The sequence below is a fragment of the Melozone crissalis genome, unplaced genomic scaffold, assembly GCF_028551555.1.
Source record: "Melozone crissalis strain CALT ecotype California unplaced genomic scaffold, PUWL_Pcris_2 ptg000619l_1, whole genome shotgun sequence".
Lineage (NCBI taxonomy): Eukaryota > Metazoa > Chordata > Aves > Passeriformes > Passerellidae > Melozone > Melozone crissalis.
Genome location: NW_026536297.1, coordinates 1 through 54,957, shown reverse-complemented (window position 1 = coordinate 54,957; position 54,957 = coordinate 1). Strand labels below are relative to the sequence as shown.

At 57.3% G+C, this 54,957-nt stretch overlaps 3 protein-coding genes and 1 long non-coding RNA gene across 4 annotated transcripts; 2 read left to right on the top strand and 2 right to left on the bottom strand.

Moving 5' to 3' along the window:
• Nucleotides 1-1,230: 1,230 nt before the first annotated feature.
• LOC128950419 (RNA-binding protein 42-like) lies at nt 1,231-12,135 on the bottom strand. Its single transcript, XM_054295303.1, has 10 exons — nt 11,969-12,135; nt 11,390-11,492; nt 10,797-10,881; nt 10,343-10,408; nt 8,498-8,683; nt 7,171-7,319; nt 6,171-6,356; nt 5,173-5,293; nt 3,152-3,346; nt 1,231-1,397 (listed from the first exon to the last, which is right to left on the bottom strand). Exons 1-10 carry the CDS (start codon nt 12,133-12,135, stop codon nt 1,285-1,287), a joined length of 1,371 nt encoding a protein of 456 aa, XP_054151278.1. The 3' UTR covers nt 1,231-1,284.
• A 17,020-nt stretch (nt 12,136-29,155) lies between these two features.
• On the top strand, nt 29,156-39,451 carry LOC128950418 (synaptophysin-like protein 1). The gene is made up of 6 exons (XM_054295302.1): nt 29,156-29,238; nt 31,303-31,433; nt 34,877-35,059; nt 37,306-37,356; nt 37,797-37,804; nt 39,249-39,451. The coding sequence occupies exons 1-6, from the start codon at nt 29,167-29,169 to the stop codon at nt 39,449-39,451; spliced, it is 648 nt and encodes a 215-aa protein (XP_054151277.1). The 5' UTR covers nt 29,156-29,166.
• Nucleotides 39,452-40,657: 1,206 nt separating this feature from the next.
• Nucleotides 40,658-41,067, top strand: LOC128950417 (uncharacterized). The gene is made up of 3 exons (XR_008484348.1): nt 40,658-40,824; nt 40,918-40,938; nt 40,976-41,067. It is a non-coding gene; the product is annotated as an uncharacterized LOC128950417 (long non-coding RNA).
• A 3,727-nt stretch (nt 41,068-44,794) lies between these two features.
• On the bottom strand, nt 44,795-52,213 carry LOC128950416 (kallikrein-14-like; the record flags this gene model as incomplete). The annotated part of the gene is made up of 6 exons (XM_054295301.1): nt 44,795-44,947; nt 45,966-46,102; nt 47,447-47,638; nt 48,017-48,270; nt 49,782-50,017; nt 52,117-52,213. Coding segments are annotated over 6 exons (1,069 nt in total), but the record flags the coding sequence as incomplete, so codon positions are not given.
• Nucleotides 52,214-54,957: the final 2,744 nt, after the last annotated feature.

The window sequence follows — 54,957 nt, the reverse complement described above, 5'->3', positions numbered from 1 at the left end:
GAAAGGGGGAGGGACGGTTTCTAAGGTGGGGGAGGGGCCATTTATGACCCCGCCCCTCCCCCACCCCCAGCCCAGCCCCGAAGGCTCCTGGGGCCCCCCCAGCCTTGGCTCGGCCCCCTGGGAGCCCCCCAAAGGTCAGTGGGGGCAGGGAGGGGGGGAGGGGGGGGAGGGGCCGGTGCCCATCCCCCACCTCTCACCTGCCGCCTCTCCCCCACCCCCCTTTAGGGGCGGAGCCTCACCTGTACGAGGAGGTGGAGCCATGGGGGGGCTACGAGGAGGTGAGCGGGGAGGGGATTGAATGGTGGGGGAGGGGTCATGGGATCATCCAGGGTGGGGGAGGGGCAAAGAGCAGCTCTGGCCCCTCCCCCTTCATTCCCCTCCCCCCCCCAGGTGCCCCCGGAGCCGCTCGTGACCCCCCAGGGGGAGCTGGTCTGAGGGGGAGGGGCCTCGGAGGAGCCACGCCCGGAAATAAACCACGCCTACAAATAAACCATGCCCATTCCCAGTTCAAACCAGTGCAGTCCGGTTCTTCCCCCGTTCAATCCAGTTCAACTCAGTTGCTCCCAGTTCAAACCAGCCCAGCCCAGTTGCTCCCAGTTCAAACCAGTCTCTTCCAGTTTGTTCCAGTTCCCTCCCAGTCCATCCCAGTTACTCCCAGCCCATCCCAGTATATCCCAGTCACACGCCAACACTTCCATGTAGCTCTAACATCATCTTTATTGCCGGCCCAGTTCCTCCCAGTCTGTCCCAGTCTGGGTTATCTCATTCCCAGCCCCTCCCAGTTTGTCCCAGTCCCTCCCAGTCCATCCCAGTAACACACCAACACCTCCATGCAGTTCTAACATCGCCTTTATTGCCATCCCAGTCCCTCCCAGTTTGTCCCAGTCTGGGTTATCTCAATCCCAGTCCCTCCCAGTTGGGTTTATCTCATTCCCAGTCCCTCCCAGTCCATCCCAGTGCTCCCAGTTTGGGCTATCTCAGCCCCAGTTTCTTCTTCACTCTCTGTTTGCGTCTCACCACCTCCAGGCTCCCAGTTTGTCCCAGTCCCTCCCAGTCCATCCCAGTTTGTCACAGTCTGGGTTATCTCAGTCCCAGTCCCTCCCAGTCCCTCCCAGTCCATCCCAGTAACACACCAACATCTCCGTGCAATTCTAACATCGCCTTTATTGCCATCCCAGTTTGTCCCAGTCCCTCCCAGTCTGTCCCAGTTTGCTTTATCTCATTCCCAGCCCCTCCCAGTCCCTCCCAGTCCCTCCCAGTGCTCCCAGTTTGTCCCAGTCTGGGCTATCTCAGCCCCAGTTTCTTCTTCTCGCGCTGTTTGCGCCTCACCACCTCCAGGTTCCGATCCTTCCATTGGCTCTTGCGCAGCTTGATGGGCCGGCTGCCCACGTACTTCCCTGGGGGGAACAAACTGGGGTCACTGGGACAAACTGGGAGGGACTGGGAATGAGGCAAACCCAACTGGGAGAGGCTGGGATATACTGGGAGGGACTGGGAATGAGGTAAACCCAACTGGGAGGGACTGGGAATGAGGTAAACCCAACTGGGAGAGACTGGGATATACTGGGAGGGACTGGGAGGAAAATGGGATAAACTGGGAGGACTGGGAATGGACTGGTTTATACTGGGAGGGACTGGGAGGGGATTAGAAAAGGATTAGAGGACACTGGGATATACTGGGAGGGACTGGGAGGGTATTGGGGGTTACTGGTTTATACTGGTTTGTGGTTTCTTGTTACTGGTTTACGGTTAGGGGTTACTGGGACAAACTGGGAGGGACTGGGAGGGGATTGGGGGGACTGGGAGGGACTGGAATAAACTGGGAGGGACTGGGAGGTTGGGGGTCCCCAATCCTCCCGATGTTGCCAATCCCCCCAATGTCCCCTCAGTGTCCCCAAGGTCCCCAATGTCCCCAACACCCCAGATGTCCCCAATTCCCCCAATGTCCCCAATGTCCCCTCAGTGTCCCCAAATGTCCCCAGTGTCCCCAATGTGCTCCATGTCCCCAATCCCCTCAGTATCCCCAATATCCCCAATGCCCCAGATGGCCCCAATGTCCCCAATGTCCCCTGGGTGTCCCCAATGTCCCCATTGTCCCCAATGTCCCCCATGCACCCAATGTCCCCAATGTCCCCCCAGTGTCACCGTTCATCTCGCGCATGGCCCGCACGCAGTCGTTGGGGTCCTTGAAGGACACGAAGCCGTAGCCCCCAAACCCCAATGATGTCCCCAATCCCCTGGATGTCCCCTAAAGTCCCCAGTGTCCCCAATGTTCCCAATGATGTCCCCAATATCCCCCATGTCCCCAAGCTCCTCAGGATCCCAATATCCCAAATGCCCCAGATGGCCCCAATGTCCCCAATCCCCCCAATGTCCCCTGGGTGTCCCCAGTGTCCCCAATCCCCAGGGTGTCCCCAATGTCCCCAGTGATGTCCCCAGTGATGTCCCCAATGTCCCCTCAGTGTCCCCAGTGTCACCGTTCATCTCGCGCATGGCCCGCACGCAGTCATTGGGGTCCTTGAAGGACACGAAGCCATAGCCCCAAACCTCAGTGTCCCCAATGTCCCCGGTGATGTCCCCAGTGATGTCCCCAGTGATGTCCCCAGTGTCCCCATTGTCCCCCAGTGTCACCGTTCATCTCGCGCATGGCCCGCACGCAGTCGTTGGGGTCCTTGAAGGACACGAAGCCATAGCCCCACACCTCAATGTCCCCAATGTCCCCAGTGATGTCCCCAATGTCCCCAATGTCCCCAAATGTCACCGTTCATCTCGCGCATGGCCCGGACGTAGTCGTTGGGGTCCTTGAAGGACACGAAGCCGTAGCCCCACACCTCAATGTCCCCAATGTCCCCAGTGATGTCCCCAATGTCCCCAATGTCCCCAAATGTCACCGTTCATCTCGCGCATGGCCCGGACGTAGTCGTTGGGGTCCTTGAAGGACACGAAGCCGTAGCCCCACACCTCAATGTCCCCAATGTCCCCAGTGATGTCCCCAATGTCCCCAATGTCCCCAAATGTCACCGTTCATCTCGCGCATGGCCCGGACGCAGTCGTTGGGGTCCTTGAAGGACACGAAGCCATAGCCCCACACCTCAATGTCCCCAATGTCCCCAGTGATGTCCCCAATGTCCCCAATGTCCCCAAATGTCACCGTTCATCTCGCGCATGGCCCGGACGTAGTCGTTGGGGTCCTTGAAGGACACGAAGCCGTAGCCCTTGGTCTTGCCCGAGCGCTTGTCCCGGATCACTTTGGCCTTCAGGAAGGACGGGAAGCGCCCGAAGGCGCGGCCCAGCGTCTCGTCGTTCACCTCGTTCCCCAGGTCCCCGCAGAAGATGCGGAAATCGTCTGCAAATCGGGGCCGAAAACGGCGATTTTGGGTCATTTCTGGGGTCACCATAAAATAATGGGATTATCCCAAAGTAATGAGGTCGTGAGGAGCCCTTGGGGTCATGATTTGGTCCAGAATCTCACCATAAATCTCATTCTCCAAATCGCCACAAAATATCTGGGAATTATTTGAATTTGGGCTGAAAAACGGCGATTTTGGGGCCATCAAAAAGTTATGAGATCGTTACAAAGTTCTGCGGTCATGGGGGTGCTTTGGGGTCGTGACCAAGTCCAGGATCTCATCATTGACTTTGTTACCCAAATCCTCACAAAAAGAGCTGGAAATTGTCTGAGTTTGGGGCCAAAACCGGCGATTTTGGGTCATTTTGGGGTTATGGAGTCATTAATGAAATTATGGGATCGTTATGGGGTCATCCAGGGTCACGGGGACACCCCAAGGTCGGGGTCAGCCCCAGCGTCTCGTCCTTCACCTCGTTCCCCAGGTCCCCGCAGAAGATGCGGAAATCGTCTGCAAATCGGGGCCAAAAACGGCGATTTTGGGTCACTTTGGGGTTCTGGGGTCATTAATGAAGTTTTGGGGTCATTAATGAGGTTCTGGGGTCACTAATGAAGTTCTGGGGCCATTAATGAGGTTCTGGGCTCGATATGACGTCACTGAAACCCCTGAGGGCTGTGGGGTCACTGTGAGGTCACGGGGACACCCCAAAGGTCACCTGGTGACCCCCAATCCCCTCCCAGTACAAACCAGTATGAACCAATAACCTCCCAGTCAGTCCCAGTCCCTCCCAGTAACCCCAAACTGCAAACCAGTACAAACCAGTAACCCTCAATCCCCTCCCAGTACAAACCAGTCCCCCCCAATCCCTCCCAGTAACCCCAAACCTCAAACCAGTATAAACCAGCAACCCTGGACCCCCTCCCAGTCCCCATCAATCCCCTCCCAGTACAAACCAATAACCCCGAATCCCACCTTAGCCCTTTCCCAGTTCATCCCAGTCCTCCACAGTGACCCCCAAACCTCCTCCCAGTCTCTTCCAGTATAAACCAGTATCCCTAAATCCCCTTTTTATCTTTTCCCAGTTCCCTCCCAGTCCCTCCCAGTATATCCCAGTCCCCTCCCTGTTTATCCTAATCCTCTCCCAGTCCCTCCCAGTATAACCCAGTCCGTCCCAGTTCTATCCCAGTCCCTCCAATCATAAACCAGTAACCCCCCGATCCCCTCCCAGTCCATCCCAGTCCATCCCAATCCCCTCCCAGTATGACCCAATCCGCTCCCAGTCCATCCCAGTTTGATCCCACTCCCTCCCAGTATAACCCAGTCCACCCCAGTCCCATCCTAATTCCATCCCAGTCCCTCCCAGTATACCCCAGTCTCTCCCAGTTTGATCGCAATCCCTCCCAGCATAAGCCAATCTCTCCCACTCCCTCCCAGTATAACCCAATCCCCTCCCAGTCTGCTCTCAGTCCCTCCCAGTTTGATCCCAGTCCCTCCCAGCCCCTCCCAGTATAACCCAGTTCCTCCCAATCCCCTCCCAGTATATCCCAGTCCCTCGCACTTTGATCCCAGTCTCTCCCAGTACAACCCAATCCCCTCCCAGTCCCCCCCAGTCCCTCCCAGTTTATCCCAGTTTGATCCCAGTCCCTCCCAGTTTATCCCAGTTTGATCCCACTCCCCTCCCAGTCCCTCCCAGTTTATCCCAGTTTGATCCCAGTCCCTCCCAGTTTATCCCAGTTTGATCCCAGTCCCCTCCCAGTCCCTCCCAGTCCCCTCCCAGTTTGATCCCAGTCCCTCCCAGTCCCTCCCAGTGCCTCCCAGTCCGTACCAGCGTCCCACTCCAGCAGACTGGGATCCTCCCAGCTGCTCCCGGCCGCCGTGCGGATGCAGCGCTTCAGCCGCTCGCCCCGCCCCTTCCGCTTGTCCTCGGCCGCAGGCTCCGCCCCCACCTGGCGGACAGCTGTCAATCACCCCGGGGACACGCCCACCCCACCACGGACACGCCCACCCAGGAGGAAAACCCCTAAATTTTGGAAGCTCCGCCCCTTTCTGAATGGCCCCAACCTAGCTTTGTACGTAGCTGTCAATCACCTGGACACACCCTCCCCATCCAGGACACGCCCACCATTGTTTGGACACGCCCACCCCAAAGAAAGACCCTGAATTTGGAGGCTCCGCCCCTTTTTGGGTAGCCCTGCCTCATCAGAATAAGCACCTGTCAATCACCCAGGACACACCCACTTCTGGCCACACCCATCTAGCAGGAAACCTGTAAATATGAGGCTCCACCCTCTTCAGGATAACCCCACCCCTATCCTGACAGTCTCCTGTCAATCATCTGGCCACACCCACCCCAAAGAAAGTCCCCACATTTGGAAGCTCCGCCCCCCATTTCCAAGCCCAACCCCCATCTGATCAACACATGTCAATCACTCAAGACACGCCCACCCCGCAATAACCCCGCCCATGTAAGTATGGCCACACCCACCTACCAGGAAATGGCACCACCCACACTCAAGGCTCTGCCCCTTTTCCTATAGCCCCACCCACTTTCTGAAGCACAGCTGTCAATCACTGGGGCACATCCATGGACACGCCCACCTCCGTTTGACCACGCCCATTCCCCCAAACTTACCATACCCATTTTTCTATGGCCACACCTCTCCTGAGCACCTGTCAATCACTTCATAAAGCCACACCCACTTTCCTTTCAGCCCACCCACTCCAAACCCTTAAACCTCGCCCCCTTTAGCCCCACCCACCCCTCAAGCTCCACCCCTTAATATTTAGCCCCATCCAAGCCCCGCCCCTTTAAGCCCCGCCCACCTCAGGCACAGGGAAGGGCGGGTCCTGTGGGCGTGGCCTGCGGAGGGGGCGTGGCACAGGCGCAATGTGAGCGGGGCCAGGGCGTGGCTCCGGAGGGGGCGTGGCCATGGCGGGGGGCGGAGCCGGGAGGCTTGGACCAATCCGAGGCTCCTCGGGAGGCGGGGCCCGAGGGGGCGGGGTCTCCTCCTGTGGGGGTGGGGTCAGAAGGGTTACAGGGGGTGGGACTCCATGTGGGAGGAGGCGGGGCTAAAATGGGCGGGGCTAAGTGGGGTGGGGTTAAAGGGGGAGGGGCTAAATATAATCAATGGAAGGGGAGGGGCAAAGGAGAATTAAGCGAAGGGGAGGAGCTAAAGGGGGTGGGGTTGAAATGGGAGGGACTAAATGAATTAAAGGGGAGGGGCTAAACGGTGTGGGTAAAAGGGGAGGAGCTAAAGAAGAAATAAATAAGTGGGAGGAGCTAAAAAGTGAGAGGTTTAAGGGGAGGAGCCAAAAGAGAAGCAATTAAAGGGGGTGGGGCTAAATGGGGTGTGGTTAAAAGGGGAAGAGCCAAAAAAGGATTAATTAAAAGGGAAGGATTAAAAGGGGAGGAGCCAGAAGAGAAGGAATTAAAGGGGGAGGAACTAAAGGAGAGGAGCTAATGGAGGAGTAACTAAAGGGGGCGGGGCCGGGTACACGGTGGGCGGGGCCGGGTACACGGTGGGCGGGATCAGGTTGGGGACATTTGGGGACACTGCTGTCGCTCACCAGGGCACGGTGGGGCGGGGCTGTGTACAGGGTGGGCGGGGGTCAGTTTGGGGACATTTGGGGACATTGCTGTCACTCACCGGGGCGGGGCAGGGCGGGGTACATGGTGGGCGGGGCCGGGTACACGGTGGGCGGGGTCACATTTGGGGACATTTGGGGACACTGCTGTCACTCACCGGGGCGCGGTGGGGCGGGGCCGGGTACACGGTGGGCGGGGTCACATTTGGGGACATTTGGGGACACTGCTGTCACTCACCGGGGCGCGGCGGGGCGGGGCCGGGTACACGGTGGGCGCGGCCTGGATGACGGGCGGGGTCGGTTTGGGGGGGCCCGGGGGGGGGGCCCCGGGGGGGGCACTCGGGGTCCCCCCCGCGGCCACCGGGGGCAGGGGGGGCACCGGAGCCCCTCCTCCACCAGCCTGAGGGAAAAAATGGGGTGAAAAAGGGGGAAAATGGCAAAAAATACCAAAAAACCCAAATTCAGCCCAAATCCCACCAGTCCCCCCAGTCCCTCCCCAGTCCTTCCCAATCCCCCCCCAGTCCCCTCCCAGTACAAACCAGTAACCCCAAACCTGCTCCCAGTTCATCCCAGTCCCTCCCAAACCCCTCCCAGTCCCCTCCCGATAACTCTAAACTCCAAACCGGTATAAACCAGTAAGCCCCAGTTCCCTCCCAGTCCCCCTCAGTCCCTCCCAGTCCCCTCCCAGTTTATCCCAGCATTTCCCAGTCCCCTCCCAGTCCCCTCCCAGTCCCTCCCAGTAACCCTAAACCCCACACCAGTATAAACCAGTAAGCCCAAACCCCCTCCCAGTTCCTTTCCACGAACTCCCAGCTCCCCCTGGTGGCGGCTTTGAGAACTGCAGCGTCCTCCCAGTAACTCCCAGTCTCTCCCGGTATCCCCCAGTATATCCCAGTTTATGCCAGTCCTTCTCAATCTCCTCCTAAGCCCCTCCCAGTCCCTCCCAGTACCTCCCAATCCCCTCCCAGTATCCCCCAGTATACCCCAGTCCCCTCCCAGTCCCTCTCAATCCTTCCCAGTGCCCCCAATCCCCTCCCAATCCCTTCCCAGTATATCCCAGTATATCCCAATCCCTTCCCAGTCCATCCCAGTCCCTCCCAGTATCTCCCAGTACAAGCCAGTCCCCCCCAATCCCCTCCCAGTCCCTCCCAGTATCTCCCAGTGCCTCCCAGTATATCCCAGTTCCCTCCCAGTATATCCCAGTATATCCGGATCCCCTCCCAGTCCCCCCCAATCCCCTCCCAGTCCCATCCCAGTCCCTCCCAGTCCATCCCAGTCCATCCCAGTATATCCCAGCCCCTCCCAGTCCCCCCCAATCCCCTCCCAGCATATCCCAATCCATCCCAGTCCCTCCCAGTATCCCTCAGTTCCCTCCCAGTCCCTCCCAGTATATCCCAGCATATTCCAATCCCCTCCCAGTATATCCCAGTATACCCCAATCCAACCCAAACCCATCACAGTCCCCTCCCAGTCCATCCCAGTATATCCCAGTCCCATCCCAGTCCATCCCAAACCCATCCCAGTCCCTCCCAGTATATCCCAGTATATCCCAGTCCCTCACTCACCGCTCCGGGCGCTCTCAGGGCCCCTCCCCCGCCCAAGGGCGCCCCCAGGGGGGGGGTGGGGGGCGGTCTCTGCAGTGGGGGAGGGGCGAGCAGCAGGGGGGGGGGCGGGGGGGGCCCCCAGGGGAGGCCCCACCCCCACCATGGCCCCGGGGGGGGGGCGCAGGGCCAGGGGACCCCGGGGACCCGCTGGGGACACAAAGGGGGGGGGGGGGGGACACAGCGGGGTCACCACGGTGACGGCAGCGTCCCCAAAATGTTCCCAAAATCCCCCCAAAAAATTGTACCCAAAAATGTCCCCAAACCACCCAAAAAGGTCCCCCAAAAATGTCCCCAAAACACCCAAAAATGTCCCCAAAAATGTCCACAAACCACCCAAAAATGTTCTCAAAAATGTCCCCAAATCCCCAAAAAAATGTCCTCAAAAACGTCCCCAAACCCCTCAGAATATGTTCTCAAAAATGTCCCCAAACCACCCAAAAACATCCCCCAAAAATGCCCCCAAACCACCCAAAAATGTCCCCAAAACACCAAAAAAATGTCCCCAAAAATGTGCCCAAACCACCCAAAAATGTCCCCAAATTCCCCAAGAAATTTACCCAAAAATGTCCCCAAACCACCCAAAAATGTCCCAAAATCCCACCAAAAAAGTACCCAAAAATGTCCCCAAACCATCCAAAATTATCCTCAAAAATGTTCCCAAATCCCCCACTGTCCCCAATGTCCCCAGTGTCCCTCCAAATGTCTCCAATGTCCCCAATGTCCCCCCAAATGTCTCCAGTGTCCCCCCAATGTGCCCCCAAAAATGTCCCCAAACCCCCAAAATGTACCCAAAAATGTCCCCAATGTCCCCAAACTCACCCAAATGTCCCCCAAAAATGTCCCCAATGTGTTCCCAATGTCCCCAACCCTCCCGATGTCCCCAATGTCCCCAATATTCCCAATGTCCTCAAACCCCCAAAATGTCCCCAAACCCCTCAGTGTCCCCCCAAAAATGTCCCCAATGTCCTCAATCCCCCCAATGTCCCCGCACTGTCCCAGAATGTCCCCAATGTCCCCCCATTGTCCCCAACATCTCCAATGTTCTCAATTCCCCCTGAATGTCACCGCTGTCCCCAATGTCCCCAATGTCCCCAATCCCCTCAATGTCCTCCCAATCCCCCACTGTCCCCCCCAATGTCCCCAATGTCCCCAATCCCCTCAATGTCCTCCCAATCCCCCACTGTCCCCCCCAATGTCCCCAATGTCCCCAATCCTCCCAATGTCCCCAATGCCCCCAACGTCCTCAATGTCCCCAACCCCCCCAATTCCTCCCACTGTCCCCAATGTCCCCACAGTGTCCCCAAATCCTCCCAATGTCCCCAACCCCCACAACCCTCAATATCCCCACTGTCCCCAATGTCCCCAAACGTCCCCAATGTCCCTGGCTGTCCCCCAATGTCCCCAATCCCCCCCACTGTCCCCAATCCCCCCAATGTCCCCAACCCCCCCAATGTCCCCTCAATGTCCCCAAACCCCTACAATGTCTCCATTGTCCTCAACTCTCCTAATATCCCCTCAATGTCCCCAATGTCCCCTCAATGTCCCCAACCTCCCCACTGTCCCCAATGTCCCCAACACCCCATTGTCTCCAATGTCCCCAAACCCCCTCAATGTCCCCAATGTCCCCTGGCTCTCCCCAGTGTCCCCCCAAAGTCCCCAATGTCCCAAACCCCGCCACTGTCCCCAAAGTCCCCAACACCCCCAAAGTCCCCAATGTCCCCAACCCCCCCACTGTCCCCAATGTCCCCAATCCCCCCAATGTCCCCAACCCCCCCAGTGTCCCCAGTGTCCCCAGTGTCCCCGTACCCGGTCTCTGCAGCACGTGTGGCACGAACGCCGGGCGCAGGATCGGCGGCCGCTGCGGTGACACTGCTGGGGACAGGAGGGGACAGTGGGGACAATGGGGACATTGGGGACAATGGGGACAGCCAGGGACATTGGGGACAGCCAGGGACATTGGGGACACTGGGGACAGCGGGGACAATGGGGACAATGGGGACAATGGGGACAGTGGGGACATTGGGGACAATGGGGACAGCCAGGGACATTGGGGACAATGGGGACAGCAGGGGACAATGGGGACAGTGGGGACAATGGGGACAGTAGGGACAGTGGGGACATTGGGGACAGCCAGGGACATTGGGGACACTGGGGAATAGCAGGGGACATTGGGGACATTGGGGACAGTGGGGACATTGGGGACAGCCAGGGGACACTGAGGGGACACTGAGGGGACACTGGTGACACCGCTGTCACTGACCTGGCCCCACGAATGGCACCGGGGGTGTCCCCAAGGGCGGGACGGTGGCGGCGGCGGCGGCGCGAGCCTCGAGGGACTGCTGGACCTGGGGACAGAGAGGGGACATTGGGGACACTGGGGGGACATTGGGGACACTGGGGACATTGAGGGGATTGGGGACACTGGGGGGACATTGGGGACATTGGGGGGGATTGGGGACACTGGGGACACTGGGGGGACATTGGGGACACTGGGGACAGTGGGGACATTGGGGATTTGAGGACATTGTGGACATTGGACAGCTTGGGGACATTGGGAGGAACTGGGGACAGTGAGGGGACATTGGAGATATTTGGGGACATTGGGGACACTGGGGGGACTGGGAACATCGAGGATGTTTGGGACATTGAGGGGACGTTGGGGACATTGTGAGGATTTGGGGACATTGAGGGGACAATGGGGACATTGAGGGATTGGGGGCGTTGGGGACATTGGGGACGTTGGGGGAACTGGGGACATTGGGGACAGTAAGGGGATTGAGGGGACATTGAGGACATTGGGGACATTGGAGGGCTTGGGGACATTGGGAGGATTTGGTGACATTGGGGACACACCTGCTGGTAGGTGTTAGTGGCGATGATTGGGCGCAGGACGGGGGGCGGGGCCAAAGGGTCCCCGGGGGCGGGGCCTGGAGCCCCCAGCACCTCCTGCTCGAACCTAAAACCAGTAAAAACCAGTAAAGATCAGTATAAACCAATACAGCCCCATGAAAACTAGAAGGACCAGTATGGACCAGTATAAACCAGTAGAGACTTGTAGAAGCTGGTCAAGACCAGTATAAGCCAGTATAGACTGGCAGAAACCAGTATAAACCAGTATAAACCGATATAAACGGATACAGACTCTTCAGTATCCCCCAGTAACCCCCAAACCCCGCCCCCGTTACCACGGCAACACCAGGCCCCGCCCCTCATCCCTCAACCCCCGCCCCTGTTGCCACGGCAACGCCAGGCCCCGCCTTTTCCTCGCTTAAACCACGCCCCCGTTACCACAGCAACCTTCAGACCCCCGCCCCTGTTGCCATGGCAGCAAGCAGACCACGCCCCTCAAGCCCCGCCCCCGTTGCCATAACAACCACTAAGCCCCGCCCCCTCCCGGCCGCCATGACACCCCCGCCGCTCCCTTTCCCTCACAGCGCCATCTCCGCCTCCATCTCCTTCAGCCGCTCCTCGCCGCTCTTCACCGCGGCCCCGCCGCCTCCCGCCACCGCTCCGGGCCCCGCCGCCACCACCGCGGCACCGGGCCCGGCTCCCGCCGCCATTCCCGGCCCCGCCGCTCCGGGAGCCGCCGCCGCCGCCATGGCTGGAACAGCCACGGCCACTTCCGCCCGCCTGAGGGGCACTCACTCAGCGCGACAACACTTCCCCATTTTTAATAAATAAAGGCGGAATTGGGGCGAAATCAGCGAAAAACGGACAAAAATGTCTGCGGAAGGGGCACAAAGCGCTTTAATGGCGGCAATAGAGGGCGGAGGCCGCGGGCGAGGCGGCGCTCAGCGCTTGAGCTCGCTGTAGATGTCCCCGCGCGCGCCCTGCAGCTCCTGGTAGTGCGAGTCCGGCTCCGGGGGGCGGGGCTTGGGCGGGGCTGTGAGGAAAGGGGGCGCGGTCAGGGCGAGGACACGCCTACTTTGAGCTGAGCCACGCCCACCGCGTGGTTGTGGTGGGTGATTATTGGTTTGGCCATTTTGGCCACGCCCCCTTGGGGGGCTTGGCTCCGCCCACTGATGGGTTTGGTCACGGCCCTGATTCAGCCGAGCGCTCCCAGTAAATCCCAGTAACCCCCAGTAACCCCCAGTAACCCTCAGTGACTTCCCAGTAACTCCCAGTAACTCCCAGTACCATCCCAGTAACCCCCAGTGCCCTCCAGTAATCCCCATTGCCCTCCCAGTTACTTCCAGTACCATCCCAGTCCCTCCCAGTAACCCCCAGTGCCCTCCCAGTAATTCCCAGTGCCCTCCCAGTACCCCCCAGTACATCCCAGTAAATCCCAGCGCCTTCCCAGTAACCCCCAGTAACCCCAGTGCCCTCCCAGTAATTCCCAGTAACCCCCCATTAACTCCCAGTAACCCCCTGTGCCCTCCCAGTAATTCCCAGGGCCCTCCCAGTGCCTCCCAGTAACCCCGCAAACTCCTCCCAGTGCCCCCAGTTCCCTCCCAGTGCTCCCAGTGCCCTCCCAGTAACCCCAGTACCTCCCAAGAGCACCCAGTAACCCCCCAGTAACTCCCAGTATGATCCCAGTAACTCCCAGTGCCCTCCCAGTAACTCCCAGTGCCCTCCCAGTAAGGCCCAGTAACTGGCAATGCCCTCCCTCCTTAGCCACGCCCACAAACCGCCCCTTTATATTTAGCCACGCCCACAATGAGTCACTTCCCCCTTGGCCCCGCCCACAAAGCTGTCCCTCCTTCTGGCCACGCCCACAAGTCATCCCTTCTTTTAATCCACACCCACAACAAATCCTTATATGTTTAGCCCCGCCCACAACTCGCCCATTCTATTGAGCCACGCCCATAATTAGGCCCTCCCTCTGAAGCCACGCCCACACTCAGCCCCTTTCTATTAAGCCACACCCACAACCAGCCCCTCCAGCTTTAGCCACGCCCACAAAATGTCCTTTTTAATGGACCCACGCCATAATTACCCCTTCCCTCATAAGCCACGCCCACAAACTGCCCTCCCCCCATTGGCCCTGCCCGCAATTGGCCACTCCCTTGGCCCCGCCCACCTCTGCGGCCCCGCCCGGCCAGCCAATAGGCTCCGCCCGCAATCAGTAGCGTCAGGATGACATCACCAATAACGAGCGCCGTGATTGGTCCCGGCCCTGGGAGGCACCCGGAACATTCTGGAAAAGGGAGGGGCAGGAGACACCTCGTGACCCGTAGTGACCTTTGACCCCTCCCATGACCCCGGGGTGGGGGCGGAGCCTTACCTGACTGCGCCACGGCCAATCCTGGGGCTGGGAATTAATGAAGGGGGCGGGACTTGGTGAGCCACTCCCACTTTGGCCACGCCCACAGATTTGTGGTGGGGAGGGGCCAAAGGGTGGGGGAGGAGCTAAAGGATGGGGGAAAGTTGGGGGCGGGGCCAAAGGGTGAGGGAGGGGCTAAATTGTAGGGGAGGGGCTTAAGGGTGGGGAGGGGCTAAAAGAGGGGAGGGGCTAAGGATGGGTGGGGAGGAGCTAAAGAAATGAGGGAGGGGCAAAAGTGGGTGGGGCTAAAGTGTGAGGGAGTGGTAAAAATGGGTGTAGGAGGGGCTAAAGAAATGGGTGGGGGAGGGGCTAAAAGGTGGAGGAGGGGCGCAATGGGAACTTCCGGGTGGGGGAGGGGTCCCCAAGAAATGGGGGAGGGGCATGGGGGGGGTTCCTCAGTGTGGGGGAGGGGCTCAGGAGGTGGGGGAGGGGCTCAGGGAGTCCCCATTGGGTGGGGGAGGGGCCGATCCCCCCCTATTTCGCCGCCATTCCCCTCCCCCACCCCGGCCCGGGCACTTCTGCTTTTGGGGGAGGGGCAAAGGGGGGGTGGGGGAGGGGCAGGGGGGGGTCCCTCGGGGTGGGGGAGGGGCGGGGGGGGGGGGTCACAGGTTGGGGGAGGGGCCTCACCAAGGAATAGCAGCAGGACCAGGCCGAGGGTCCCGGGGGGGGCCATGGCGGCGGTGGGGGAGGAAAAAGGGCGGGGCCAGGGGTGGCAAATCAAGCCACGCCCCCTTTCCTGAGCCCAGCGTCTGATTGGGCAGCTCCTTAAACTCGTGACCCCCCCCTTTGCAGAAAACTTCCCCTTTTTGGGGTCTCTGCGGTGGCCACGCCCCTTCTCATCAAGCCCCGCCCACTCTCTTGGAAGTTCTTTCTTTTAAAGCCCCGCCTCCGATTTAACCCCCGCCCCCTTTTAAATGAGCGCGGCCCCTTTAAGAATCCGTGGGCAGAGCCTCAATACCCCGTTAAGCCCCGCCCTGCGCTCGCTCTGATTGGCTGAACAAACTAAGGCTATCCCGTACGCTGATTGGCTCTAATTGCCTGACTAAACCCGGAAGTGGCACTCTGATTGGTCTGATTCGGCGAGGCGGGAGTAAGGGGCAAAAGGACCGCGCTGACTGGTCCGCACCGTGCTGGGGTGGGCGTGGCCTGAGCGCGCGCAAGGCAGGGCGGGAAAGGAGCGGCCTGAGGGAGCCCCGTGCGGGCGCGACCACTGCGGGTACGGGGGGGGGGGGAATTGGGGGGTCCGGGGGGGATTTGGGGGAGTCCTGAGGGGAATTTGGGGGATCCTGAGGGGATTTGCGGAGTCCGGCTGCAATTTTAGGGGGTCCCGGGGGAAATCTGCTGGGTCCTGAGAGGTTCGGGTGGGTCGGGGGGAAATTTGAGGGGTTCTGAGGAGGATTTGGGGGGTTCTGGAAGAATTTGGGAGGTCCTGAGAGGATTTCGGGGGTCCGGGGAAGATTTGAGACGGTCCGGGTGGGATTTAGGGGATCCTGAGGGGGTTCGATGGGAATTTGGGGGGTACGGGGTGGATTTGGGGATCCTGAGGAGGTTTGAGGGGTTCTGGGGGGAATTTGGAGTGTCCGGAGGGATTTCGGAGGTTCTGAGGGGATTTGGAGGGTCCTGGGTGAAATTTAAGAGGTCCTGGGGGTGTCCGGGGAAATCTGGGGAGTCCGGGGTGAATTTGAGGGATCCTGAGGTGATTTGGGTCGTTCCGAAAGGAATTTGAAGGGTCCGGGAGAGATTTGGGGAGTCCTGACGTGGTCCGAGGGGATTTGGGGGGCTTTGGGGGCGATTTGGGAGGTTTTGGGGGGATTCTGGGTCGTTCTGAGGGGAATTGGGGGTTCCTGAGGGGGTTTGGGGGATCTTGAGGTGATTTGGGGGCTCCTGAGGGGGTTTAGGGGGTCCTGGGGAGATGTGGGGTAATTTGGGCGGGTTGGGGAGGGGGATTTGAGGTTTTTGGGGGTTCCTGAGGGGGTTTGGGGGATTTTAGGCTTTTCTGAAAGGGTTTGAGGCGTTCCCAAAGGAATTTGGGGGTCATGGGGGAATTTGGGGCGTCCTGGGGAGGTTCCTGTGGTGGTTGGGGGGTCCTGAGGGGATGTGGGGAGTTCTGAGGGGAATTTGGGGGCGTCCGGGGGGGATTCGAGGGGTCCTGGGGGGGATTTGGGGGGTCCTGAGGGGATTTGGGGGCGTTTTAGGTGTCCTGAGGTGGTTTGGGGTGAATTTGGCGGGGTCTGGATTTGACTTGAAGCGGTCCGGGGGGAATTTGGGGGTTCCTGTGGAGATTTGCGGGGTTCGAGAGGGATTTCGGGGATCCTGAGGGGGTTCGAGGGGGATTTGGGGGGTTTGGGGGATACTGAGGGAGATTTGGGGATCGTGAGGGGTTTTGGGGGGGAATTTGGAGAGTCCGGGGCAATTTAGGGGTTCGTGTGGGGCTTTGGGGGGTCCTGAGGGGGTTCGAGGGGAATTTGGGTGGTCCTGAGGAGGTTTGGGGGGGTCCTGGCGGGGTCTGGGGGGGGTTCGGGCGGATTTGGGGGGTCCGGGGGAGGTTTGGGGGGATTCTGAGGGAGTCGGGGGGGGGGGTTTTGGGGAGGATTTGAGGATTTTGAGAGGTTCCTGAGGGGATTTGGGGGGGTCTTGAGGGGGACAGGGGGGTCCTGGGAGGAATTTGGGGAGTTCTGAGGGGATTTGGGGGGTCCTGAGGGGTTCGGGAGGCCTGAGGGGAGATGGGAGAGACCATTGTTGTTCCCGCGGGGGGGGGGGGGGGGGGTGGGGAGAGAGGTTAGAAGGGAGTGGGACGGACCACTGGAGAATTTCCGGGGGGATTTTGGGGATCTGGGAGGAACCATTGGTGTCTTGGGGGGAGTTAGGAGGTTCGGGAGGGACCATTTGGGCATTCGGGGGGGGGGAGGATTTGGGGGTTCCTGGGGGATTTGGGGGGTGTCTGGGAGGGACCATTTGGGATTTTGGGGGGGATTTGGGGGTTCTTGGGGGATTTGGGGGGGTCTGGGTGCGACCATTTGGGGGCTTAGGGGGGAATTTGGGGATTTTGGGGGGTCTGGAAGGGACCATTTTGGGATTTGGGGGATCTGGGGGACTTTTGGGAGTCTGGGAGGGACCATTCATGTTCCCGGGGGGGTCTTTAGGAGGCTCGTGGGGATCCCAAGGGGATTTTTGGGGGTCCCAGGTGAATTGGGGCCGTTCCCAGATGGGATTTCGCTCTCCCCGAGTGGAATTTTTTTGCAATTTCACCCCAAATTTTTGAAAATTTCAGGATTTTTGTGCTTTCCCTTCCCTGAGCTTTTTTTTTTTTTCTTTATTCCAGGCTGTGCCTCCCCCTGTTTCTTTCACTGCCCTCTCTGGGGGTCCCAGGGGGTTCTGGGATGGAATTTGGGGGGCTCCAAGGGGGTTTGGGGTGATCCCAGGTGGGTTTTGGGGTTTTTTGAGTGGATTTTGGGCGTTTTTGGGCAATTCCAGGTGGGATTTTGGGGTTTTCTGAGCGCATTTTAGGTGGTTTTGGTTGATCCCAGGTGGGGTTTTGGTTGATCCCAAGTGGATTTTGGGGTTTTCTGAGCGGATTTTGGGCGTGTTTTGGAGATCTCAGGAGGATCTTGGGGGTTCCAAAGTTGATTTTGGGGTTCCCAAGTTGATTTTGGGGTTCCCAGGTGGATTTGAGGTTTTCTGAGTGGGCTTTGGGTGCGTTTAGGAGACTCCAGGTGGAATTTCGGGGCTTATCTGAGTGAATTTTGGGAGATCCCGGGTGGATTTTGGGCAATTTCTGGTGGGATTTGGGGTTTCCTGAGTGGATTTTGGGGTTCTCAGGTGGATTTTGGTTGGGATCTTGGTTCTTGGGTGGGATTTTGGTCGATGCCGAGTGGATTTTGGGGTTTTCTGAGTGGATTTTGGGCGGTTTTGGGCAATCTCGGGTGGGATTTTGACCTTTCCAAGCGGGATTTTTTTTGCGATTTCACCCCGAATTTTTAAAATTTCAGGATTTTTGTGCTTTTTCCTTCCTGAACTTTCATTTTTTTCCCCATTCCAGGCCGTGCTTCCTCATGTTTTTCTCACTGCCTTCTCTGGGTGTCCCAGGGGGTTCTGGGGTGGAATTTGGGGGGCTCCAAGGGGGTTTGGGGCAATTCTACGTGGATTTGGGGGTTTTCTGAGTGGGTTTTGGGTGATTTTAAATGGGATTTCGGCCGGGTTTTTTTCTCGATTTCACCCCGAATTTTTAAAATTTCAGGATTTTTGTGCTTTTTCCTTCCTGAACTTTCATTTTTTTCCCCATTCCAGGCCGTGCTTCCTCATGTTTTTCTCACTGCCTTCTCTGGGTGTCCCAGGGGGTTCTGGGGTGGAATTTGGGGGGCTCCAAGGGGGTTTGGGGCAATTCTACGTGGATTTGGGGGTTTTCTGAGTGGGTTTTGGGTGATTTTAAATGGGATTTCGGCCGGGTTTTTTTCTCGATTTCACCCCGAATTTTTAAAATTTCAGGATTTTTGTGCTTTTTCCTTCCTGAATTTTTATTTTTTTCCCCCATTCCAGGCCATGCCCCGTCCGCGCTGCTCGCGCTGCCCGCTGCCCTCGGCGCTGCTGCGCTCGCGCTCGCTGCTGCCCTTCTGCCGCCGCTGCTTCCTCGCCGCCTTCGAGGCCGAGGCCCTGCAGGCGCTGCTGCAGCCGGGACCGGGGGTTCCGCCCCAAAAACTCGGGGTTCTGCCCCAAAATCCCCAAAATCCCGGGGTTTCAGCTCAAAATCCCGGGGTTCTGCCCCAAAATCCCCAAAATCCCGGGGTTTCAGCTCAAAATCCCGGGGTTCTGCCACAAAATGCCCAAAATCTCGGGGTTTCAGCTCAAAATCCCGGGGTTCTGCCCCAAAATCCCCAAAATCCTGGGGTTTCAGCTCAAAATCCCAGGGTTCTGCCACAAAATGCCCAAAATCTCGGGGTTTCAGCTCAAAATCCCGGGGTTCTGCCTCAAAATGCCCAAAATCTCGGGGTTTCAGCTCAAAATCCCGGGGTTCTGCCACAAAATGCCCAAAATCCCGGGGTTTCAGCTCAAAATTCTGGGGTTCTGCCACAAAATCCCGGGGTTCTACCCCAAAATCCCCAAAATCCTGGAGTTTCAGCTCAAAATTCTGGGGTTCTACCCCAAAACCTTCAAAATTCTGGGGTTCCGCCTCAAAATTCCGGGGTTCTACCCCAAAATCCCGGGGTTTCAGCTCAAAATCCTGAGGTTCCACCCCTAAACCTCTATAAATCTGGGGTTTCACCCCAAAACCCGCAAAATTTAAGGGTTTCACCTCAAAATTCTTGGGTTTCACCTCAAAGTCGTGGGGTTCCACCCCAAAACCCTGAGGTTTCACCTCAAAATCCTGGAATTACTCCCCAAAATCCGCTTAATTCCCCCCAAAACCCCGGCATTAACCCTCAAAACACCGGATTCACCCCCCAAAACACTGGAAAATCTCCCCAAAATGTGGGAATTTCACCCCAAAAGTCCATTAACCCCCCCCAAAACCTTGGAATTAACCCTCAAGATGCCGTTAATTCCCTCCAAAACCCCATCAATTCCTCCGAAAACCCCAGAATTGCCCCTGAAAATGTGGGAATTTCACCCCAAAAATTGGGAATTTCACCCCAAAACCCCCCAAATCACCCCCAAAATGTGGGAATTTCACCCCAAAATTCGAGACTTTTCCTGCGGCCGGGTGCCTCGGTGGCCGTGGCGGCCTCGGGGGGCAAGGACAGCACGGTCCTGGCTCACCTGCATCCCCCCCTAAACCCCCCAAATCACCCCCAAAATCCCCTGAACCACCCCCAAAACCCCGAAATTAACCCCCAAAACCCCGAAATTAACCCCCAAAACCCCGGAATTAATGCTGAAAACCCCATTGATCCTTCTCAGAACCCCACAAATCCACCCCAAAACCCCGGAATCAATCCTCAAAACCCCGGAATTAACCCTCAAAATCCCAGAACCACCACTGAAAATGTGGGAATTTCACCCCGGAATAGCCCAAATCAGCCCCAAAATTCAGAAATTTCACCCCAAAACTCCAGAATTAGCCCCCAAAGTTTGGGAATTAACCCTCAAAACCCCGGAATTAACCCTCAAAACCCTGGAGTTAACCCTCAAAATCCCGGAATCACATCTGAAAAATCGGAAAATTACCCTGAAAACCCCTCAAATTACCCCCAAAATTTGGGAATTTCACCCCAAAACCCCTCTAATCACCCCCAAAACTCGAGACTTTTCCTGCGGCCGGGTGCCTCGGTGGCCGTGGCGGCCTCGGGGGGCAAGGACAGCACGGTGCTGGCTCACCTGCATCCCCCCCTAAACCCCCCAAATCACCCCCAAAATCCCCTGAACCACCCCCAAAACCCCGAAATTAACCCCCAAAACCCCGGAATTAACCCCCAAAACCCCGAAATTAACCCTCAAAACCCCAAAATTAACCCTCAAAACCCCGGAATTAACCCCCAAAACACCCTGAACGCCCCCCAAATCCTCATTAATTCCCCCCAGAACCCTGGAATTGCCCCCCAACGCCCCAAAATTACCCCCCGAAACCCTGAAATTATCCCCCAAAATTCGGAAAATTCCCCCCAAAACCCCCCAAATCGCCCCCAAAACGTGGGAATTTCACCCCAAAACTCGAGACTTTTCCTGCGGCCGGGTGCCTCGGTGGCCGTGGCGGCCTCGGGGGGCAAGGACAGCACGGTGCTGGCTCACCTGCTGACGCGCCTGAACCGCGCCCGCGCGCTGGGGCTGCGCCTGGCGCTGCTGGGCGTGGACGAGGGCATCGAGGGCTACCGGGACCACGCCCTGGGCGTGCTGCGCCGGGTGGGGGCGGGGCTGCCCCTCCCCCTCCTGCTCGTCTCCCACCGCGAGCTCTTCGGCTGGGGCGTGGACGAGCTGGGCGCGGTCCTGGGCGGGCGGAGCCGCTGCACCGTGTGCGGGGTGTTCCGGAGACACGCCCTGGAGAGGGCGGCGCGGGAGATGGGAGCCGACTGGATCGCCACTGGTGAGCACTGGGATGTACTGGGATATACTGGGAGGGGGTTTGGGGTCACTGGGTTATACTGGTTTGTACTGGGATATACTGGGAGGGGGTTTGGAGTCACTGGGTTATACTGGTTTGTACTGGGAGGGGGTTGGGAGTCACTGGGTTATACTGGTTTGTACTGGGAGAGCACTGGTTTGTACTGGGAGGGGGTTTGGAGTCACTGGGTTATACTGGTTTGTACTGGGAGAGCACTGGTTTGTACTGGGAGGGGGTTGGGAGTCACTGGGCTATACTGGTTTGTACTGGGAGAGCACTGGTTTGTACTGGGAGGGGGTTTGGGAGTCACTGGGTTATACTGGTTTGTACTGGGAGGGTGTTTGGAGTCACTGGGTTATACTGCTTTGTACTGGGAGAGCACTGGTTTGTACTGGGAGAGGGTTTGGGGTCACTGGGTTATCCTGGTTTGTACTGGGAGGGGGTTTGGAGTCACTGGTTTATACTGGTTTGTACTGGGAGAGCACTGGTTTGTACTGGGATATACTGGGAGGGTGTTTGGAGTTACTGGGTTATACTGGTTTGTACTGGGAGGGCACTGGGTTATATTGTGAGGGTGTTTGGGGTCACTGGTTTATACTGGTTTGTACTGGGAGGGGGTTTGGGGTCACTGGGCTATACTGGTTTGTACTGGGATATACTGGGAGGGAGTTTGGGGTCACTGGGTTATACTGGTTTGTACTGGGAGAGCACTGGTTTGTACTGGGAGGGGGTTGGGAGTCACTGGGCTATACTGGTTTGTACTGGGATATACTGGGAGGGGGTTTGGGGTCACTGGGTTATACTGGTTTGTACTGGGAGGGCTCTGGGGGGGCTGCACCGTGTGCGGGGTGTTCCGGAGACACGCCCTGGAGAGGGCGGCGCGGGAGATGGGAGCCGACTGGATCGCTACAGGTGAGTTACTGGTTTATACTGGGATGTACTGGGAGGGCGCTGGGATATACTGGGAGGGAGTTGGGATGGACTGGGAGGCGGTTAGGAGTCACTGGGAGGGACTGGAATGGACTGGGTTATACTGGGATGGACTGGGAGGGGATTGGGATGGACTGGGAGGGGCTGGAGAGAGCGGCCACGGAGATGGGAGCCGGTAATGGTGAGCGCTGGGTTATACTGGTTTGTACTGGGAGAGCGCTGGGAGGCACTGGGAGTGACTAGAAGAGGGTTTGGAGTCATTGCAATGGACTGGGATGGACTGGGTTATACTGGGATGGACTGGGAGGGGCTGGAGTCAGCATCCAGCGAGATGGAAGCCAACTGGATCACCACTGGTGAGTTACTGGTTTGTACTGGGAGAGCACTGAGAGGGCACTGGGATATACTGGGAGGGGGTTTGGAGTCGCTGGGTTATACTGGTTTGTACTGGGAGGGCCCTGGGAGTGACTGGGAGGCACTGGGAGTGACTAGAAGGGGGTTAGGAGTCGTTGCAATGGACTGGGTTATACTGGGAGGGACTGGGTTATACTGGGATGGACTGGGAGGGGCTGGAGAGAGCGGCCACGGAGATGGGAGCCGCTACTGGTGAGCACTGGGTTATACTGGTTTGTACTGGGAGAGCGCTGGGAGGGGCTGGGAGGGGGTTTGGAGTCACTGGGATGGACTGGGAGGAGACTGGGAGGGACTGGGTTATACTGGGATGGACTGGGAGAGACTGGAGTGAGCATCCAGGGAGATGGGAGCCAACTGGATCGCTGCTGGTGAGTTACTGGGATATACTGGGATATACTGGGAGGGGGTTTGGGGTCACTGGGTTATACTGGTTTGTACTGGGATATACTGGGAGGGGGTTTGGGGTCACTGGGTTATACTGGTTTGTACTGGGATATACTGGGAGGGGATTTGGGGTCACTGGGTTATACTGGTTTGTACTGGGATATACTGGGAGGGGGTTTGGGGTCAGTGGGATGGACTGGGATGAACTGGGTTATACTGGGATGGACTGGGCGAGACTGGAGTGAGCATCCGGGGAGGTGGGAGCCAACTGGATCGCTACTGGTGAGTTACTGGGATATACTGGGATATACTGGGTTATACTGGGTTATACTGGGAGGGGTTTTGGAGTCATTGGGTTATACTGGTTTGTACTGGGAGAGCACTGGGAGGGGATTAAGAGTCATTGGGAGGCACTGGGTTATACTGGGAGGGACTGGGTTATACTGGGTTATACTGGGAGGGAACTGGGTTATACTGGGAAGCACTGGGTTATACTGGGAAGCACTGGGTTATACTGGGAGGGACTGGGATGGACTGGGTTATACTGGGAGGGAACTGGGTTATACTGGGAGGGGCTGGGAGCTCACTGGTTTGTACTGGGCAGGTCACTGCTGGTAACTGGTGGTCACCAGTGCGTGCTGGTCACTGCTGGTCACTGCTGGTCACTGGTGGCCACTGGTGGTCACTGGTGGTCACTGGTGGCCACTGGTGGTCACTGGTGGTCACTGGTGGTCACTGGTCATTGGTGGCCATCAGTGGTCACTGGTGGTCTCTGGTGGTCACTGGTGGTCACTGGTCATTGGTGGCCATCAGTGGTCACTGGTGGTCACTGGTGGTCACTGGTGGTCACTGGTCATTGGTGGCCATCAGTGGTCACTGGTGGTCTCTGGTGGTCACTGGTGGTCACTGGTCATTGGTGGCCATCAGTGGTCACTGGTGGTCACTGCTGGTCACTTGTGGTCACTGGTGGTCATTGTTGGTCATGGTGGTCACTGGTGGTCACTGGTGGTCACTGGTCATTGGTGGCCATCAGTGGTCACTGGTGGTCTCTGGTGGTCACTGGTGGTCACTGGTCATTGGTGGCCATCAGTGGTCACTGGTGGTCTCTGGTGGTCACTGGTGGTCACTGGTCATTGGTGGCCATCAGTGGTCACTGGTGGTCACTGCTGGTCACTTGTGGTCACTGGTGGTCATTGTTGGTCATGGTGGTCACTGGTGGTCATTGTTGGTCACTGGTGGTCACTTGTGGCCACTGGTGGCCACTGGTGGTCATTGAGGGTCATGGGTGGTCAGTGATGGTCACTGCTGGTCACTTGTGGTCACCGGTGGTCATTGATGGTCGTTGGTGGCCACTGGTGGTCATTGAGGGTCATTGGTGGTCATTGTTGGTCACTGCTGGTCACTGCTGGTCACTGGTCATTGGTGGCCACCAGTGGTCACTGGTGGTCACTTGTGGTCACTGGTGCTCATCCGTGGTCCCTGCTGGTCACTGTTGGTCACTGCTGGTTACTTCTGGTCCTTGCTGGTCATTGTTGGTCACTTCTGGTCACTCGTGGTTACTGCTGGTCACTGCTGGTGCCTGGTGGTCACTCATGGTCACTTGTGGTCACTGCTGGTCACTGATGGTGCCTGGTGGTCACTCGTGGTCACTCGTGGTCACTTGTGGTCACTGCTGGTCACTGCTGGTGCCTGGTGGTCACTCATGGTCACTTGTGGTCACTGCTGGTCACTGATGGTGCCTGGTGGTCACTCGTGGTCACTCGTGGTCACTCGTGGTCACTGCTGGTCACTGATGGTGCCTGGTGGTCACTCCTGGTCACTCGTGGTCACTCGTGGTCACTGTTGGTCACTGATGGTGCCTGGTGGTCACTCGTGGTCACTCGTGGTCACTCGTGGTCACTGCTGGTCACTGATGGTGCCTGGTGGTCACTCCTGGTCACTCGTGGTCACTCGTGGTCACTGCTGGTCACTGCTGGTGCCTGGTGGTCACTCATGGTGACTTGTGGTCACTCGTGGTCACTCGTGGTCGCTCTTCTCCGCAGGCCACAACGCCGATGACGTGGCCGAGACGGTGCTGATGAACTTCCTGCGCGGGGACGTGGCGCGGCTGCGGCGCGCGGCCAACGAGGCCACCCTGGCCACCAACCTCACCATGGCCACCACCGATGTCACCAACGAGGCCACCATGGCCACCACCAAGGCCACCGATGAGGCCACCCTGGCCACCAACCTCACCATGGCCACCAACCTCACCATGGCCACCAACCTCACCATGGCCACCAAGGACATCACCAACGAGGCCACCCTGGCCACCAACCTCACCATGGCCACCACCAAGGCCACCAGTGAGGCCACCATGACCACCAACCTTACCATGGCCACCAAGGACATCACCAACGAGGCCACCCTGGCCACCAACCTCACCATAGCCACCACCAACGTCACCGGTGAGGCCACCATGGCCACCAACCTCACCATGGCCACCAAGGACATCACCAACGAGGCCACCCTGGCCACCAACCTGACCATGGCCACCACCAAGGCCACCGATGAGGCCACCATGGCCACCAACCTGACCATGGCCACCAACCTCACCATGGCCTCCAATGTCACCAACGAGGCCACCATGACCACCAACCGGACCGTGGCCACCAGTGAGATCTTAGAAGCCACCAATGAGGTCACCGCAGTCAATGAGGCTGTTGTGGCCACCAACGAGGTCACTGTGGCCACCAACAGGACCACGGCCACCAATGAGGTCTCAGGGGCCACCAACGAGAACCCGACAAAACCCAATGAGAACCCAACGGAACCCAACAAGAACCCACCAAAGCCCAACGAGGAACCAACAGAGCTCAACCAGAACTCAACGAAACTCAATGAGAACCAAACGGATCTCGACGAGAACCCGACAAAACCCGACGAGAACTCAATGGAACCCAACGAGAACCCAACAAAACTCAATGAGGACGCGATGGAACCCAACAAGAACTCGGTGAAACCCAACGAGGACCCAACGGAACTCAACGAGAATTCAATGAAACCCAACAAGAACTCAATGGAACTCAATGAGAACTCAGTGAAACTCAATGAGAAATCAATGGAACCCAACAAGAACTCAACGGAACTCGATGAGAACTCAATGAAACTCAATGAGAAGTCAATGGAACCCAACGAGAACCCAACAAAAGTCAATGAGAACCCAACGGAACCCAACGAGAGCCCAACAAAACCCAATGAAAACTCGATGAAACTCAATGAGATCTCAACAAAACTCAACGAGAACTCAATGAAACTCGACGAGAACCCAATGGAACCCAACAAGAACTCAATGAAACCCAGCAAGAACCCCACGAAATCCAATGAAAACTCAATGAAATTCAATGAGCTCTCAACAAAACTCAACGAGAACCCAAAAGAACCCAACAAGAACTCAAAGAAACTCAACACGAACTCAACGAAACCCAACAAGAACCCAACGAAACCCAACAAAACCTCAGCGAAACCCGACGAGAACCCGACCCAGCCCTGGCCCACGGTGCCGCGGCTGAAGCCGCTGCGGCACGCGTCGCAGAAGGAGATCGTGCTCTACGCGCACTTCCTGGGGCTGCCCTACGCCAGCGCCGAGTGCCGGCACGCGCCGCTGGCGTTCCGCGGGCACCCGCGGGCGCTGCTGAAGGAGCTGGAGGCGGCGCGGCCGGCGGCGGCGGCGGCGCTGGCGCACTCGGGGCGGCGGCTGGCGCTGGGCGCGGCGCCGGGCGCGGGGGCGGCGCCGGGGGCGTGCGGGCGCTGCGGGGCCGCGGCCAGCGCCGCGCTGTGCATGGCCTGCACCCTGCTGGGCGCGCTGGACCGGGGCCGGCCCCGGCTGGCGCTGGGCAAGAGGGGGGTCCGGGTGGCCGGGCAGGGGGGCGGTGGGCGCCAGGATGGGGTTGGTGGGCATCAAGGTGATGGGCAAGGGGTTGGTGGGCACCAGGGTGGGGTTGGTGGTCTTTGGGGTGGAGGTCAAGGAGGTTGTGGGTGTAGGAATGGTGGGCAGTGGGGTGGGCGTGGTGGGCAGTGGGGTGGTGGCGGTCAAGGGGTCAGTGGCCACGAGGATGAGGTTGGTGGTCACCAGGATGGAGTTGGTGGTCATCATGATGGGCTTGGTGGTCATTGGGGTGGTGGTCAAGGGCTCGGTGGTCACCATGATGGATGTGGTGGGCATCAGGATGGGCAGGGTGGTCTTTGGGGTAGCGGTCATCGGGGTGGTGGTCAAGGGGTTGGTGGCCATCAAGGTGATGGGCAAGGGGTTGGTGGGCACCAGGATGGGGTTGGTGGTCTTTGGGATGGAGGTCAAGGAGGTTGTGGGTGTAGGAATGGTGGGCACCAGGATGGACGTGGTGGGCATCAGGATGGGCTTGGTGGCCATTGGAGTGGTGGTCACCAAGATGGACGTGGTGGCCACCAAGATTGTGGTCAGTGGGTTGGTGGTCACCAGGATGGGCTTGGTGGTCAAGGGGGTTGTGGGTGCAGGAATGGCGGGCACCAGGATGGGGTTGGTGGTCATTGGACTGGTGATCAAGGGGTTGGTGGCCACCAGGGTGGACACGGTGGTCAAGGGGTCAGCGGTCATCAGGATGGAGATGGCGGTCATCAAGATTGTGGTCAAGGAGTCAGTGGTCATTGGGGTGGTGGTCAAGGGGCTGGTGGTCACCCAAGCATGGACGTTGAGAGTTGTGGTCAAGGGGTTGGCGGTCATCAGGATGGAGATGGTGATGGACATGGTGGGCAGTGGGGTGGTGGTCAAGGGGGTTGTGGCTGTAGGATTGGTGGCCACCAGGATGGAGTTGGTGGTCACCAGAGCAAGGACATTGAGGGTGGTGGTCAAGGGGTCAGTGGTCATCAGGATGGACGTGGTGGTCATTGGACTGGTGATCAAGGGGTTGGTGGTCACCAGGATGGACATAGTGGTCACTCAGATGTCCCCGTTGGTCACTCAGATGTCCCCGTTGGTCACTCAGATGTCCATGGTGGTCACTCAGATGTCCCCGTTGGTCACTCAGATGTCCCCGTTGGTCACTCAGATGTCCCTGTTGGTCACTCTGGCCACTCGCGGTCGGTGTCCAGCCCGGTGTCCGTGCTGCTCCAGGGCCGGGCTGTCCCTGGTGACCATGGTGGTCACTCAGATGTCCATGGTGGTCACTGTGGTCACTGTGGTCACCCTGGTGGTCACTCTGGTGGTCACTCGCGGTCGGTGTCCGGCCCGGTGTCCGTGCTGCTCCAGGGCCGGGCCGGGCTCTCGCAGCGGCGCCGCCTCAGCGCCTTCGGCCACGGCCGGAGGGACCCGGGGGGGACACGGGCGGGGCTGGGGGACATCTGGGACTTCTGAGGGGACACTGAGGGGACATTGGGGACATTGGGGACACTGAGGGGACATCTGGGACTTCTGAGGGGACACTGAGGGGACATCTGGGACTTCTGAGGGGACATTGGGGACACTGAGGGGACATCTGGGACTTCTGAGGGGACACTGAGGGGACATTGGGGACATTGGGGACACTGAGGGGACATCTGGGACTTCTGAGGGGACACTGAGGGGACATTGGGGACACTGAGGGGACATCTGGGACTTCTGAGGGGACACTGAGGGGACATTGGGGACACCTGAGACACACCTGGGGACATTGGGGACATCTGGGGGGACATTGGGGACACTGAGGGGACATCTGGGACTTCTGAGGGGACATTGGGGACACCTGAGACACACCTGGGGACATTGGGGACATCTGGGACTTCTGAGGGGACACTGAGGGGACATCTGGGACTTCTGAGGGGACACCGGGGACAGTGGGGACAGCTGGGACTTCTGAGGGGACACTGAGGGGACATTGGGGACACTGAGGAGACTTCTGAGGGGACATCTGGGACTTCTGAGGGGACACTGAGGGGACATCTGGGACTTCTGAGGGGACATTGGGGACATTGGGGACACTGAGGGGACATCTGGGAGTTCTGAGGGGACACACGGGGACAGTTTTGGTGTCCCTTGGGGACATTTTTGGGTCCCTGGGATGGTTTTTAGGACATTTGAGGGCTCTTGGGGACATTTTTGAGGGGTTTTGGGATTTTTTTGGGGACATTTTTGGTGGTTTTGGGACATTTTTCTGGGGACGTTTTGGGTTCCCGGGGATGGCGAAGGGGGCGTGGCCAGCGGGGTTTATGCAAATGAGCCGCTGCTTTGGGTGGGGGGTGTCTGTACAAACCAATAAAACGAAATGAATCCTTTAATTATGCAAATGAGGCTCATTTGTCAGCGGGGGCTCATTAACCAACCGGGGAGGGGCGAGTAATTATGCAAATTAAGGGAGTATTTACGGAAATTAACATGGCGGTTATGGAAATGAGGGGCGGCGAACGCGGAAGCGCGGCCGGGGCTATGCAAATGAGCGACATGCAAATGAGGTTCATGCAAATGAATCTGTGGGGGGGATAAGAGGCGTGGCTGAGTGTCCGTATATGGACAGAGCGGCGCTCCGCGGGCCAATCAGCGCGCGGGATGCAAATGAGGCGACGGGAAAGGGGGTGTGACGTCACTTCCGTCGCGCGCTGGGTGACGTCAGGGCAGCGATGATGGCGGCGCCGCGGGTGTCGCTGGGGGCGCTGAAGGAGCCGCTGGGGCTGAGCCGGGGCCTGCAGTGGGTGAGGGACGGGATGGGGGAACTGGGATGGACTGGGATATACTGGGAGGGACTGGGATGGACCGGGAGGGACTGGTTTGTACTGGGATCAAACTGGGATATACTGGGAGGGGATTGGGGGGGACTGGGAACGGAGCTGGGGGAACTGGTATATACTGGGATGCACTGGTTTATACTGGGAGGGGATTGGGAGGGACTGGTTTGTACTGGGATATACTGGGATATACTGGGAGGGAATTGGGATCAAACTGGGAGGGACTGGGATGGACTGGGAGAGGGGCTGAGGGGGACCGGGCTATACTGGTTTATACTGGGATATACTGGGAGGCACTGGGATGGACTGGGATCAAACTGGGATGGAGTGGGAGAGGACTGGGAGGGGGTTGGGATATACTGGGAGGGACTGGGATCAAACTGGGATATACTGGGAGGGACTGGGAAGGATTAGGGGGGACTGGGAGGGACTGGGAACGGAACTGGGGTATACTGGGATATACTGGTTTATACTGGGAGGGACTGGGAGGGGATTGGGGGGACTGGTTTGTACTGGGATAAGCTGGGAGGGGTTTGGGATCAAACTGGGATGGACTGATTTGTACTGGGAGGGGACTGGGAGGGGATTGGGGGGGACGGGGATAAACTGGGATGGACTGGGAGGGTTATAAAGGGTTGCTGGTTTATACTGGGATATACTGGGAGGCACTGGGAGGGACTGGGATGGACTGGGAGGGGATTGGGGGAACTGAGAGAGGGACTGAGGGGGACTGGGATATACTGGTTTATACTGGGAGGGGATTGGGGGGGACTGGGGGGGGTTTGGGGTTACTGGTTTATACTGGGATGTACTGGGAGGGGTTTGTGGGGGATTGGGATATACTGGGATATACTGGGAAGGACTGGGAGGGAGTTTGGGGTTACTGGTTTATACTGGGAGGGACTGGGATATACTGGGATAAACTGGGAGCGGTTTGGGGTTACTGGTTTATACTGGTTTGTACTGGGAGGGGATTGGGGGGGACTGGAAGTGGAACTGGGATATACTGGGAGGGACTGGGAGGGGTTAAACACGGGGTTACTGGGTTATACTGGGAGCACTGGGAGGGACTGGAAGGGGTTTGGGGTTACTGGTTTGTACTGGTTTGTACTGGGAGGGAACTGGGAGCGCAAATGGAGGAACTGGGACGGACTGGGAGCGACTGAAATTTTGACCTAAAAAAAATCTGAAATTTTCCTGAAATTTCCCCAAAGTTTCCCCGTTTTCATTCAAATCTTGGGCTCAGAAATCCCAGATTTTCCCCCTCAAATTTCCACTTTTTTATTAAATCTTGACCTCAAAAACCCCAATTTTTCCTCAAATCTTCGCCTCAAAAATCCCAAACTTTCCTCAAATTTTCCGATTTTTCACCAAATTTTGAGCCTTAAAATCCCGAATTTCCCCAATATTTCCCCAAAATTTCCCCATTTTTACCAAAATTTTGACCTCAAAACCCCCAAATTTTCCCAAGTTCCTTGTTTTTCCCGTTTTTTAAAATTTTCTCCAAAATTCTTAATTTTTTAATTAATTTTTCCCAAATTTCCTCATTTTTTCTGTGTTTTTTTCAATTTTTTCCCGAAATTCTTAATTTTTTAATTAATTTTCCTCAAATTTCCTATTTTTTCTGGGTTTTTTTAATTTTTCCCCAAAATTCTCAATTTTTCATATTAATTTTTCCCAAATTCCCTCATTTTTTCTGTGTTTTTTTAATTTTCTCCCAAAATTCTTAATTTTTTAATTAATTTTCCTCAAATTTCCTATTTTTTCTGGTTTTTTTTAATTTTTCCCCAAAATTCTCAATTTTTTAAATTAATTTTCCCCAAATTCCCCATTTTTTGCCTGTTTTATTTTTTTTAATTTTCCCCAAATTCCCCATTTTTCCCATGTTTTTATTTTATTTTTCCCCAAAATTCCTAATTTTTATTTAATTTTCCCCAAATTCCTCGTTTTTCCCGTTTTTTTTTTTTAATTTTCCCCAAAATTCTCAATTTTTTTACTAATTTTCCCCAAAATCGCCGTTTTTCCCCCCAGTTTTTCTCCATCTTCGCCTTCGCCACCTGCGGCGGCTTCGAGGGCTCCGTCACCTTCACGGTCACCTGCGCAGGGGGGGACAACGGGACCCAGGTGACAAACGTGACGGCCACCTACGGGTACCCCTTCAGGTGAGTCAGGGACACACCTGGGGACACACCTGGACAGGTGACACACCTGGGGACACCTAGGGACACACCTGGGACACTTCTAGGGACACTTCAGATACACTTGGGGACACCTGGGACACACCTGGACAGGTGACACAGGTGAGATGGGTGGGACAGATGAGGGACACACCTGGGACACACCTGGGGACACACCTGGGGACACCTGGACAGGTGAGGGACACACCTGGGGACACCTGGGACACACCTGGGGACACACCTGGACAGGTGACACAGGTGAGGGACACACCTGGGACACACCTGGGACACACCTGGGGACACCTGGGGACACCTGGACAGGTGAGGGACACACCTGGGGACACCTGGGGCACACCTGGGGACACCTGGGGACACCTGGACAGATCAAGGACACACCTGGGGACACCTCAGATACACCTGGACAGGTGAGTGACACACCTGGAGACACCTGGGGACACACCTGGACAGGTGACACAGGTGAGATGGGTGGGACAGGTGAGGGACACACCTGGGACACACCTGGGGACACCTGGGGACACCTGGGACACACCTGGGGACACCTGGACAGGTGAGTGACACACCTGGGGACACCTGGGACACACCTGGGACACACCTGGGACACACCTGGGGACACCTCAGATACACCTGGACAGGTGAGTGACGCACCTGGAGACACCTGGGGAGACACCTGGACAGGTGACACAGGTGAGATGGGTGGGACAGGTGAGGGACACACCTGGGGACACGCCTGGGACAGGTCAGGGTCACCTTCATGGTCACCTGCCCAGGTGGGGACAACGGGACACAGGTGACAAACGTGACGAGCACCTACGGGTACCCCTTCAGGTGAGTCAGGGACACACCTGGGACACACCTGGACAGGTGACACAGGTGAGATGGGTGGGACAGGTGAGGGACACACCTGGGGACACACCTGGGGACACCTGGGGCACACCTGGACAGGTGAGATGGCTGGGACACACATGGGGACACCTCAGATACACCTGGGGACACACCTGGGACACACCTGGACAGGTGAGGGACACACCTGGGGACACTTGAGAGACACCTGGGACACACCTGGACAGGTGACACAGGGGAGGGACACCTGGGGACAGATCTAGGGACACCTGGACAGGTGAGGGACACACCTGAGATAGGTGAGATGGGTGAGGGACACACCTGGGACACACCTGGGACACGTGTGATGGATGGGACAGGTGAGGGACACACCTGGGGACACCTGGAGACACCTGAGATACACCTGGACAGGTGAGGGACACACCTGGGACACACCTGGGGACACCTGGGACACACCTGGACAGGTGACACAGGTGAGGGACACACCTGGGGACAGATCTAGGGACACCTGGACAGGTGAGGGACACACCTGAGATAGGTGAGACACACCTGGGACGGGTGAGATGGGTGAGGGACACACCTGGGACACACCTGGGGACACCTGGACAGATCAGGGACACACCTGGGACACCTCAGATACACCGGGACAGGTGAGTGACACACCTGGGACACACCTGGGACAGGTGAGATGGGTGAGGGACACACCTGGGACAAACCTGGGGACACACCTGGACAGGTGAGATGGGTGGGACAGGTGAGGGACACACCTGGGACACACCTGGGGACACCTCAGATACACCTGGACAGGTGAGTGACACACCTGGGACATACTTGGACAGGTGACACAGGTGAGGGACACTTAAGGACACCCGGACAGATTAGGGACACACCTGGGGACACCTGAGATACACCTGGACAGGTGACACAGGTGAGGGACACACCTGGACAGGTGAGGAACGCACCTGGGGACAGCTGGGACAGGTGAGATGGGTGAGGGACACACCTGGGACACACCTGGGGACACCTGGGACACACCTGGGACACACCTGGGGCGGTGAGATGGGCGAGGGACACACCTGGGCCAGGTGACAATGGAAGGTGCAGCAGGTCCCAGGTGACTCCAGGTGTGACCACACCCCCCCAGGTGACCCCAGGTGTGCTCAGGTGTGTTCAGGTGATCCCAGGTGTGCTCAGTTGTGTCCAGGTCCTGCTCAGGTGTGCCCAGGTGTGCTCAGGTGTGCCCAGGTGTGCTCAGTTGTGTCCAGGTGTGCTCAGGTGTGCCCAGGTGTGCTCAGTTGTGTCCAGGTCCTGCTCAGGTGTGCCCAGGTGTGCTCGGGTGTGCCCAGGTGTGCTCAGGTGTGTTCAGGTGCGTCCAAGTAACCCTCAGGTGATCCCAGGTGTGCTCAGGTGACCTCAGATGTGTCCTGGCCCCCTTGGGTGAGCTCAGGTGACTCCAGGTCCCTCTCAGGTGTGCCCAGGTGTGCTCAGGTGTGCCCAGGTGTGCTCAGGTGACCTTCAGATGATTCCAGGTGACCCCAGGTGTGCCCAGGTTCCCCTCAGGTGCGCTCAGGTGTGCTCAGGTGATCTTAGATCCCCCTCAGGTGTGCCCACGTGTGCTCAGGTGACCCTCAGGTGATTCCAAGTGTGCCCAGGTATGTCCAGGTGAGCTCAGGTTCCCTTCAGGTAACCTCCAGGTGTGCCCAGGTGTTCTCAGGTGACCCTTGCTGACCCTCAGGTGACTCCAGGTGACCCCAGGTGACATTCAGGTGTGCCCAGGTGCGCTCAGGTGATCCCGGGTGTGCCCAGGTGTGCTCAGGTGTGCTCCTCTCCCCCCAGGTTGAACCAGGCCGTGTTCCAGCCCTCCCTGACTCACCTGTGCAACCACACCTGGCACAGGTGACCCTCAGGTGTGCCCAACCCTCCCAGGTCCCCCTCAGGTCTGCTCAGGTGTTCCTCAGGTGTGTCCAGGTGACCTTAGATCCCTCTCAGGTGACCTCCAGGTGATCCCAGGTGTGCTCAGGTGTGTCCAAGTAACTCTCAGGTGATCTCAGGTGTGCCCAGGTGTGCTCAGGTGACCCTTGCTGACCCTCAGGTGACCCCAGGTGACATCCAGGTGTGCTCAGGTGTGCCCAGGTGTGCTCAGATGACACCCAGGTGTGCTCAGGTGTGCTCAGGTGATCCCAGGTGTGCCCAGGTGTTTTCAGGTGATCTCAGGTGTGCCTGCGTGTGCCCAGGTGTGCTCAGGTGATCCCAGGTGTGCCCAGGTGTGCTCAGGTGTGCTCAGATGACATCCAGGTGTGCCCAGGTGTGCTCAGGTGATCCCAGGTGTGCCCAGGTGTGCTCAGGTGATCCCAGGTGTGCTCAGGTGTGCCCAGGTGTGCCCAGGTGTGCTCAGGTGATCCCAGGTGTGCTCAGGTGATCCCAGGTGTGCCCAGGTGTGCTCAGGTGATCTCAGGTGGGCTCAGATGACATCCAGGTGTGCCCAGGTGTGCCCAGGTGTTCTCAGGTGTTCTCAGGTGTGCTCAGGTGTTCTCAGGTGTGCTCAGGTGTGCTCCTCTCTCCCCCAGGTTGAACCAGGCCGTGTTCCAGCCGTCGCTGACTCACCTGTGCAACCACACCTGGCCGCGGGACGTTCACCTGGTCGGGGATTTCTCCTCGGCCGCGCGGTTCTTCGTGGGCGTGGCCGTGGGCGCCTTCCTGTACAGCCTGGGGGCGCTGGGGGTGTACCTGGGCTACCTGCACCTGTACAGGTGTGCGGGGTCACGGTTACCGCTCACGGTGAGTGTGAGTTACCTGTGCAGGTGTGAGTTACCTGTGCTGGGCTGTACCTGGGCTACCTGCACCTGTACAGGTGTGCGGGGTCACGGTTACCGCTCACGGTGAGTGTGAGTTACCTGTGCAGGTGTGAGTTACCTGTGCTGGGCTGTACCTGGGCTGCCTGCACCTGTACAGGTGTGCAGGGTCACGGTTACCGCTCACGGTGAGTGTGAGTTACCTGTGCAGGTGTGAGTTACCTGTGCTGGGCTGTACCTGGGCTGCCTGCACCTGTACAGGTGTGCGGGGTCACGGTTACCGCTCACGGTGAGTGTGAGTTACCTGTGCAGGTGTGAGTTACCTGTGCTGGGCTGTACCTGGGCTGCCTGCACCTGTACAGGTGTGCAGGGTCACGGTTACCGCTCACGGTGAGTGTGAGTTACCTGTGCAGGTGTGAGTTACCTGTGCTGGGCTGTACCTGGGCTACCTGCACCTGTACAGGTGTGCGGGGTCACGGTTACCGCTCACGGTGAGTGTGAGTTACCTGTGCAGGTGTGAGTTACCTGTGCTGGGCTGTACCTGGGCTGCCTGCACCTGTACAGGTGTGCGGGGTCACGGTTACCGCTCACGGTGAGTGTGAGTTACCTGTGCAGGTGTGATTTACCTGTGCTGGGCTGTACCTGGGCTGCCTGCACCTGTACAGGTGTGCGGGGTCACGGTTACCGCTCATGGTGAGTGACAGTTCACCTGTACAGGTGTGAGTTACCTGTGCTGGGCTGTACCTGGGCTGCCTGCACCTGTACAGGTGTGCGGGGTCACGGTTACCGCTCACGGTGAGTGTGAGTTACCTGTGCAGGTGTGAGTTACCTGTGCTGGGCTGTACCTGGGCTGCCTGCACCTGTACAGGTGTGCGGGGTCACGGCTACCGCTCACGGTGAGTGTGAGTTACCTGTGCAGGTGTGAGTTACCTGTGCTGGGCTGTACCTGGGCTGCCTGCACCTGTACAGGTGTGCGGGGTCACGGTTACCGCTCATGGTGAGTGACAGTTCACCTGTACAGGTGTGAGTTACCTGTGCTGGGCTGTACCTGGGCTGCCTGCACCTGTACAGGTGTGCGGGGTCACGGTTACCGCTCACGGTGAGTGTGAGTTACCTGTGCAGGTGTGAGTTACCTGTGCTGGGCTGTACCTGGGCTGCCTGCACCTGTACAGGTGTGCGGGGTCACGGTTACCGCTCATGGTGAGTGACAGTTCACCTGTACAGGTGTGAGTTACCTGTGCTGGGCTGTACCTGGGCTGCCTGCACCTGTACAGGTGTGCGGGGTCACGGTTACCGCTCACGGTGAGTGTGAGTTACCTGTGCAGGTGTGAGTTACCTGTGCTGGGCTGTACCTGGGCTGCCTGCACCTGTACAGGTGTGCGGGGTCACGGTTACCGCTCACGGTGAGTGTGAGTTACCTGTGCAGGTGTGAGTTACCTGTGCTGGGCTGTACCTGGGCTGCCTGCACCTGTACAGGTGTGCGGGGTCACGGTTACCGCTCACGGTGAGTGTGAGTTACCTGTGCAGGTGTGAGTTACCTGTGCTGGGCTGTACCTGGGCTGCCTGCACCTGTACAGGTGTGCGGGGTCACGGTTACCGCTCACGGTGAGTGTGAGTTACCTGTGCAGGTGTGATTTACCTGTGCTGGGCTGTACCTGGGCTGCCTGCACCTGTACAGGTGTGCGGGGTCACGGTTACCGCTCATGGTGAGTGACAGTTCACCTGTACAGGTGTGAGTTACCTGTGCTGGGCTGTACCTGGGCTGCCTGCACCTGTACAGGTGTGCGGGGTCACGGCTACCGCTCACGGTGAGTGTGAGTTACCTGTGCAGGTGTGAGTTACCTGTGCTGGGCTGTACCTGGGCTGCCTGCACCTGTACAGGTGTGCGGGGTCACGGCTACCGCTCACGGTGAGTGTGAGTTACCTGTGCAGGTGTGAGTTACCTGTACAGGTGTGTCAGGGTGTGAGTTACCTGTACAGGTGTGAGTTATCTGTACAGGTGTGTCAGGGTGCGATTTACCTGTACAGGTGTGAGGGGTCACGCATGCCCCTCATGGTGAGTGTGAATTACCTGTACAGGTGTGTCAGGGTGTGAGTTACCTGTACAGGTGTGAGTTACGTGTACAGGTGTGTCAGGGTGTGAGTTACCTGTACAGGTGTGAGTTACCTGTACAGGTGTGTCAGGGTGCGATTTACCTGTACAGGTGTGCGGGGTCACGCCTGCCCCTCATGGTGAGTGTGAATTACCTGTACAGGTGTGTCAGGGTGTGAGTTACCTGTACAGGTGTGAGTTACGTGTACAGGTGTGTCAGGGTGCAATTTACCTGTACGGGTGCGTCCGCATGCGATTTACCTGTACAGGAATTTTTTTAGGGAATTACGATGGAACTTTGACGTGAGTTTGGGGAACTTGTTTGGGATTTTTAGGAATTTTTATTAAGTTTAGGGAATGCTGAGAAAATTTTGGAGAATCTTGATGGAGTTTCAGCGGGATTTTGATGGAATTGGGGGACATTTTGATATAATTTTTAGGAATTTTGATGGAAATTGGGGAAATTTTGATGGAATTTTGAGCAGAATTCCCAAGTTTTGGTCCAAATTTTGGTGTTTCCGGGGGGATTTTGGGGTTCTGGGGCTGGAATTTTGGGAGGGTTTAACCCTTTGTGCTCCTTCTTTTTTTCTGCTGCCTCTGAAGGACCCCAGGTAAGTCAACCCCCAAAATTCCCTTTTTTTCTCTTAAAATTCCCTTTTTTTTTTTGTCTATTTTTGTGCCATTTCTTGTCCATTTTTTGGCAATTTTTTGTCCCATTTTTGGGCCAATTTTTATCCATTTTTGTGCCATTTTTTCTTCTATTTTTGTGTCGTTTTCCCCCCATTTTTGGGCTAATTTTTCTCTATTTTTGTGGCAATTTTGCTGTATTTTGGGGCCTTTTTTTCTGTATTTTGGGTTATTTTCTTTCCATTTTTGGGTCATTTTTTTCTGTATTTTGGGACATTTTTTCTCTATTTTTGGGTCATTTTCCCTTCATTTTTAGGTTCTTTCCCGCCGCTTTTGGGCCATTTTTCCTCCATTTTTAGGCCATTTTTTGGGCCATTTTCTCTCAATTTTTTTAGAATTTTTTAGAATTTTTTTCCATTTTTGCGTCATTTTTTCCCATTTTTTCCGCATTTTCCCCGTTTCCTGATTTTTTCTCCCCATTTTCCTCTCCAGTCCCTGCTGCTCTTGGCTCTTGTGGCCTCGCCCCTCCCCCACTGCCCCTCCCCCATTTCTGCTCCTTTTTTTCCCATTTTTTCACCGATTTTCCCCATTTTTTTTTCTTTTTTTCCCGTTTTTTCACAATATTTTTTATTTTTTCCCAATTCTTTAACATTTCTCCCCATTTCTCCCCCCAGGACCTGCTGCTCTCGGTGCTCTTGCTCTGGGCCTCCTGTGCCTGGGCCCCTCCCCCATTTGGGGTTCGTTCCCTCCCCATTTTTGGGTCATTTTCCCACCACTTTTGAGTCAATTTTTGTCCATTTTTGGGTCTTTGGGGTCATTTTGTTTCCATTTTTGGGGTCATTTTTCTCTCTATTTTTGGGCCAGTGTTTTGTTAATTTTTTGGCCATTTTTGTGCCATTTTTTCTCCAATTTTGGGCTATTTTTTCTCTCCATTTTTGTCTCTTTTTTTCCATTTTTGAGTCATTTTATTCTCGATTTTTGTGCCATTTTTTCTCTATTTTTGGGCAATTTTTTCTCCATTTCAGTGACATTTTTTAATCCATTTTTGGGTCATTTTCTCTCCATTTTTGAGTCATTTTTTTCTCCGTTTCTGTGCCATTTTTTCTCCATTTTGGACCATTTTCTTGCCTTTTTTTGGTCATTTTCCCACCATTTTTGGGCTATTTTTTTCCGCTTTCTGGGTCATTTTTGGGTCATTTTCCCCCATTTTCTTTCTCAATTTCTGTTCCCCTCCTCCACCCCCACTTCTGCCCCTCCCCCATTTCTGCTCCTTTTTCCGCCATTTTTTCTCCGTTTTTTCACTGATTTTCTCCGTTTTTTCACTGAATTTTCTCCATTTTTTCACTGATTTTCTCCATTTTTTTTGCATTCTTTCCCGGTTTTTCATGTTTTTTTAATTTTTTCCCATTTTCTCGGTTTTCTGCCCAGGACCTGCTGCTGTCGGGGCTGCTCTCGGTGCTCTGGCTCTGCGCCTCCTGTGCCTGGCCCAGGGCCTCGGCCACGTCCGCGGGGCGGCGACCGCGCCCCTCCCCCACTGCCCCGCCCCCGGCGGTGACGTCACCTGCGCGCGCACGGCGGCCACGCCCATGGGGGGCTGGGGCGTCCGTGGTGAGAAACAATGGGGAAACTGAGGCACAAAGGGGGCGGGGCCACGCTCATGGGGGGGCTGGGCGCGTCCGTGGTGAGAGAAATGGGGGGAAACTGAGGCACAGAGGGGGCGGGGCCACGCTCATGGGGGGCTGGGGGCATCCGTGGTGAGAAACCAGGGGGGAAACTGAGGCACAGAGAGGGCGGGGCCAAGCCATGCCCATGGGGGTAAACTGAGGCACAGAGGGGGTGGGGCCATGGCTGTGGGGGGGAAACTGAGGCACAGAGGGGGGCGGGGCTGGGGGGCGCGGCCACGCCCATGGGGGAAACTGAGGCACAGAGGGGGCGGGTGTGGGGACGGAGCTATGGCCATGGGGGAAACTGAGGCACAAAGGGGGCGGGGCCACGGCCGTGGGGGGGAAACTGAGGCACAATGGGGAAACCGACGCACAATGGGGGAAACTGAGGCACAGAGGGTGCGGGGCCACGGCCATGGGGGAAACTGAGGCACAGAGAGGGCAGGGCCACGGCCGTGCTGGGGAAACTGAGGCACAGAGGGGGTAGGGCAAGGGGTGGGGCATGGCCATGGGGGGGAAACTGAGGCACAGAGGGGGCGGGGCCACGGCCCTGGGGGAAATTGAGGCATGATTGGGGAAACTGAGGCATAATATGGAAAATGAGGCACGATGGGGAAACTGAGGCACGGGGAGGGAAAGGGGATTCGGCCATTTTGGGCAACACCGAGACCCCGTTGGGGGCGGGGCTTGGATGGAGACACCGACTGGGGGGAGGGGCTTATGGAGATGGGGGTGGGCTTATGGAGAAGGGGGCGGGGCTTGTAACCCTGGCCCCACCCCCACCCCCCGCGTCTCTTGCAGGCCTTCGGGTTCCTCAACCTCCTGCTCTGGGCCGGCGGCTCCTGGTTCGTCTACAAGGAGACCCCTCTGCACCGCCCGGCCCCGCCCCCCGAGCCGAGCCCCGCCCCCATGTGACCCCGCCCCTCCCCCACTCTTTTGTAGCTGTGCCAAGTTTGGGGGCGGGGCTAAAAAATGGGGGGTGGGGCCGGGAGCGGGGGGAGGGGCTTTGTGCAGTGAGCTGGGGTGGGGGGGAGGGGTGGGGGGGGTGACGTTGACCTTGGTGGGGTTTGGGTTGACCTTTGGGTGACCTCACTTGACCTTGGGTGGGCGTGGCCTTGACCTTGGGTTGGTCTCGGCCATGGGTTGGTTGGTCTTGACTTTGGGTTGGTTGGTGTTGATCTTGGGTTGATCTTGACTTTGGTCATGGGTTGGTCTTGACTTTGGGTTGATCTTCGGTTGGTCTTGACCTTGGTTTGGTTTACACCACGACTTGTCTTGACTTTGGGTTGATTTTGGCCGTGGGTTGGTCTTGACTTTGGGTTGGTCTTGACTTTAGGTTGGTCCTTCACCATGAGTTGGTCTTGACCTTGGGTTGGTCTCGATGTTGAGTTGGCCTTGGGTTAGTCCTGACTTTAGTTTGGTCTTGACCTTAGGTTGGTTTTGACTTTGGGTTGGTCTTGATGTTGAGTTGCTTGATGTTGACAGGAGTAGGTCTTGACTTTGGCCATGGGTTGGTCTTGACCTTGGGTTGGTCTGAACTTTGACATTGTCTTGACCGTTGGTTGGCCTTGACTTTGAGTTGACCTTGGATTGGTCTTCACCATGAGTTGGTCTTGACCTTGGGTTGGTTTTGGCCGTGGGTTGGTCTCGACTTCGGGTTGGTCTCGACTTCGGGTTGGTCTTGACCTTGGGTTGGTTTTTGGATTGGTCTCAACTTTGGGTTGGTCTTAACCTTGGGTTGATCTTGGCCATGGGTTGGTCTTGACCTTGGTTTGGTCTCGGTCATGGGTTGGTCGTTGGTTGGTCTTGGCCATGGGTGTATCTTGACACTGGGTTGGTGTTCAGTTTGAGTTGGTCTTGACTTTGGGTTGGTGTTGACCATGGGTTTGGCGTTGACTATGGGTTGGTCTTGGCGATTGGTTGGACTTGACTTTGGTTTGGTTTCGGCTTTGCGTTGGTCTTGGTCATGGGCTTGTGGATCTTGACTTTGAGTTGGTTGGTCTTGACCTTGGGTTTGGTCTTGACTTTGGGTTGGTCTTGACCTTGGGTTGGTTTTTAGGTTGTTTGGCCTTGAATTGATCTTGGCCATGGGTCAATCTTGACTGTAGGTTGGTCTTTGGGCTGGTCTTGATTTCCGGTTGGCTTTGGCCTTGGGTTGGCGTTGACCGTTTGTTGGTCTTGGCCATGGCTTGGCTGCTCTTCCCCTCACTGACCATTGGCCGGGTTTGGGTTGACCTTGGGCCGACCTTGACCTCGGTTTGGGTTGGTCTCACCTTCACCTTGGCCTTGCCCATGGGATGATTGATCTCGACTTCATCGACCATGGCTTGGCCTTCAGTTCCCCATTGGGAGACTTTGACCTCAACTTGACCTTGGGTTGGGTTGGTCTTGGGTCGGTGTTGACCAATGGTTGGTTGACCTTGACCTCACTGACCATTGGTTGGTTGAGCTTGACCATTGGATGCCGTTGGGTTGACCACTGGGTGACTTTGGCCTCTGCTGACCTTGGCTTGAGTTGGTGCTGACCATCGGTTGGTTGACCTTGACTTTGATGACCGTTGGTTGGTCATGGGTTGATCTTTGGGTGATTCTTGACCTCACTGACCATTGGTTGGCCTTGACTTGGCCATTGGTCAGTCTTGGCTTGACCATTGGTCAGTGTTGAGATCACCGTTGGGTTGGTCTTGGTGTAGAGCTGACCACTGGGTTGGTCCTGATCTTGAACTGACCGTTGGGTTGGTCTTGATGTCATTAATGGTTAATTGGGCTGACCACTGGGGTGGTCTTGACTTGCGATGACCATTGGGGTTGGTCTTGATCTTGAGATGACCATTGGGTTGGTCTTGAGATGACCATTGGGTTGGTTTTGCATTGACCATGGGGTTGGTCTTGCGTTGACCATTGGATTGGTCTTGACATTGACCATCGGTTGTCCGATCTTGACTCGCGTTGGTCGTTGGGTTGGTTTGGGCTTTGCTGACCATTGGTTGGGTTGACCAAGGGTTGGGTTGACCTTGAGTTGATTTTGGGTTGGGTTGATCTTGGCTGACTTTGGGTTGGTCGATCTTGGCTTGAATTGGATTGGGCTGGGTTGACTTTGAGTTGGGTTGGGTTGATCTGGGGTTGGGTTGGGTTGGGTTGACCTTGGTTGGGTTGGGTTGACCTCGGTTGGGTTGGATTGACCTTGTTTGGGTTGACCTTGAGTTTGATTGGGTTGGGTTGACTTTGAGTTGGGTCGGGTTGACCTTGGGTTAGGTTGGGTTTGTTTGGTTGATCTTGGCTTGAATTGGATTTGGTTTGGTTGGCTTTAAGTTGGGTTGGGTTGACCTTGATGGATGTTGGGTTGGGTTGAGTTGACTTTGAGTTTAGTTGAGTTAGGTGGGGTTGGTTGATCTCTAGGTTGGGTTGGGTTGACTTTGGATTGGGTTGGGTTGACCTTAGCTGACCTTGAGTAGATCTTGGCTTGAGTTGGGTTGGGTTGATTTTGAGTTGAGTTGGGTTGGGTTGGGTTGACCTTGGATCGGGTTGGGTTGGGTTTGGTTGACGTTGGGTTGGGTTGACCTTGGTGGACCTTGAGTTGATCTTGGCTTGAGGTTGGTTGGGTTGACTTTGAGTTGGGTTGGGTTGTGTTTGGTTGACCTTGGGTTGGGTTTGGTTGATCTTGGGTTTGGTGGACCTTTGGTTGGGTTGGGTTGGTTTGAGTTGGGTTGGGTCGACTTTGAGTAGAGTTGGGTTGGGTTTGGTTGACTTTGAGTTGGGTTGGGTGGACCTTGGATGACCTTTGGTTGGGTTTGGTTGACTTTGAGTTGAATTTGGTTGACCTTGGCTTGAATTTGATTGGGTTGGGTTTGGTTGACTTTGGTTGACCTTGACTTGGGTTGAGTTGTGTTGGGTTGATCTTAGGTTGGGTTTGGTTGACCTTGACTTGGATTGGGTTGACCTTAGGTTGGGTTTGGTTGGGTTGGGTTTGGTTGGGTTTGGTTGATGTTGGGTTGGGTTTGGTTGACGTTGGGTTGAGCTTGGTTGGGTTTGGTTGACCTTGACTTGGATTGGGTTGACCTTAGGTTGGGTTTGGTTGGGTTGGGTTGGGTTTGGTTGATGTTGAGTTGGGTTGGGTTGATCTTGGCTTGGATTGGGTTTGGTTGACATTGAGTTGACCTTGGTTGACGTTAGGTTGGGTTTCGTTGACTTTGGGTTGAGTTGGGTTGACCTTGGTTGGGTTGGGTTGACCTTGGTTGATGTTGGGTTGGGTTTGGTTGACATTGGGTTGGGTTTGGTTGGTGTTGGGTTGGGTTTGGTTGGCGTTGGGTTGGGTTGGGTTAATCTTGGTTGAGTTGGGTTGACTTTGGGTTGGGTTGGGTTGACTTTGGTTGACTTTGGTTGACGTTGGGTTGGGTTTCGTTGGGTTGATTTTCTCTGACCTTCGCTTGACCCCGCTCGGGATCCGCGGCCCCTCATTGGCCCCACCCCCTGTGCCCTCCTCCCATTGGCTCCTCCCCCTTGGTGGGCGTGGCCAAACACTCCGGGCTCCCCTCCCCCTCCCCTCCGCAAGTGCCTCAATAAACGAAATTCTGGGAAATGGGCCCCAAAATCGCCCCAAAATCGCCTTAAAATGGCCCCAAAATGGCCCTTGGGGACATCGGGGGGGGATTGGGGACACCAGGGACGGAGCCGAGGCCGCGTTTGCCCCAAATTTATTGGTTCTGACCCCAAATCCGCGTCCCCTCCGTCACCGCCCGCGGGTGGCACCGGGGTGGCCCTGGTGGCACCAAGGTGGCACCAAGGTGGCCCTGATGGCACTGAGATGGCCATGGTGGCACCAAGGTGGCCCTGGTGGCACCAGGGTGACCCAAATGTGTCCCGGGTCCCATCACCGTGTCCCTTGTCCCACCCTGTGGTGGCCCAGCTCCCATGTGCCCACAATGTCCCCAGAGTGTCCCCGTGCCACCACCGCGTCCCCAAGGTGTCCCCAAGGTGTGCCCAAGGTGTCAGCTCCTCTCCATGGTCTCCACGATCCATGGTGTGAACCTGCAGACCTTGGTGTGACCCATGTCCATGTCCCCACATTATCCCCGTGTCCCAAGGCTGTCCCCACGATATCTCCATGATGTCCCCATGTCCCCAAGGTGTCCCCAAGGTGTCCCCAGGGTGTCAGTTCCTCTCCATGGTCTCCACGATCCATGGTGTGCCTGCAGACCTTGGTGTGACCCATGTCCATGTCCCCATGATATCTCCACGTTATCCCCATGATGTCACCGTGTCCCCCATGATGTCCCCATGTCCCCAAGGTGTCCCCAAGGTGTCCCCAGGTCAGTTCCTCTCCATGGTCTCCACAATCCATGGTGTGAACCTGCAGACCTTGGTGTAGACGCCGGGGTGGCCGGGCAGGGCGCAGGTCTGCAGCCCCCAGGACACGACGCCCTGCAGGGTCCCATTGCAGGACAGGGGACCCCCGGAGTCACCCTGGGGACACGCCGGGGTCAAAGGTCACGCTGGGGTCACTCGGGGTCATTTGGGGGATTGTTTGGGGATTTTTGGGGATTTTTTGGGGATTTTGGGGTTTTTTTATTTTAATTTTTGGGGATTTGGGGGCTTGTGGTCACTCAAGGGTCGTTCAGGGATCACTCGGGGGTCAGAGGGTGGATTTTGGGCAGATTTTGGTCATATTTGGGGCGGATTTGGGGTGGATTTGGGCTGGATTTGGGCTGGATTTGGGGCAGATTTTGGGCAGCTATGGGGTGTATGTGGGGCAGATTTGGGGTGGATTTGGGCTGGATTTGGGGCACATTTAGGGTGTGTTTGGGGCGTATTTGGGGCACATTTTGGGCAGCTTTGGGGTGTATTTGGGGTGTATTTGGGGCAGATTTGGGATGTATTTGGGGTGTATTTGAGGTGTATTTGGGGTGTATTTTGGGCGGATTTGGGGCACATTTTGGGTGTATTTGGGGTGTATTTGGGGCAGATTTAGGGTGTATTTTGGGCACATTTTGGGAAGCTTTGTGGTGTATTTGGGGCAGATTTGGGGTGTATTTGAGGTGTATTTGGGGTGTGTTTGGGGCAGATTTTGGGCAGCTTTGGGGTGTATTTGGGGTGTATTTTGGGCACATTTTGGGTGTATTTGGGGTGTATTTAGGCCAGATTTGGGGTGTATTTTGGGCACATTTTAGGTGTATTTGGGGTGTATTTTGGGCACATTTTGGGTGTATTTGGGGGCATATTCGGGGTGTATTTTGGGCACATTTTGGGTGTGTTTGGGGCATATTCGGGGTGTATTTTGGGCACATTTTGGGCAGCTTTGGGGCGTATTTTGGGTGTATTTAGGCCAGCTTTGGGGTGTATTTTGGGCACATTTGGGGTGTATTTGGGGTGTATTTTGGGCACATTTTGGGCAGCTTTGGGGTGTATTTTGGGTGTATTTAGGCCAGCTTTGGGGTGTATTTTGGGCACATTTTGGGTGTGTTTGGGGTGTGTTTGCACCGACCTGGCAGGAGTCGACGCGGCGGTTGCTGACGCCGGCGCAGAGCATGCTGGGCGTGATGCGCCGCGGGTACGCCCGGCGGCAGGCGGCGTCCGACAGCAGCTGCACGTAGGCGCACATCAGCCGCTCCGGGAGCGTCACTGCGGGGTACTCACGGGTTACTCACGGGTTACTCACGGGTTACTCACGGGTTACTCACTGGTTACTCATGGGGTTAGTCATGGGGTTAGGGGTTACTCGGGGATCAGCCGCTCCAGGAGCGTCACTGTGGGGGTAGTCACAGGTTACTCACGGGTTACTCACACGTTAATCACGGGTTACTTGGGTTACTCACAGGTTACTCATGGGGTTAGTCAGGGGGTTAGTCATAGGTTACTTGGGGATCAGCCGCTCCGGGAGCGTCACTGCGGGGATACTCACAGGTTACTCACTGGTTACTCACTGGTTACTCGAGTTACTCACAGGTTACTCATGGGGTTAGTCATGGGGTTAGTCAGGGGTTACTCGGGGCTCAGCCGCTCCAGGAGCGTCACTGCGGGGGTACTCACAGTTTACTCACAGGTTACTCACTGGTTACTCACAGGTTAGTCATGGGGTTACTCAGGGGTTACTCGGGGATCAGCCGCTCCAGGAGCGTCACTGCGGGGATACTCAGGGGTTACTCACGGGTTACTCATAGGTTACTCGCAGGTTATTAATGGGGCTAATCAGGGGGTTAGTCAGGGGTTACTCGGGGATCAGCCGCTCCGGGAGCGTCACTGCGGGGATACTCAGGGGTTACTTACGGGTTACTCATAGGTTACTCACAGGTTAGTCATGGGGTTAGTCAGGGGTTACTCGGGGATCAGCCACTCCGGGAGCGTCACTGCGGGGATACTCAGGGGTTACTCATGGGTTACTCACAGGTTACTCAGGGGTTACTCAGGGGGTTACTCATGGGTTAGTCATTATCAGTTAGTCAGATTCCTCCAATTTCACCCCAAATCAATGTCACACATTGTCACACGTGGTGTCACTGACCCTGCGGAGTGGTGACGGTGCCCCAGCCGGACAGCAGGCAGGACTGCCCGGGCTGGCCGCACTCTCGGGGCAGCGGCAGCGGCCGCACGCTCCGGCCGATGGTGACCCCAGATTCCCTCAAATTCACCCCAAATCAGTGTCACTGACCCTGTGGAGTGGTGACGGTCCCCCAGCCGGACAGCAGGCAGGACTGCCCGGGCCGGCCGCACTCTCGGGGCAGCGGCAGCGGCCGCACGCTCCGGCCGATGGTGACCCCACATTCCCCCCAAATTCACCCCAAATCAATGTCACACATTGTCACACGTGGTGTCACTGACCCTGCGGAGTGGTGACGGTGCCCCAGCCGGACAGCAGGCAGGACTGCCCGGGCCGGCTGCACTCTCGGGGCAGCGGCAGCGGCCGCACGCTCCGGCCGATGGTGACCCCAAATTCCCTCAAATTCACCCCAAATCAGTGTCACTGACCCTGTGGAGTGGTGACGGTGCCCCAGCCGGACAGCAGGCAGGACTGCCCGGGCTGGCCGCACTCTCGGGGCAGCGGCAGCGGCCGCACGCTCCGGCCGATGGTGACCCCACATTCCCCCAATTTCACCCCAATTTTTCTCCCAGTTTCACCCCAAATTCCCCCAATTTCACCCCAAATCAGTGTCACTGACCCTGCGGAGTGGTGACGGTGCCCCAGCCGGACAGCAGGCAGGACTGCCCGGGCCGGCCGCACTCTCGGGGCAGCGGCAGCGGCCGCACGCTCCGGCCGATGGTGACCCCAGGGAGCCCCAAATTCCCCCAAATTCACCCCAAATCAATGTCACACATTGTCACACGTGGTGTCACTGACCCTGCGGAGTGGTGACGGTCCCCCAGCCGGACAGCAGGCAGGACTGCCCGGGCTGGCCGCAGGCCCGGGGCAGGGGCAGCGGCCGCACGCTCCGGCCGATGGTGACCCCAGGGAGCCCCAAATTCCCCAGTTTCACCCCAATTTTTCTCCCAGTTTCACCCCAAATTCCCCCAATTTCACCCCAAATCAGTGTCACTGACCCTGCGGAGTGGTGACGGTGCCCCAGCCGGACAGCAGGCAGGACTGCCCGGGCTGGCCGCAGGCCCGGGGCAGCGGCAGCGGCCGCACGCTCCGGCCGATGGCCGCCGGCCGGTCCAGCCGCAGCAGGGCCAGGTCCGAGTCCAGCGAGACGGGGTCGAAGCGGGGGTGGGGCAGCGCCAGCGTCACCCGGCGCTCCTGCTCCGTCCCCTCGCGCCGCCGCAGGTCGTCCTCGCCCAGCCGGACGCGCAGGCCCCTGGGGACATTGGGGACAGCGAGGGGACGGCGGGAAAATTGGGGAGAATTGGGGATAATCGGGGGAAACGGGATTTGGGGACATGGGGGACATTGCAGGGGTTGGGGACATTGGGGACGTTGGGGATATCGGGGACATTGGGATATTGGGGACTTTGGGGGGACATTGGGGACATTGAGGGGGATCGGGGACATTGGGGATTTGGGACATCGGGGACATCGGTGCTGTTGTGATCCTCGGGGGGACCTTGGGGACATTGGCATACGGTGGCATCGGGGATGCTGGGGACACGGGGGATGGGGACATTAGGGAGTCAAACGGTGTCACCACGGGCTGTCCCCCGTCCCTGTCATTGTCCCCAGGGTGTGTCCCCGTGTCACTGTGGGATGTCCCCAGGGATGTCCCCAGTGTCACCTCCTGACACAGTGTGGCACCATCAGCACCCACTGGGGCCGCAGTTGTCCCTGTCACTGTCACTGTCAGCTGTCCCCTGTCCCTGCCACTGTGCCCGTGGTGTGTCCCCTGTCCCCTGTCACTGTCCCCAGTGTCCCCAGCGTCACCTCCTGACGCAGTGTGCCGCCATCAGCACCCACAGCGGTGCCACCAGGACACTCCCACAGCCGTCACTGTCACTGTGAGCTGTCCCCTGTCACTGTCACTGTCCCCAGGGTATATCCCCCATCCCCAAGGGATGTCATTGTCCCCAGGGATGTCCCCAATGTCCCCAGTGTCACCTCCTGACGCAGCGTGCCGCCGTCAGCACCCACGCCGGTGCCACCAGCACGCCCCGGAGCGCAGGGGCCATAGAGCACTGTCACTGTCCCTGTCACTGTCACTGTCACTGTGACCTGCCCCTGTCCCCAAGGGCTGTCCCCAGTCACTGTGAGGTGTCCCAAGGGATGTCCCCAATGTCCCCAGTGTCAGCTCCTGACGCAGTGTGCCGCCGTCGGCACCCACAGTGGTGCCACCAGCGCCCCCCCACAGCTGTCACTGTCCCCAAGGGCTGTCCCTGGGCACTATGGGATGTCCCCAATGTCCCCAATGTCCCCAGTGTCACCTCCTGACGCAGTGTGCCGCCGTCAGCACCCACATCGGTGCCACCAGCGCCCCCCCACACCGCAATGGGCCATAGAGCACTGTCACTGTCACTGTCCCCATGGTGTGTCCCATGTCCCCAAGGTGTGTCACTGTCACCTCCTGACGCAGTGTGCCGCCGTCAGCACCCACATCGGTGCCACCAGCGCCCCCACACCGCAATGGGCCATAGAGCACTGTCACTGTCACTGTCCCCAATGTCACTGTCCCCATGGTGTGTCCCATGTCCCCAAGGTGTGTCACTGTCACCTCCTGACGCAGTGTGCCGCCGTCAGCACCCACATCGGTGCCACCAGCACCCCCCTGCAGCGCAGGGGCCATAGAGCACTGTCACTGTCACTGTCACTGTCACTGTCCCCAGGGTGTGTCCCCCATCCCCAGGGTGTGTCCCATGTCCCCAATGTCCCCAGTGTCACCTCCTGACGCAGTGTGCCGCCGTCAGCACCCACATCGGTGCCACCAGCACGCCCCCACACCGCAATGGGCCGTAGACCAGCGCCTGCCAGGGCTGGGACAGGGGCACGCACGGGTACCCCCCCGATGATCCGGTCCTCGTCACCGTCCGGGGACAGCGGCACGCAGGCGCCACCCGCGGCGTCACCCTCGGCGCGCTGGCCCTGGGGACACGGCGGCGGCTGGCACACGGTGGCACCTGCGGGGACAAAGGGACACAAAGGGACAGTGAGGGCACACGGTGGCACCTGCGGGGACAAAGGGACACAGAGGGACAGTGTGGGCACACGGTGGCACCTGTGGGGGACAAAGGGACACAAAGGGACAGTGAGGGCACACGGTGGCACCTGCGGGGACAAAGGGACACAGAGGGACAGTGAAGGGACACAGAGGGACAGTGTGGGCACACGGTGGCACCTGCGGGGACAAAGGGACACAAAGGGACAGTGAGGGACAAAGGGACAATGAGGGGACAATGGTGGCTGGCACACGGTGGCACCTGTGGGGACAAAGGGACACAAAGGGACAGTGTGGGCACACGGTGGCACCTGCGGGGACAAAGGGACACAAAGGGACAGTGAGGGCACACGGTGGCACCTGTGGGGACAAAGGGACAGTGAGGGCACTCGGTGGCACCTGCGGGGACAAAGGGACAATGAGGGACAAAGGGACACAAAGGGACACAAAGGGACAGTGAGGGCACACGGTGGCACCTGCGGGGGCAAAGGGACATGAAGGGACAATGTGGGGACACAGTGGGGACACGATGGCACCTGCAGGGACCAAGGGACAATGAGGGGACAAAGGGACCATGAGGGGACAATGTGGGGACACTGCAGCGGCTGGGACACGGTGGCACCTGTGGGGACAAAGGGACAATGAGGGACAAAGGGACAGTGTGGGGACAATGGCGGTGGCTGGCACGCAGGTGGCACCTGCGGGGACAAAAGGACCATGAGGGGACAATGTGGGGACACTGCAGCGGCTGGGACACCGTGGCACCTGCAGGGACAAAGGGACAATGAGGGACAAAGGGACAATGTGGGGACAATGGAGGTGGTTGGCACACGGTGGCACCCGCGGGGACAAAGGGACAATGGGGGTGGTGGCTTTGTGGGGGTGGTGGCAGCAGGAGTTGTGCCTGATTGTCACCTGGGCCACCAGGGGTGGCACCCTCATGGGGACAGCAGGTGTGGCACCTTTATGGGGACAGTGCCACCAGGAGTGGCACCTGAACCACGGGGACAGTGCCACCAGGAATGTCACCTCGTGGGGACAGCAGGTGTGGCACCTTTATGGGAACACGTGTGTCACCTCCATGGGGACATGGGGACACGTGTGTCACCTCCATGGGGACAGCAGGTGTGGCACCTCCATGGGGACACGTGTCACCTCCATGGGGACAGCAGGACTGGCACCTTCACGGGGACATGAGGACACGCGTGTCACTTCACGGGGACAGCAGGTGTGGCACCTCCATGGGGACAGTGCCACCAGGAGTGGCACCTGAGCCACCAGGTGTGGCACCTTCACGGGGACATAGGGACACGTGTGTCACCTCCATGGGGACAGTGCCACCACCCGGATTATCCGCTGGGCCACCAGGTGTGGCACCTTCACGGGGACATGGGGACACGTGTGTCACCTCCATGGGGACAATTCCACCCGGAGTGTCACTTCGGCCACCAAGTGTCACCAGACGTGGCATCTTCATGGGCACAGTGCCACCAGGAGTGTCACCTGGGCCACCAGCCGGGTGTGGCACCTTTATGGGGACAAGAGTGTCACCTCACGGGGACAGCAGGTGCGGCACCTGCACGGGGACAGTGCCACCAGGATTGTCCCCTGGGCCACCCGGTGTGACACTTCCATGGGGACAACAGGGGTGGCACCTCCATGGGGACATGGGGGACACGCGTGTCACCTCCATGGGGACAGCAGGAGTGGCACCTCCATGGGGACAGTGCCACCCAGAGTGTCACCTCCATGGGGACATGGGGACACGTGTGTCACCTCCATGGGGACAGTGCCACCCAGAGTGTCACCTCCATGGGGACATGGGGACACGTGTGTCACCTCCATGGGGACAGTGCCACCCAGAGTGTCACCTCCATGGGGACATGGGGACACGTGTGTCACCTCCATGGGGACAGTGCCACCCAGAGTGTCCCCTGGGCCACCTGGATTGTCCCCTGGGCCACCCGTGGTGGCGCCTTCACAGAGACATGAGGACAAGTGTGTCACTTCATGGGGACACGTGTGGCACCTCCATGGGGACAGTGCCACCAGGATTGTCACCTGGGCCACCAGGTGTGGCGCCTCGGTGGGGACACGTGTGTCACCTCGCGGGGACAGCAGGACCGGCACCTTCCCCGGGCCACCAGGTGTGACAAATCTGTGGGGACAGCAGGTGTGTCACCTTTATGGGGACAGTGCCACCGGGAGTGCCACCTCCTTGGGGACAGCAGGTGTGTCACCTTTATGGGGACAGTGCCACCGGGAGTGCCACCTCCTTGGGGACAGCAGGTGTGGCACCTCCATGGGGACAGTGCCACCAGGATTGTCACCTGGGCCACCAGGTGTGGCCAATTTATGGGGACAGCAGGAGTGGCACCTCCATGGGGACAAGGGGACACGTGTGGCACCTCCATGGGGACACCAGGCGTGTCCCTTGGGCCACCGGGGGTGGGGACAATGCCACCAGGAGCGTCCACAGGTGTCCCCAGGTGTCCCCAGATTGACTCCAAATGTCCCCAAAATGTCCCCAGAATGTCCCCAAATGTCCCCAAACATTGACAAAATGTCCCCAAAATGTCCCCAGAATGACACCAAATGTCCCCCAACATTCACAAAATGTCCTCAGGTGTCCCCAAATTGACTCTAAATTGACTCCAAAGTCCCCAAAATGTCCCTGAATATCCCTAAAATGACATCAAATGTCCCCAAACGTTCACAAAATGTCCCCAGGTGTCCGCAAAATGTCCCCAAATTGACTCCAAATGTCCCCAAAATGTCCTTGAACGCCCCCAAAATGTCCCTGAATATCCCCAAAATGACACCAAATGTCCCCAAACATTCACAAAATGTCCCCAGGTGTCCCCAGGTGTCCCCAAATTGACTCCAAAGTCCCCAAAATATCCCCAAAATGTCCCCAAAATGTCCCCAAATTGACTCTAAATTGACTCCAAAGTCCCCAAAATGTCCCCAAACATTCACAAAATGTCCCCCAGCTGTCACCAGCTGTCCCCAGGTGTCCCCAAATTGACTCCAAAGTCCCCAAAACGTCCCCAAACTATGCCAAAAATGTCCCCAAATTGACTCCAAATGTCCCCAAACATTCACAAAATGTCCCCAGGTGTCCCCAAAATGTCCCCACATTGACTCTAAATTGACTCCAAAGTCCCCCCCAAATGTCCCCAAAATGTCCCCAAACATGCACAAAATGTCCCCAGGTGTCCCCAAATGTCCCCAAAATGTCCCCAAATTGACTCCAAATTGACTCCAAAGTCCCCCCCAAATGTCCCCAAAATGTCCCCAAACATGCACAAAATGTCCCCAGGTGTCCCCCAATGTCCCCAAAATGTCCCCAAATTGACTCCAAATTGACTCCAAAGTCCCCCAAATGTCCCCAAAATGTCCCCAAACATGCACAAAATGTCCCCAGGTGTCCCCAAATGTCCCCAAAATGTCCCCAAATTGACTCCAAATTGACTCCAAAGTCCCCCAAATGTCCCCAAAATGTCCCCAGGTGTCCCCAGGTGTCCCCAGGTACCTGAGAGCAGCAGCAGCAGCAGCAGCAGCGGCTCCACGGCCCTGAGGGGACACGGAGGGGACACGGTGACCCGGCTGCCCCTCCCCCACGGCCTGGCCCCTCCCCCTCCTTTTTTTTCCCCCATTTTCCCGCAATTTTTCCCCAATTCCCCCCCATTTTCCCATTCCCCCCCATTCCCTCATATTCCCCGTTTCCCCACATTTCCCATTTCCCCCATATTTCCCCCCATATTTCCCCCTAATTCTTCCATTTCCATTTCCCATTTCCCCATTATTTCCCCCATTTTCGTTCCCCATATTTCTCCCACATTTCCCCCCATTTCCATCCCCCATTTCCCTCCGATTCCCCCATTCCCCCCCATATTTCCATTTCCCCCACCCCCCATTTCCCACCCATATTTCCCCCCATATTTCCCCCCAATTTCCCCCACATTCCCCCCAATTCCCCCCATATTTCCCATTTCCCCCACTCCTCATTTCCCCCATATTTCCCCCACATTTCCCACATTTCCATGTCCCACATTTCCCCCACATTTCCCCCACATTTCCCATTCCCCCACTCTTCATTTCCCCCATTTCCATTTCCCACATTTCCCCCACATTTCCCCCATTTCCATTCCCCCCCATATTTCCCCCATATTTCCATTCCCCATTTCCCCCCACATTTCCCCCATTTCCATTCCTCACATTTCTCATTTCCATCCCCCATATTCCCCCCATACTCCTACCATGCCCCCCCACATTTCCCCCATATTTCCCCCATATTTCCATTTCCCCCACCCCCCATTTCCCACCCATATTTCCCCCATATTTCCCCCATTTCCATTCCCCATATTTCCCCATATTTCCCCCATTTCCATTCCCCCGTATTTCCCCCCATATTTCCCCCATTTCCATCCCCCAATTTCCCATTTCCCCCCATATTTCCCCCATTTCCCATTCCCCATTTCCTGTTCCCCCCATTTCCAGTCCCCATGTTTCCCCCATATCCGTGCCCTATATTTTCCCCATTTTCATTCCCCATTCCCCCCATATTTCCATTTCACATTTCCCCCATATTTCCCCCATTTCCATTTCCATTTCCCCCATTTCCATTCCCCATTTCCCCCCCATATCCCCCCCATATTTCCATTTCCATTTCCCCCCATTTCCATTCCCCATTCCCCCCCCATTTCCCCCCTATTTTCCCCATTTCATTCTCCATATTTCCCCCATATTTCCTCCATTTCCATTCCCCCATATTTCCCCCAATTTCTTCCATATTTCCCCCCCACATTTCCCCCATTTCCATTTCCCATATTCCCCCCATATTTTCCCCATTTCCATCCCCCATTTCCCCCCATATTTCCCCCATATTTCCCCCATTTC

Coding starts and splice junctions, on each gene's coding strand:
- LOC128950419 (XM_054295303.1), bottom strand. CDS start 12,135: ATGGCGGCGGCGGCGGCTCCCGGAGCGGCGGGGCCGGGAATGGCGGCG. Junction 10,882..11,389: donor CCACTAACACCTACCAGCAG/GTGTGTCCCCAA, acceptor CTCTGTCCCCAG/GTCCAGCAGTCCCTCGAGGC. Junction 6,357..7,170: donor CCCCGCCCCGCCGCGCCCCG/GTGAGTGACAGC, acceptor CCACCCCCACAG/GAGGAGACCCCGCCCCCTCG.
- LOC128950418 (XM_054295302.1), top strand. CDS start 29,167: ATGATGGCGGCGCCGCGGGTGTCGCTGGGGGCGCTGAAGGAGCCGCTG. Junction 31,434..34,876: donor ACCTACGGGTACCCCTTCAG/GTGAGTCAGGGA, acceptor TCTCTCCCCCAG/GTTGAACCAGGCCGTGTTCC. Junction 35,060..37,305: donor GGCTACCTGCACCTGTACAG/GTGTGCGGGGTC, acceptor TTACCTGTACAG/GTGTGCGGGGTCACGCCTGC.